Source organism: Corvus cornix, chromosome 1A (genome assembly GCF_000738735.6).
Source record: "Corvus cornix cornix isolate S_Up_H32 chromosome 1A, ASM73873v5, whole genome shotgun sequence".
Classification (NCBI taxonomy): domain Eukaryota; kingdom Metazoa; phylum Chordata; class Aves; order Passeriformes; family Corvidae; genus Corvus; species Corvus cornix.
In genome coordinates this window covers 19,197,705-19,259,774 of record NC_047057.1, presented here as the reverse complement: position 1 = coordinate 19,259,774, position 62,070 = coordinate 19,197,705, and the positions used below count along the sequence as shown (strand labels likewise).

The window sequence follows — 62,070 nt, the reverse complement described above, 5'->3', positions numbered from 1 at the left end:
GTGGCAGATCTGAAAACAGAAGCTGGACCTTCACACTTCTGTTAAAGTTCAATTAGATGGACACAACTTGCAATGAAGAGCACACGTAACAGAATAAACCTTCCAGGTACACATATCCCTTCTAATAATTAACTCTGTTGGTTTCATTGATGCAATAGTTCTTCAAAAATTTTTAAAAATTTGGACAATAGCTATTTTATTGTATATCAAGTCAATGGTTTCCTCTTAACTAAATGAAATACAATGTAAAATATTATTTTGATTCTTTCTGGATAAGCAATCTAGAAATGGGTTCCTAAATATGACAATGCACAACAGCTGCACTTAAAAAAAACCAAAACAAAAACAACTAAATAGACAAAGGATAACAAACTAGCTTGTTTAAAAGATATTAAGCAAATGGAACAAACACAGGTGGTTCTCAGCCCACACTCCCAGCACTTCCAAAGCCACAGGCAAGCAGGAGAGCTGCCCAGGGCAGATCTACAAAGCTACCACCATATCTGTGATTTCCCTAACCCTCACAGACCTGGAGAAGGCCTTCAGAGGGCTGCATACATGAAACTAAGGTGTTACCGAGCCTCTGTAGAGCTGGGACAGAAAATATGGGAAATGCAAGTGGGAAAAATTACCTGAAATATTTAAAGCATTTAAAGGCCAATATGGCTAATGAAAACACCCATCCCTTGCAGCGATTTGGTCAATATGCCGTTTTGGGGACTTTTCCACTATTCCCTCCCACAGCTGGGAAGAGTGGGTACAAGGACCAGCAGCGCAACCGAACACCCACATTTAAATACCACCTGTGTGGGCCGTAGGGCAGCAATTACACACTGCTCTCCCCACTGTCATCATGGTCTGCATCCTTCCAAAGGGGAAAACCCGCACTGGAGGATAACCAGGGACAGAAGTAACGTGCCACCTGAACGAGATCCAGTTACACTCTTCGTTTTCCAGCGGAAAATTTTGGCACCTCCTGATCTGGCACTTAAGCATTACACTCGCTGCTGCCAAAGTTAAACAAAAAACAACCAACCACGAGGATTTAAGAGATGACCTTTGCCTCAGGGAATGACCCTGAGCACGGCACCAGCCCCTCGCTAATGCGATCTGCGGGCCGGCCAGCCCGTCCCTGTCCTCCCCGCACAGCGCCCGAGCCGCGCATGGGGCACCGGCCGCTGCTCCTTGCAAACCGCGCCTCGCCGGCTGTTCCGGCACCGCCCGCCCGGGCCTTACCGGGAAAAGGGGGTGATGCCGGCGCCTTTGAGCTGGATCTCCCAGCGCTCGCCCCCCGGGCCCAGCACCTCTCCCAGGTACATGGCGGCGCCGTCGCCCAGCTGCCCCGCGAAGCTGCCGAACTGGTGGCCGCAGTAGCAGTGCGCCGCAGGCTCCGCGCCCGCCAGCACCCGGTTCCCGCTGAAGAACAGCGCGGCCTCGGCCTCCGCCGCCGCCGGGTCGGCCGCAGGCGCCTCCAGCCCCAGCAGCGCCAGCGCCGGCAGCGACATGGCCACGAGCCGCGGGTTCTGCAGCGGGCTCGGCCGCACCCGAGCGAAGCAGGCGCCGGGCACGGTCCGCGGGCCGCCCTCCTCCGAGGCGTCCACAGGCAGCGAGCGCAGCGCCAGGTTGTCGAAGCGCAGCGCGCCCAGCCAGCCGCCGCCGCCCTCGGGCCGCTGCATGGCCGAGCCCGCCGCCCTCAGCAGCCGCGAGGGGAAGCGGCGGCCGCTGCGCAGCACCGCGTCCATGCGCCCGGGCCGGGGGCGGTGCCGCCGCGAATCCCGCCCATGGGGCCACCCGCGGGGAGCGCGGCTGGGTCCGGCGGGGCGGGCGGCAGGCTGGGACCGGGCGGATCAAATTTTGCCCCGGGCAGGGCGGCTCAGCCCGCTCGAAGGCATGGGGAGGGGTGGCCGGCGGCAGCCGCCAGCAGGGCGCGGGGGCGCTGCACCCACAACAAGAAAAAAGATAAACGAATGTATGCCACAGGTCAGTATCCAGAATGTTCATGTTTTGTGTTATTTCAGTTAAAAGCAGGTACCACACTGGTGAGTCAAGACCAAACCTCTCCAAGTTGTGCACACTTACCTTCTCTGAAGGGTCCGGTGGATGCCTCCACTTGAACCCGGACAGAGTAGGTAAACCATCTGCAGACAGTAGATGGCACTAAATTATTACTATTACTTGCACTTTCCATCTAAACGCAACAGATTCTCCGCTCTAAAGAACTTGGATGAGAGACGACGTGGGGATGGCAGCAGGGAGGGGGAGAGGAGCTGCCCAGTGCCAGGTGGTGCACACCCAGAACCCTGTTGCACTTGTACAAACTTAAAGCCCTGAGCAACCTTGGCAGGCTTGCCCACACACAGCTCGAGCAGAAACAGAACACTCCTGCTGGCCATGGAGAAAGCAGATGTGCAGTTTAGTAGCTGCAGAGACACATCACATTAATAACCACCCTGCTCTATTCAAATATCACTCTTCATTACTTTCTCCAGATTATAAATCATCTCTGCAGCCAAAATCACGGACGTGTTACCACTGAAATAATGTCACTTAGCTGGGAGGAGGCACAAGCCTCCTCCTACTGAAACTGGAAGAAAGGGATACGGCTTTTTTTCAAGTCTGATTCTTCCCCCTTTTCCCTCAAGCGTTAGTCATGATACACAGGCACCAAGTATCTTGGATAAGGCAAGTGTGAAAGTGGCTGTGTGCATCTTTCCCCCGTCCCAAACGATGCTAGAGCTTCTCTGTGTTGTACTACACAAACCCACAGACAAAACCTCCAACAAGCAAAAGCGAGTGTTTGCTCACTTTGCAGCACAGCCGTCCCCAGCAGGGAGCCACCAAGGAGGAGCCAGGCCAGGTGCCAGGACTCAAAGGACAAGATCTTGTGACTGAAAAGAGCATACACAGCACCAGCTCCTACCCTCTTCCCTACTGGAGTGAGGGTAAGGGTAGCTCCATCTTTGCTGCTGTTGCCTCCCTGAAAGCTCCACTCTGCAGTGGGCACAAGGCAAGCGACAAGGGAGGGGATAATTAGGACAACCCCCAGCCAGCGTCTTCAGCTGGGAGCTGCTGAACAGGACAGCTGTGTCAGCTGTTCCTGGTCTCCCCACATACACATGGACACACAAGACTTGCTGGTGTGAGGATAGACACAGCTGGTGCATTTTTTCACCTGAAGAGTCAGTAGACTGATTTCAGCTGTGGATCTTTGGAGCTACTTTTGTCCTGTGCTTGATGTCTTCCATGTGCATTTCCACAGCACGGGCTCAGCACCCCACTGAAGTCTGTCCATCAGTCAGCCACAAGAGTGACCCTTCTTCTGCCAATACTTAAAAGCTCCCACATCTTACAAAAATGTCAGTCTTAAAACACTCAAGTCTAAAATTAAAGTTTATTTCAGTTTTAGAAACAGGGAAATACATACATGAGTATCTTAGGGTTACACAAGTGATAATGTGCTGTTTCTTTTCCACGTGTAGTTCCCACTGCCTACCACTTTGAGGTAATTTGATATATTTCTCAGTTAAGATGTTTTACAATACACATGGAAACACATCTTCCAGTGGAAACCCAGACATTTTAATCCACCTTAAAAAGTCAATTTTTAAATTTTGTTCAGTATTTGGTATAGAAAAACCACCGCAAATGTGACATGAGCCAGCAGTGTGCAGTGTAATGCTGGTGAACGATACACTCCCAAAGCAGGCAGCTGCTGGATGCCACCTGAGGCTGCCTGACCGAGCACTGCTCCAGAGCCGAGCTGCTGTGCAGCATCCTCTGCCACTCCCAGGGACACTACTGGACTACAATGTTCAAAGTTTTTTCTTCCACCTAAATGGTTTACCCAGCAATTCTTGTCAGCCACAGCGTCAAGTGCAACTGGAGGGAACTTTGCCTGATGAAGGAAAAATGGGCTGCACTTTGCTTTACATACAGTCAAAACAGATGGACCACTGATTGACAAAGGGTGCAAACAGATGGTACATTATCTGTATGGAATACAGCTTATCATATATAGTTACTTTAAGTATAAATACAGCATCTTTGTATTAATACTTTTTTATAAAGTAATAGTCATATTGATTTACCTGTGTCAATTTGAAAGATTAAGCTCTTTGTCACTCGTTCAACATCTTTTGCACTTAAAGGGTCTTTATTTCCCACATGGAGGATAGCACTTTAAGCACAAACGACTGTGCCTGATATTAAGTCAATGCTGGAGTGCTTTGCTGGACTGGGACTAAGGCTGTCAAGCTCCTTGCAAGACTCAGCACTGGAGAGATTAAAAGAAAAGCAACAACAACAAAATCAACTCACCATGCCTAACTCTGGACTCTGAATTTAAGTACTCACGTTGAGCAGACAGTCTCCCTGTGTGTTCAGCAGGACAGGGAAACTCAACCTTTTCCTCTTTACACATGGTAGGCAGAGAAACTAGTTTCCCTGCTTCAGCATTACACTCAGATGCCCCTAAGCAGGAGGTATTTAGTTCAACTAATGTCCTGCAGGAAAATGTGTTAGATGGTGGAATTATCCTGTACTAGATCTAGCTAACCAGTGTTTGCTCTCAATAAAAATACTGGTTAATTAGGAAAATAAATGCCTTCAACAGAAATGGTGGTTAAAATATTTTATTTTTTATATAATAGAACATACTGCTGTTTACTTTAAATCATTTTAGAGTAAAGGCACACATTGTTAAAAATACTTCACATCACATGTACAAATGCATAAAACAGATGTACATGTCACCAAAAAAATACAATATGGCTTCATAAGGTTGAGGTGGGGCTGGGACAATTCAACATATACTTAAATTTTACAGGATGCTGTTAACACTGAAAGGACTGGCTAGAACAGAAAAGAATGGACCTAAAACACTGATTATGTTATATAAACAGTACAACATTGAATATACAACATCAAGAATTTGCGTATGGATTCATAAAATTGTTAGTTCTGCAAATTCATCACTTTCCAGTGCCACTGAGTAAACAGTGCGTGCATATGATCTGCCAATTTGCAACAGTGGGAAGATAAATGGCAAATTCTCCATCCACAAACAGGTTCCCTGAAGAATCTGCTGATATGCTTTTTTAAAAAGAAAAAAAAAGATTGAAGCAATAGACTTAAGGTACTGAGTGGAGAGAAAAACTGAATAATGAATGGGCACCTTAGATGGTAATCACTTTTGGCTAAAAAGCATAAAACATTAAGTCTGCAAGAATGCTCCATGACAATCATTTAGCATTAGTCCCACCCAAGATTAAGGCTCCTATCTAAAATTAACCTTAGATTTGTTTTCCTTTGTGTAAAATTACCTGAGCACAGATATCAAAGATCTACAGAGCTTTTAAAATATCTGCAGATACTTTAAAAATCTGTAGATAACTTAAAGCAAAATATCCATATATTTAATTCTACCAGCTAAATATTCTGAAGAAAACAACCAACAGAACAACATTTTGGTATGTCAGTAAAGCCAGGAGAAGAGTGAGCTTAAGCTTTTACTTTCATCTTTTAAAAATGTACATAAAATGTAATAGAATTATTCAAATAGGACTGCTTAATTGTAAACAATACCTTAAACGTTTTTAAAAAACAGGAATCAAAATTCAGAGAGTCACTCTACTCTTCTATACATTGTTTACAAATGCTGCTTTTCCTCTTGCTAGAGATGGCTGGTGGTTTCTTAAGCACTGATAAATAGAAAATAAAAGGACCTGCCCCACTGTCTTCTATATTATCATGTACACTTTGTGTCCTAGAAGCATGAATTGCTGTCATTCTCATTTGCTAAGGTTTATTCCCTGGACACCTGTAAGGCCCAGAACCAGAAAAGCACCTAGCATTATCTTAAGAGCTATGCAGAACGGGGTTAGATTCAGTAAGTTTAAAGACAAACATGCACTTTAATAATTTGCTGCACTGGAACTGATAAAATTTTCAAAGTGCAAGGCAGAAAAGCATCAGGTTGCATGGACAGACCAGCTCCCAGCAAAGTCAATGCCATCACAGAAAGGAGCATCAGACCCTTAATTTTAAAAGCTTGAAAAAGACAACACTGTACAGAAGATACATGTACATATTTTCAGCAAACAAAAGGCTGTACGGGACCATTTCCAACACAAGGCTTTGGAAATGCACCCTATTAAAAGTGGTTTCTGGATTTTATTGAACCAACTGAAAAAACACAGACACAAAACACAACATCACCTTTGTCTCCTCCTGCCTCACACAGTGGTTGCTATCTTTCACTCCCAAAAGAATACAGATAAAAACCTCACTTTCAGCAATGACCAACTGTATGAGCCTGAGGAGCAAATGGGACTCTTCCATTCAAATACATCAGGTTAACTTTGATATGACAATGTTATCTGTCTTGTTGAACTCAGACTAGCTGATTGCCAAGGGCATTTTACAATCACTGACAATCCTTATAAAGGGAAGGTACCAAAAATTCCAATGAAATACGAACCTAGGACTAAAAAAAAAAAACAAAAAAAAGGAAGAAATAGATTGATGATGGATTACTGTTCTGGATAATTAAAAAAGAAAATAACAGCAGTCTGTAGTACCCATAATTCTACATATAAATAGCAGGTAATCCAAATAAAATGCTACAGTTGGTTGAAAAACTAAATTGAACACTGCTTTCCTATTAAATAGATTAAAATATTCATCCACTGAGACATTACATTGATAAATAAAATATTTTCATGTAGCAAAAACAAGGGGCAGATTAATTCCAGGCTTTTTATGCCAAATATGAAAGGTCCGAGAAACAAAAGTAAATTGTACAGTAGTTCTAGTCTCTTAAATTTACAATACTGAAACCAGCAGGATTTGGCTAAATAATACAGTTTAAATAAGCTAATCTAAATGAACAGAGTGTCCTGTAAACATCTGACACAAACCACATTGCATTCTGATGGGGTGGCTATACCTTCTCTATGCAGGAGAAAGACAATTCAACTGGTGGTGGTAACAAGGGACGCAATCTAAAGGCAACATTCCTGTTCTTCAGTAAGGCTTGTAAAAAATTTGAGCCGTGTACGTATGACAGCCTGTACAGTTCTGAAATTTCTGGAAAGCTCTTAAGTTTAAAAAAAAGCCTAAACGTTTTAGGTATAAAACACACATTGAGAAGATGTCCTTTTAAATTACGTGTAAAAGTGTCTGGCACCAGAAACAACCACTTGGTATTATTATACCTTAGGAAAAAAAGCAAAGAATCACTCAAGTGTCCCTGAACTTCAGAGGAGATGCAGCTGATTAGATTATTTTGTGTTGTTCTTTCCCCTGGAAAGGAGCCATGAACACACACTCTTTAACCTCCCTGTACTACATCATCAGTAATATATATATATTATATAATGCATATATATAGTGTATATATATATAGTATGCATATATGATATACACACGTATATATATACATATATATATATATATATTTGCATACACATTTCTTTTACCTCAATCTGGAATCACCTGGTTTCATGCAACACACCTACCAAGAATCAAAACTATTAATCAGATCATAGCTGGTGTAACTTTAGTATCAAATCTTTTATTATATAGTAATTGAGTGTTGCTCAGCATCAGTCAACTCTGACTAGAATCCTCATTCTTCAGTCCAGTTTACATGTTGCCTCCATCACCCTTTCTTCAGCCACCTTCTTCACACAGAGCCTCCACTCAATGTTCACTGCTGAGGCACCTCTGTCAGCCTCTGAAGATAGCTCTGTGTTGCTGGCATTGAGAGAACAAACTGAACTGTCCTGTGACCTATTCGGTAGCAGCCATATCCCAGCAGTCCAAAAACTGTTGCTTTTAAAACAAATTTGAAAATCTTACTTGAAGTTGATGGAGGAGGCACACTGAAACAAAAGATAGAATGCGATATTAATATTTGCATAGCTGGAAACAGCAGGCATTTTCCAATTAAAAAAAAAAGGATCTTTTCTCCCTCTCTATAGTGAGGGAAATTTTCAGGTAACAGATGCATCATGAATGAACAATGTATTCTTTCATGTTCAAGGGCTACATATGAATTAAATAACAATTAACAAATACTAACAAAGCCTTTTCTACTTACAGCTTTTCTTCTTAATGGCTAGGAACCTTGACTTGTCCATCACCCTACCAAAATAATTAAGTCAATATACAGAGTTCTTGAAGAATACTAAAAGTGAGTATTGAGATTTTCACAGAAGTGCTTGGAAGTCTCTGCACCAGCCACCTGGAACCAGGAGGGCAGAGGACAACAGGGACACTAGGTCTACCCCCAAACTGTCAAGCAGTCTTACTGTTAGCGTATGAAGCAAACAGTTAATACTACCTTCCCGATAAAGCTGACTTTGAGAGCACATCCACATGCACATGCAGCCCTGCACCCTCACTAACAGGCTCTGCAGCAGCTCAGCTGGCCCTGCACCCACAGCAACTCATAATACTCTCACAGGCAACTCAGAAGTTTCCATATGTTGTTTCAAAGAACCCTCAACGTATCATTTATTCATTTCCAGAAAAAGTTTCTAATGTATTCAGAACTAATCAGTTACAATAGTGCAAAAACACTGGGTGCTCTCAAACCAGGTTAGATGTTCTGAGATTAGGATACAACTAGACTGAGTTTAGATCCATGTGCTCAAACTAAGGAAAAGTTATCACTGGTAAGATTTTGCACATTACAGCATGATACAGGAGAGTTTTAAAAAAGCATATGTATTGAACCAAGAATGCTGTAAAGGCACCTCTTTACATGTGCTCATATGCCTCTCTACCTACTCTTTCTCAATTCTAATCCCTCACCACAAATTTTAAAAATCAATTAATAATAGCTGGTCAGAACATGGTGCTAATAAAGCCAAGCCCATGGGTTCTATCCCTGTATGGGCCATTTGCTTAGGAGCTGGACTCGATGATCCTTGCACATCCCTTCCAACTCAAAACATTCTGTGATAGACAAAAGGTCTGCTTGGAGCAGAGTTCAATGAACTTAAAAAGCATGAACTTAAAAATTAGAAAAAAATTAGAAATATACATATGTTTTTATCCAGACAATTTTCAAGTTCACGTTGCAAGTTCTAAAATTTAACTAAATACCTGTGAAAGTCTTTAAAACTTTCCAGTTTATAGAGGTGATAACACTAAACACACAAAAGAAAGCCCTAACTCTGCTTTGCAACTGCAGTGCAACAGCATGAGGGTCCAAAAAGTTTAAAGAAAAATAAGTCGCAAATATAGCACTCTTATAAAGGTCATTTGCTTCATATTGTTTCAGAAAATCAAGTTAATGCAGTATTAATGTCTTGTGAAAGATACTAGTAACACTTCTGCTCAGTTATGGCACTGGCATGGTAAAGATAATCAAGTCAGAGCCTAAACTTTGGTGAGAAAGACCTGTGAGGACTTGAAGACATGCAACTGGTCTTTGGGCTGTTCAGTTCTGTGCTGTTAATGATGCAGCCAACATCCACCACACAACTACATGGCTTTGGACAACTTCATTGTACAGGTTATTTGCAAGGGTGCAGAGGAATATGGACATCTAGTTTTTGACTCCAAGTGAAGCTTAGCCTTGAAAGGTAATTATAAATGGTTAGGCAGAGCTTCTGTACTTTGCATGCTTGAATCCAGACACCAAAAGTCTTTCTAAATCGTATTTCAGATGTCTAAATATACCACTTATAGGGATGTCAGTCTTTTCTGGTTTTCATAGCTTCTGAAGAGATGGGTAAGGTGGTTACATAAACACAATAAATGAATGTGGTAAGTGTCAATATTTGAAAGACTCTATAATCCTAAAGCACCACAGACCAATACTACCCAGCTGTATTATAATCTCTCCTGTATTTCTGAAGTCCTGACCTTTGTGACTTTATCGGATACACGTAGTCTGAAAACTTTAGTTCTTCAATTCTGTCTTTTACAAAGCACATACATGTATTTTAATAGGTACTTTGAAGCAAGAGTTCACCAGATACGTGCCTTAAACCAGCTCATAATTAGTTAGGGATACACATTAAAACAAGTCATTACTTATATATACAGTTAAAAATAGGATACAAGCAACTGCGTCACTAAGCTTGCCAGAGTCAGCAGTGTCCTGACAAAAGCTTTAAATCCAATGGTTTATATTTACCTAGGTTAGACTAAAAGCCTTGTTCTGTTTTCACCATCTTCTACAGCCCTCATTTAAATTTTCATTTTAGAAGACTTAACTGAGGACCAATTAATTTTTTTTCTAGACAAGGGCATATTCTCATCTCTACTTCCCTCCATATTCAACTCTTTACTTTTTTCCTTTGATTTTTTCTTTGCTGTAAGCATAATCTGCAAGCATTGCACAGCAAGTCAGTGAGCTGACATGGCAGGAATGACAGTAGAGATGCCTCTTTAAGCTGTGACAACCAACCAAAAAAGCTCCAAAGAAACTGCTGGTTTTTAGCAAGAGAAGCTGTTACATCAACATGCAGGAAAGGACAACTGTTACCTCATTATTTCTTGGATCTTTAAGTCAGAATTCCAGTTCTTTTCAATTCCAGGTACATGACCCATTCCAACAACACCAACTACAACAGCTGGGATGTATTTTCTAGGTTCATCTGAGAGAGATGTAGAGAAAGGAACATATCTGTAAAAGAACTAATTTCAAGCTATAAATAAATAGGCAATGTGTGAGATTACAAAATTGATTTTTCCAAGACGCGGGGGCTTTTGCTACCAGATATTGAAACCCTGTTGCTACATAACATACTCATTTCACCTACTGCCTCTTTCATTGAAAGTCTGAAAAAGTCAGCACAGTTTCTGGATTTTCAGCAGTCATTTATTTCATACACAGAGCTGGCCAGTGTTCATACTCCAGCCTCAGGGTGACAGGCTCAGCAGATGCAAACTAAATTAATTTCTTTCCTTCTCTGTGTTGGTCACGTTTCTGTGCTGCTTATGAGGAACACTCCTGGTCTTTGCTGTCTCCTGAACACAGAACTTTCTCCACCACTTTGGACAGTGGCACCTGGCGCACAAAGTGTGACGAGATTTGGGCTCACAATCGGAGAACAATGCTTGAGGCCACACCTGTCCCTGTAAAGTTCACTGTTAGACACCTTGCCTCAGCAAGAGCAAACCCAGGGCAGTGACATGCAGCAATTAGACAGCTACCATCAGACCAATGCAACACATGCCAGCTCTCACCCCCATCTCCCATCTACCATCCAAATTTCACAACACCCAAAATGTGGTTCCTGGAAGTTTTCCCCAATGAAAAATACAGCACCATGCCACAATAAAAATAATTCACAAAAAACTTTTTAAGTAATAATAATCAGGCTGCTTTCCTATGGGGAAAATTCTGCATAATACATAAATATAAAATACAAGTTCCACTTGCTTTAAATATCCACCCTTGATTTTTCCAGAAAAAAAGTAAAAATGTGAAAAGCAGCCCAACCCAAAAATGGAACAAAACTGTACTGAAAACAGTAGAACTACTATATATATACCAAATTGGTTTTTTTATAAATTTTCCTTTTCTCAGTCTGTTCTAGGGTTGCTCTAAATCAGAACTGCAACTAGAAAGAAGTTCTGCACTAAAGTGATGACAAACACTATCTTCTTAAGATATTAAGAGGTAACATACCTCAGTATGCTTATCTATAGGAAGGGCATGCAGATCACATATGCCAGCAGAATACTTCTAAAGATTAGAGAAATACAATTTTTCTGTATGCCCATACCTTGCTGAAACAGTGGAGTCACAAATGATTATTATTGCCATATCATCAAAGTTCCTAGCAGCCCAATTTATAATTTAAAAAAAAATCCTATGAAGAGTACTGAAACTAGAGAATCAAAGAACGAGTCCCATTTCTTATCAAGAAATGAGTCCCTTAGCAGCCACTGACAACAATTAATTTGGTGAAATAATGGGGCAAGTGAGATAGATGACTGTCCCATTCTGTGCTGTCATACCGGATCCCTGCCTTTTGAAATACTGTCTGGCTAACTAGTACTTTCCAGTTTTAAATAGCACAATGAGAAAGGGAACATAACTTAAGAGTCTACTGCTCTAGGTGGTTTCAGCAGGAGAGTAACACCCCTTTTAAATTTTTGAAGCATTGTATCTTATGTGATATGCAGCATTCGTGAACAGAACATCCCAGGTTTCCTGAGAACTGAACTTTGGACCAGTATACAACAAACACCTTGCTGGTCATAATCTCTGCTTTAAAACAATTACTTTCTGAAGCTCGAGGTAGTTCTATCTGCTTTGCTGCTTGCTTCAGCATGTAGGTCAAGTAAATATCTCGTTCGGAGACAATTGTTCGATGAAGATCAGGGAATTCTCCAATCATTTCTGCCATCATCTGCTCCAGTAAATCCTTCTGTTTGCATTTCTCCACATCATCTTTACTGAAAGAAAGGTAAGTTTTCTCAGTATCTGTTTGTCTGTGACAAACCAATGAATAAAAACAATTGGGTGTTACACACATTATCCACCTAAACACAGTCTACAGTTCTCCTCCCCCAGTTTTCCTCTCCAGAAGGAAAATAATCTCCACAAACCTGTAAAACTTGATACCTAACAATGCCTCTACAGTGAAGGAAAGGGAAAAAAAGAGGTCACTTGCCTTTAGCCAGTTCAACTGGATTTTCTCCCTTCCCACTCTAAAAGCTGACAACTCAACTCAGCAAAACCCCCAGGGCTTCAGGGGCAACAGTTACCATGGTACCCCACTTTCCGTGTGTATTAACAGGCTTAGAAGAGCCTATAGAGACCTCTTCCGAGGAAGGAGATCTGATCACTAAACACACAGAGACTACTTAAGGAACAAAAAAGGCACGCTGTAAGGCACCGTCTGAGGGCATGGAAAGAGATCTGCAGGTTCCTAGTGTCAATCACTGGTCTTCAGCTGGGAAGTCAAAGTTATAAACCAATTCGCAGAACAGAAGAATAGAAAATGGGCACGAAATAAAAAGTAAGAACTGCAGGAGTAAATGTAATGAGCTTTTATTCTTTTCATAGGTACTATAAACCCTTCTGTTAGCACCTCTAGCTGTCGGTCATAGCCTGCAGCAACGAAATTATCTGGTTGGCATCACTGTCTACTAAAGAATTATGTCAAACAGGCTTCCTTTAGTTTCCAAGATGAAAAGGACACTACAAACGTCAGCAGGGCAACTGAAAGGAGAAATGCTAGCTTTCAACAGACCCAGAAACATCAACAGACTGACAATTTTGATGTTTAAGTATTACTCCATTTTCCATGGAATCTCATGTTGATGGCTGGATGCACAATACTCTCTCTCTACCCAATAACTTTCTGAAATAAATGCCTTTTGTTTTCAACCTCTATCCACATGTTATGTTTAAAAAGCAATTGTACAACAGTAACTGAAATGTTATTGCCAAGCTTCATCAGGAAGGTAGCGTGCATTTACTATAATAACATTAATATTGCAGTTGAAAACCAGACTGTTCTTAGGATGGATAAAAAATGGGAAAAAATGCACAGAAAGATGCCCCCCAAAAGCCTGAAAATTGTCTCATGCTGGTATCAGACAAAGTAGTAAGAAAACTTACTTGGTGCGTGAACTATAGTTAATGGCTTAAAAGATGGTCAAGCTCATTTTACAGATTAATGTAATGTCAAGTATTTACAGTAAATTACAATTAAGTAAATGTTAAAACTGCAAAACATAAAGTTTGATCAACACAACTACAGTGTTTTAGCCCTGGCCTTATTTTAAAAGCCTGTAAAAATGCCAGATGTCACTGCATGAGCTGCAGAGTTCCAGCCACAGGCTATGAGAGAAGCACTGAAATTCAGGGGCCAGGCCAAGTGCACTTCTAACACCACTGCAAGTCTGGTAGGTGGAGACTGAATTTAGGAGAGCAATTGTGCACACGTTCTCAGCCAGTTCAAGTTATCACACATCTACTTGCGGAAAGAGCACGCAAATTTGGCACAGGGACGTCTCTGAAAGGCAGGGGAAACCAAGAATGGCTGTCCAAGAAATAGTAACATAAGACAAGACTTCATAACAATGCACCTTTATAAAGGCAATAATCATTTGAAGTCTGTGGACAACATGTGGACTCTTGAAGTTTCCTCTTGTTCCAAAAATCTGCTCAGACAGCAGATTTAGTTCTCAAGCTGCCCTGATCCTGATGTGAATTAGCACAGAAAGCCTAAGACCTGTGGAACTCTTAAGGACATACAAATTATTGTACTGATGCCCTTACTCTCTTTTATTTACAGTATCCACACACAGTGGTGGGAAAGATTTTATTCTCAGCATAAAAAAAAATAATAATTTAAAGAAATTTTTTCTAAGTATACTAGGAATTCTCCAGCACCTAATCTTACGCTTCATCTGGAAGTAACGCATTGCAAGACAATTTTAAAGGAAGAGTTGACACAAGATCAGAAAGACAGCTTTCACTTCAAAAATACATATTATTGCAGGGTACTTTGTATATTCATCCTTCTCACTAACTTCAGATTTCATTGCATCAGGCTGGGTACCCTCATACTAAAGTCAAACTCAAGAACTAAATAATACACCCCAAACATAAAACATATGGGGTGCTTATTCATACCTGATGGGGTCAGATAAGAAGCAAAGGCCCCAAGCAAGCTTGACTTTTTGCCAGAAGGAAAGTGCAGCAATTGCTCTCTTAAATGTAACAGGGATGGGTCGGTCACCGAGGTGGAATTTACAGAAAGGTACTTTACTGGCCTGAAACAGAAGATACAAATAATCAGTCAACATTTCATACTACAGCACAGCACATTCTTATTAATGAACGTTAAGGATTTACTGTGTTATACAGGGTATCTTAAAAAAGAGCAAGTAGTGTCATACTTCAACATAAAAAAAATATTTTGGCTTTGCAGTAAATAAAATTTACAAAATACTACTACATTACTTCATAAAGGAATAGATCAAATACACAATGTATTGTAACCCTTGAGGTTACTTCTACTGAAGCAGAAAGCTTCTGATTATTACTTCATAAGGTGACAATGGGGCTCAATATCTATCTGAGTCTGAATAAAGTCTGAGGTGAAACAACTGTCATCATTTTGCTTTCACCTAGGATTTGTCAGGATCATTAATCTTTCAGTTGGCAATGGTAAAATATATTAAAGAAAGAGCTCATGAGACAATAACTGATGCCAGATAGCACATGATAATGTGAGGTGAGACTTGGCTGTAGCTCATGCTGACAAATTTTAGCACAGAATAGAATTTCTAGAAAATTCTTTCCTATGCACAGTTCTTTAAAAATTTCCAGCAATCACTTTAGAATAGGACGGAGATAATTTTTTTTCTTTCCCACTTAAAATGGAAAATGCTTAAAACGTTTCGATCTGGTCTGGAATGCTCAAGAAAATACACTTTGAACAAGTTTTCTTTTTATTAAGGATGAAGACACCAAATTATTCCAGATTCTTTATCAGCAATGTTCTCTCAGATTTCCTTACTAGTACATAATTTACATAAAAATAGCAAGATACATTCTGCAAGATGGATACATACACAGAAAACAGTGTCCCAGTATTCCAAGACAAAATGAGTAGTGTGATACACAGCTACTATTTAGTTCCAGGTATCACTGCTGGCAGTAGTAGAAAAGGTGATGTTAAAAGACCATATAGGACTAACAGACCAGTCAGATATTTCACTTTCCCAGTTTTTCTAGATGAATGGAATGTGTAAGATCTCACTAATCCTTTAGAGCTGGTTTTCACAGCCTGAAATCCTGACACCACCAACAGTGGGACCAAGATCAATATTCAGAAGTCAAAAACAATTGTTTAAATGAAACTAAATTATTAATGAAAACAAATATCTTCAGAAATATCATCAAGAAAAACCCTTATCATTTGAAGCCTTTTTGGAATTGCTTTCATACCACTATGTCTACAGATCTTTTCACCTTAAGGTACATGTTGAAGTCAAAAATTATTTTTACTACTTCACTGGCTTCAGCAGAGGTATGGCCAGAGTGCTCTCTTCTAGGCAATAACAAAATGATTTTATTGAGTTCAATTCTGGAAGCAAAAGGCCAATAATCTCAGAAAAGCCATTTCAAGTTCGCACCTCTTTGAAAGCCTCCCTGAATTCTCCTCCTGGGGCCATTCCCAGCTGTTCTGTGATGTGAGCAGATACCTTCAGAAGCAGCATTTGCATCAATCCAGACATGACTCCATTCTGGCAGAAGAGGGAGAAAAACATGTAAAAAAAAAAAAAATCTACAGGCTGAAGAATACACTGTTCACAGAATTGAAAAAAACTTTAATTATTTTAATGAAGAAACAGCACTGAAGCTACATTTTTGAGCCAATTCACTGACCAATACAGCTCATATTTCAGTTTTTATCAGTTTACCTCACTGTGCGGCCAAAGTATTCTACCTTTCAACAAAAACGTATAGCAGGTTAAGAAAATAAAGAAGGATAGCCAGACTTATTTCAGCCTATATTTACTCTGTCTGCTTGAAGAAAGTGTCTGGATAACTTAATGGTAAAACAGTTCATACCATTTAATTTTTCTTTATCTGGATACAAAAAAAATAAAGGGACCACAGGAGTATATACCATTGAATGTACAGCGAACACCACATCATAGAAACACTGAAGTGAACAGCCAGTGGTCTAATCCCAGACATGTCTACAATCCTGAAAAACACTTAGGCTGAGGACTGGTTAGATGAAGAAACAGAGAATCTAGCATTGTACAAGAAATTGCAGTGTATGATTTCAGAACGCAAGATCTTAGAAGAGACCTCACAGCCCTCAGTATGACTCAGTCCCACAAGAAGATGGAAGGCTTTCTATTGCTTTCTTGAACTGAGACTTAAAATCAAAACTCTTCTCTTGAAAAGTAAAGAATTCTCCTATGTATACTTAAGCAAAATTTTCCTTTCCTGACCCTTTACAAAAAGAATGAAAAAACATCTCAAATCTGTCCCTTCTGTCCAGCTCTGGCTGTCCTCAACAAGTTACTTTTATGATTAAGACTCAATGAATCAACATTACCTTACCAAAGCATAACCTGCATCTTGGTTATACATCTCTTCCAATCTGGCATCAGTCCATAATTCTGCCAAAAGGGGCACCGTCTCTTTCCTCAGTAAAGGCTAATTTCCTGCTTTATCATCAGCTTCATGCAACTCGGAATGAGGCTACACAGGATAGCCTGACTTAATATAACTGCTGGAAGTTACCAGAGAAAGGTCCCGGTCTCCATTCTTTGCTCAAATGACCCACCTTGTGCCAGATCCAATGCTGGCGTAACCTTTCCAAAGGCTGTGGATGGTTTGTGCAGTTAAATGGACTCAAGATCACTGAGGACCAGAACTGGCAACAGAGGGGTTATTTCCAAAGCCAATTGATTACTTTGTTTATCATACTACAAACTAGCAAGCATGCAAGAAAGTCAAGTGCTGGACTTCTGGAGAGAAGGAAGAAACAGGAGAAAAAGTGTTTTCAGCATCCCTGAGATCCGATAAAGTGCCTGGGGAACAAAGGTTTCCAGAAGTTCAGAAAAGATACAAAACCCCCCTCCAAAAAACTAGGATAATGCAGCCTGAGGTTATTTTCTGGCTGATCTCTCCTTCAGGATTGATGCACCTGAAGTTGTATTTTATACAACAGGAATATTTGTCCTGTTGGCTAATAGAGGGATACATCTTCGAAGGGTTTCCAAGTTGTCTGTGCTCTTAACCTGCACAAACTTAGTGCCTGCCATATTTGTTTAGCATCAAGGAGATAAAAGGTGACACGCAGCTGTATATGTAGCAACAATGGGCCAGCCAGATACTGTCAGGGGATAAAGGGAAAAATGTACAAAAAATGATGGGAGCAAAACAGTAAAGGAGGTTATTATCTATACCAGATTAGTCAGTGTTGTATAAAGGAAAGCTGACCACAAAAGAACATTAAATCCAGAGTGGATGGCAATAATTTCATATGTTAGATGCAACAGCCATAAATAAACATAGCAAAACTGTCGTGGTTTGACACAAATATATAGAAATTTAACTGCACAGGCAGAGGGATGCAAAGCTATCAGCATACAGGAAAGAGAAAGCAAACCACCAATTTTATAAGCTCAATGTTCAATAGCAGTCAGAAAGCAAGACGAGTAAGAGATTACCAGGAAAGGAACAACAGGGAAACATGAGAGCACTGCTGTACAGTCTTTAGCAGACTCCTGCCTTGAAAACAAGATACTTCAACTAGAAAACGCTCAAAGAAATACCAAATACACAAGAAGAGATTAAACATATTAAATACTTGTGAGGCTTGGGAAAGGATGACTGAGGGAAGATACACTATTGGACACATGACTAGCATAGAGACGATGAAAAGGGCAGGAAGAGAGAGCAATACCCAGGCAAAGAACACTTATACTATGCATGGGAACACAGCCTATGGAGGGGGCCTTGGAGCTACTCTTTGACAGCGTAACAGGTCACCGATCCAGCACCAAGTGCAGAAACAAACCACATGCACTTTCATTTGCAATTCTTTTAAAAACCCTAATTCCCACGAAGGAAGGCAGCACAGCCTTGACACCTGGAGCCTGGTATTGGTTTTCCTGCTGCTGCAAGAACACTGGAAGTTAGACTTCAAAACACAAGTGAAGGTAGCAAGTGAACAGCAGCCTGCTCCTGTCCATATGGATGTAGCTATCATCTACCAATTCACATGATATCAATTTTATTTAAGAAGACTATCCCTGTGGGTTACCTAAACATGGAGGGCTGTACTACACAGTGCAAAATGTGAGCTTTTTTCACTAGCCAGAACCAACATTACAATATATTCCTCCACAGGCAACTTCAGACAAAAGGAGGCTAAGCTATGACTCTGCTGTCACTAGCTCACTTCTGCCCCCAGAGCAAGGTTTCTCAACTGCCCCTCTGTGCCAAGACTAGCAATCTTACTGCCAGTGGGGGATGATGCAGCAAAAAAACCAAGCCCTGCTCAAATTATCACAGGGCCATGGTATGGACACAGAAGGGATAGTAGAACCAAGATGCTGGGGAAAAGAGAGAACCTGTTGTACCAATTTGGTTTAAGCCAACTGTTACTGCTTGTGGGTAACTCCAGGTTATCCACATTTGAGCCAGATACCAGTCTGCACTGTGTTGCCTTGCTTAATGGAAAGCAAACAGGTACTTCTCTGCAAACAACTGTAAGGGTTTTGAAATTCAAGGAGGAGCTAAAGAAGTCTGGTTTTAACCTACAACAGTTGCGTGATAAGCTGTGGATGCCAGTGACCCATTGCAAATATGTATGTTTCGTGTTAACATGCTGCTCAGTTTCCAGCTTCAATTAAGAGCAATGAAATCCAATTTTACAGCTTAATATTTATGTAAGTGACTATAAAGAGACATCATTTGGGCTTTTCTTCCTCATTTCCAAACTCAAGGATGAAAGCTGAAAGCAGCTTTGACTTTCAGTGTAGCTTCTGGGGCTGGAGGCACATTTCAATGAGAGGAGGCAACTAAGGCATAACTGAGCAACTTACCAACTGGTCTGATTTTATTACAGAAAAACAAAGATACTATAACTTGGCATGAGACAGTTGGACTGTTCTTCCTGGTTTTCCCTATATAATCCATGCTGTTAGCGATTCAAAGGGGAAAGATTGGGGGTTTTTTTGGTTGAGACCATAGATAGAGAAATATGTTCCTTAAAAGGCCCAATGTTCAAATTTTATTATTTGCATTATTCCTGGTGGTAAAGCAGACTAATACTGAGCTGTAACAATAGCAATGATCCTTGTAGTACTCTCTGGCTTTAGAGTAAACAGAGTCTGTGTTTTCTACTGTCTGCACACAAGATCACTTCAAGCCTGGTAGGAAGCAGTAACCGCAAAGCTGCCAACACAAATTTACATCACAGAGAAAAAAAGTCTGCTGTTTTGTTTTCATTGTCCTTTTCCTCTTAACACAGCAAAAACTGTTGCATTTAGCTTTGATATAAAACAAGAAGTTTCTGTGCCTGTTCACAAGGTCAGAAGACCCCCAGCTATGCTGTTCCAGTTGTTGTGAACAAGCATTTTGGCTACATGCATCAGAATAATCCCCCTTACCTAAAATAAACAAATAGATGCAGCAATTCATGCAATATGCAAGTGTTTTGCAATGTCTTTTCCTTTGATAGGGCATAAATAAAGAAAACAGGAAAGGCATTACTGCCTAACTCTGCGAGTCAGAAAGGCTGCTCTGAGACATCGTGTGCGAGCACACACACTGGATAGCCCTGAGCCACTACAAGTGCTTCTGCATGGATGCAGATTATATTCCTATCAGGGCTGCAGTCCTGGAAATTCCCCCATTACATCAATAAAGCAATTCCAATGTACAATTACCACACGACCAAAATAACAATCTATGAATTTCTTCATCCAACTGGACACTGAAACTCTTTTTACTATTGACTATACACTGCCATTCTAATCAAGTGTCCTTTCACTTTTAAGTCAACTTTGTGTTATTTCACTGTGCCTAGCTTAAAATTAGTTAAATACAAGCTAACTATGTGGAACTGGAAAAAACACAGGACAACATTTTTTTTTGCACACACGTCCCGGACATGTCCGCATCAAACTGCCAGAGTAGTCATAATTTGAATAGAATCCCACACTTTTCAGCCCAGATTTTTCAGAATCCCCCTTCAGGGCCTACTATCAGTTAGAAACTACTCAAAAGACAAGTGGATAGGAATTAAAGAGCAACACACTAGGATGAAGAAGGAATGAAGCAAAACAGAAAATACCAAAATTAAGTGCTCCTTAAATAGCTGTGATACAGATGCAGATTGCCGAATAATAATTACATTTAAATATATTAGCAGAGCATTACAATTGCAAAGTTAGACTTGTGTCCTGCAAATGGAGCAGCTGTTAAATGTAGGAGGATTCCTGTCAAGGTCAACAAATTGCCCAAACGATCCCATTGTGAAAAGAAAATCCTCAATGGTCCATCTGAAAACAAAAAAAAATACCCAAACCTATCTTTGCCACTGTAGTAGTACTCTCATCTAGGTCCACAGTATAAGGTTCCCAGCTGGCGGGAACACTGGTTTTGATTCAATGTGACAAACTGCTCTTAACAAAAACCTTAAATTCTCGCTGTAGGAATCATACCTGCTTTATAGCTTGTTGAAGTTTTTCCAGATTTATTTCTTTGGCTTCTTTTAGTAATGTCTTTTCATCCATCTTTAACATAGAAACTCTGTACTGGCATAGTTCCACCACAACTACATCAGGCTGCACTTCTTGTATTGTCTGAAAAAGATGAATTTATTTATACTGCTTTAGAAAGGAATAAATGCAGCCAATATCAGTATTTTAAAGAGAAAAGGGACCTTAAAAGCACTTTCCAACAATCATTTTCAATTAAAAATCAGTAGAATAGTAAATAAGACTTCTCCAAATAACTATGCATTAAGAAAAATATTAAGGAAGGTGACAGCAATTGAAATTAAGTTAAGACTTAGCCTTAGTTACTGGATGCTTTAGGACAGGATAATTGTGAACACAATGTGCTGGGGAGGGGAGCAGGAAAGAAACACTTCATGTTAAACTTTCCACATTCACAAAACTAATTTGACCGTACTCTGTGGTAATTTGCAATCTGAATTAGAATACACTTTGTGCCAGAATTGTCAACCCTGGTTCTTACAAGATTCCTCCCCCTCTAGCTCCTGGATAGTAAGGCCACTCTAAATTGCAGAGTTTGCAGGAGGTACAGTATGAAATAGTTTCTACTTGCACTAGGGCTTCAGACCTATTTGCAGCTTGAGAATGGAATCAGAGTTTTGGGCAGCATGGTTTACAGCTAAATATTATACAGGCAACGTAAGCTTCACGAGTGAGATTTCTACTTTCAACACTAGCACTGTATCTGCCTTTTTTATTGAAGGGCAAATAAAAATATTTGAGCTGGGAGAGCAATGTATTGCATCAAAAATTATTACTGTAAAATGTCTGCCTCTCATCCCATAGTGCTGTTAGCCCTCCAACAGCCAACTAGAAAAAACAGAGCCTGAAGGTTACAGCACAGAACCAAGTCAGAGAGCTGGACTTCATTCTGCTAAGCAGTTAGTTGACAACACTATAAAGATGCTGCTGAAGGGCTCACATTGAGTATTTACCTTTACTACATCCTTTTTGCTGCTGTCACTGAAGTGGGCTGTTCCAACCACATATACTTTAGACCCATCCTCAGTGTCAAGCTCAGTGACAGTGCTTGGTAAAGCAGGCCTTTTCTGCCTCTTCTTCAACTTCATCTCCAGAAGAATTTTAAATGCATCTGCATCAGCTATAAATGTAAAGAAAAACAGAAAAGAAAAGCACACATGATATAAAGTGCAGGTACATAAAACAGAAAATAAAAATGTCGCCACTAAACATCAGAGCAGAGCTAAAAGGCCATTGATTTACCACTGTAATCTTACATTCAATTCTGAAGCTACATCATTGAGAGTGCCATCACTGGAGAGGCTGCCTCCAAGCATGGGTCTCAGTCCAGGTTTCCTACCCTGTGGACACTGGGACAGGTTGTCCACGCAGTTCAGTAAGGGAAAGAGAGAAGCTGTGTGGCAGGTGAGGTGGACAGAGAAGCAAAGAATACTTAGAAAAGGTATACACTAAATTAGAGAAAAAATAAAAAGAAAAAAAAAGAGCATTTTAAAATTCTAAACCCAAAGTGTTCCATTTTGGGATTCTTATCTATATAAATGATAGCAACACATGGACACTGGTGTGAATATGATGGCAAAGTCACCTGCACATATTGGCACATATAGGATACCTACAGTACCAACCTTAGCCTTTTCCGTGATTAACACACCAGGGATCAGTACCCAGAGGAAAATTAAACCTCAAGAGGTATTTAGGTCAGGAATCCAATCATTCTTCCCTAGATTCAACAACTATTTAAGATCAAAATGGTACAGTGTGAGTTTAGCCCCTCTATGTCAAGCTTGCCATATGGAAAACAGGAGGATCTATCAGTTCCATCACAGTTACTTGTTAAATGCCAGATAGCCTCGCTGACTGAGATAGGGAAGCTTTAACTCTATAGCAATGGGAAATAAAAGTCGCTTTGAATGAGTCATCTTTAAGCTGTAATGCATCTTAGAAAAAAAAGTATCAAGCAGGAAAGCAGAGTTTTGTTTCCAACCAACTCTCTTTCTCTGGCAAGCTGCTGCACAAGTTAGCAGAGGTCTCAAGTGGTCTCCAGAAGCCTGGAATAGGATCATAAGCCCAGGGAAAAAAAAAAAAGATTAGTGAACAGTTTGTAGGCAGGATGTCAAAGACGCAGATAAATTACAGCCTCCTACCACACATTCATTTTATGAATCGGATTTAATTGTGTGGCTCTGGCCCCAGTTCTGTCCCACAAATACTAATCTCGTAAGACTTTATGTAAAAAAAAAACAACCCCAAACCAAAACCAACCAACCAAAAACCCCACCAAATTAAAAGAAAACCAACCAAACAAAAGAAAAACCCAAACCAGAAAAATAAAAGCAACCCTTCAACATCCTTCTTAGCATTTTAGCAACCTACTACTTCATGGTCAATACCCAAGAACATGGTGTGCTGCAATCAGTACTGTCTGAGCTAAGACAATGTTGCTGCCAAAACAGATGGTGATGCTAAGGAGGAGGTAAGGAAAACATGACTGAAAAAGGAAGAAGAGGAAAGGCTGTTGCATTTGTAGCACTCGCAGTCACATAATTATAAAAGCAGTCATAGCAGATCAACAAAAACCCACCTAAGCAAATATCCTGCCTCCCACTATGGTCAAAAGTGGATATGTAAGGGAGAATATAATACATGGGGAAGCGTGTGTAATATCTGTCTCAAGTACTTTCCTAGCCTAAAGCCATTTATTGTTCAGATTCCCCCAGTTGAAAGTGATTTCTATGTATTTGGTAATCCTTAAAGGGTGTAATTGCTATTTATTTTATAACCCTTCACCTCGCACATATACTCGGTACTGGACTGAATAATGTTTCATGTGAAGAAAAAGTGCTATAGTGGTAGAGTGCCAGATGTTATAATTTAAGGACACAATTAAGGAAAACATTCTCAGGAGTAGCTATGTTTTTCATTGAACCAGCTTCTCTATCGGGAGAAAAAAGCAACATAAAAAATTAATCTGCTTCTTCAGGTCTGCATATGCCTCCCATAACTTTAGTCAAGGCTCTCTTTGATCCCATGAAAGTTGAGATCCCTAGGAATTATTCAGCAATGTTGCTGTTACACACTAATTTGCCCTAAGGTGGTTTAGAGCCTATTACTCACCAGAAAGAACAATTTGAATGTTCCTATTGTTACAAATTAGCGCTGTATACATTAATATCACAACAGTGTATCAATATACATAAAGCAAATCTTAAGAAGCCTTTGTTTTCTCCTCTTGAGAAAGAAATGCCTGTCATTATCTGATCCTTACCAGTAACAGCTAAGAAAAGATACTCTCTTCCTGGGATTCACAAGACAGTTTTGGTTGGAATACTTCTATTGCCACATCCTGCAGGCTTGCCAAAATATTAACATGCTAGTGTGGGCAAAGCATTCCACTTGGGACAACTGATCAACATCATATCACTAGATGCCAGACTGTCAAAACATACTTACACATCACTGGCTTAGAAAGCAATAACTGAGCTCAAAACAATAGCTGAGTATATCTATTAAATCTAAAAATATTTACTTTTGAAAGTATGGGATCAGCAAACTGAGAATCAATATGTCATTGCTCTTTCTGAATTTGATTTACACAACTGGGCCTTGAAACAAATCAAGAACAGATTAAGTCAGCTATGACTTCATTAGCATCTCCCTTTTGTGCTAACCACCCTGTCCTTTTTAGCTAAGGAAAAGGCAAGGACATTTAGCTTAATACCCTTCCAGTGTGATACACCCTCCCCAGTCAAACCAGAAACATACAGATATTCTGCGATACACTTGACGTTTCCTTTGGGCCATCTTCTGGTGCATCAGAGGAGGACATTGGATCTGCAGCAGCCTGTATGAAAAAAATTCAAAAGGAGGCTGGGAATTATAATGAAATGTTTTAATACATCTTTCCCTTTGTGAGTTTACTCAATTTGAACCTACATATAATATTCAAACAAGTAAATAATTTAAGCAGTGTCACAGTTCAAAACATCTGTGGTTTTACAACTATTTTTCCTAGCTGCCTGAGTATGAGGAAGAACATACCAAAGACTAAATACTTCATGCCTATTTTAAAAGATAATATTTATACCTGACAGGGAGTTTTTAAATAAATGGGATTCCACATAAAAAGAACAAGTTTATCTCTAACACTACTATAGCACCTTCTGTATTGAAAACTAAAATGTGCACTGATTATTTTAATACCATTTAACTCAACTACCAGTCAGCATTAGTCTGTCAGGAGTCTGACAAAGTTAATCAGTACTCACAAGACTAAACATCCATTCTAGAAAAGTCAGGCCAAGTATTTGTTGGGATAAGGCAATTACACAATATGCACATCAAATCTTAGAAAGTTCATGTGCATGATGACTTTATACATATCAGAAGTCAAAGCCAAAAAGACACAAGACATCTGCAGAGTTTTGCTCTCTAAAGGAACAAAAGGTAATTGAAAAGATTCCCAAAGACTGACTTTTAAATATTATCACTAGAAGTATATGATGCAGGTCTTTGGCTAGCAAAAACCTTTCTTATTTTTGATGAACAGGCAAGTTTTAAAATGCGTGCATAGAATTCAAACAATTCCAGTCATTCAGCCAATGTCATCCAAGCCAGAGAGGCAGAGTCAGTGCAGAAAAGACTCAGGAATAAGAGAAAGCTAAATTATAAACTACCTTTAGGCAACAACATTAATCCAAAATTTAATCAGGATGATTATTGGAGGAATTTGGAATTTCTGAACAAAATGAAGTCAAAATGTTAGAGACAGGATGAGAATCCATCACCATTTAAGTACTTTCCAAAGGAAAGGCAATATTAATGAGTCAGCAAGCAGGCAGCCAACCTCTCCTGACAGATGCCAGCTTTTTAGCTAAAATGACTGGTTTATTTACTTTGTACTTAACCTGCTAAGGTTTAAAGCAAGACTGTACAAAGCACATCCAATTGTTAAGAGCTTTCAACAAAAGTAATTATTTTCCTCTTGCATTCCTTTATGCCAAACAGGAATTTGGAGAAAATAAATCCTGAGCGTCTTACCGTGGGCCCCACTGAAGGCAAGGAAAAATTTATGATACATTTCATGGAGTAAACTCAAAAAGTACAACAGCTTTACAGTGCAAAGTTTAAAATACTCACAGCAACACATCATCCTTTCACTACAAAGTAAAAGTCTGTTCACTGACAACTGCAAACTGCAATTACACTGCAAATTGCAATTACATTCACAAATCTAATTTAACACCAGCTCAGCTTTTGATCAGAACATATGGCTTGACTCTACTGCTTGCATACGTTAAGTCTAGTCACAAAAATATTTTGGAAAAATTTATCCATCTGTAACATATGGAATTAATCCTGTCACTTATGCTGGCTTTGTCATCACAACATCACAGCACTGCAATGAGCACAGCACTAAGCCACCACATTAGCAGTTTGTTATTCTTTTTTTTTATTCACAGGACAAAAGAACAGACATTCTTATACTTCATAAGATAAAAATTTCCTGAGCTTCACTTGTTATACCAGAAAAAGCTTTTGAGATACACAGATATGAAAGGAGAAGAAAAGGAACAGAAAGGATAGAACAAGCATCTCAGTTGAATTTGGCAAGGAACTTAAGCCATGTACAATGTGATTATTTGTACATAACCAATTTCTGTAATTCTCACAAAATCTTTTTCCCCTAAAAGTTTGATGTCATAGGTTAGGCTATTTTATGCAATTCCTCACTTGCATGTAGAATAATACAAAAGACCCATTTTAACTTTTGCAGCTGGAGGGACAGGGAACCTGAAAAGAACCTAAATGTGTGGAAAAAAATAGCACTCAGCTCTCTGTCCCCGTTTTAAAAAGGGTCTCATGCTGGCATTCTCAACCCTAAGACTTTGCAGAATTTCCCCACGAATGAGTTGGAAGAACCTGGCTGATTCAGCCTTGACCTTCCCTGCAATTGTACTGAGATACAAAGTTCATCTCCAAGCCCTACCTCAGGCTGTTGCTCCTCTTGCATTCCTGTAGCGTAGGCTTATTTTCACCAACCACACAAGAACTGAAAGAAGTAGAAAGAAATGGGAGAGAATTAAAAATTAATGGCATAACCCAGAATACTGGCTCAAGAACTGTCAGGGGAAAAAGAAAAGCAGATGCGTCTCTACAGTCTCTAATAAAGGTTGAAGTAATAAAAGCAGCAAGCTGAAGAGGCACAAATGTCACCTCTTCAACTCTACTGCTGTTAACCACAACAAACCAACAGCAACACCCCCAGCAGCAGGGTAAAACTAGCCTGTTTCAGTATGGTTCTTGAGGTGGCTCTAAAGCCAGAGTATAGTTTCTGCAACAGCAAAAATTTTGCTCAACTTGATCAGTAGTTCTGTCTTGTCCATATAAACTACATCCAGACAGTTTTTAGGCAAATTTTAGGAATCATGTCTATTTCTATTTCACTGCTGCAAAGAATAGGAGAGCAGCCACAATCTTAATATTCAACTATAGTCATACATGTTGTTTTATCTGCATCATGTGATCACATATATTTACAAATATGCCAGGGTTAGATCAGTCAGCCAGTATCTGTATGAAAACCCCATGAAATTCGGTTTTAAAACCCTTAGTGAATGGTTTCCATATCTTAGTTTAACAATATGGATGAAAGAGGAATCTTAAAAGTCCAAAGTTCTCCCTGAAGCTGGCAGAGTGCTATGACTGGACTTGAGTGGTACTCTGAGGCAGTTACCCAAGACACTGAATGCAGGACTACTGCTCGTTCTGCTTATTCTCAGTGCCATCCAACCAAAATTGAAGCACTCAAAGAAAGTGCTGCTTCTTTACTACAACAATTTGGGCTACCTCCATTTGAGCTACTTCACAGTACATGTGAACAGTGTTTTATGTTATTAAATAAAGAGAGAGCAATCCTGAACAACTTAGTCATAGAATACATTTGCACTCCTGCTCGGGGGAGTGGACAGACAAGTTTGGCTCCTGCCCTACAGTTAGGTGAGGCTGAGGAGAAAAGCTGGCTGGCATCTGGGTGACAGCATACGTCAGCACACAAATGTGATGGCAAGCCTCCCCCTTGCCCAAATACAACAGTCTCCTGCAGTAGGATTAGTGCTCTGCATCCTGGTTTCTAAAAAGCCATTCTACTTTCTAGCTTTGCTTAAAGTAAGTTTCTTTTAAAGAGCATTTGCCTGGGCAGTATGAAGCATGTGAGTGTAATTCTGTCCACCGGCACATCTCCCTCCACACAGCAGAGGGATTTCAGGAATTTGTGCCTTTTCACTGTCCACTGCTCATGGTCAGCCAGCAAACTGGAGATCACAGCTGCAGGCTGGGCAAGAAAAAAGCACAGTGGCCAAGATCCTGGCTTCTGCATGGTGTCTGGAGCAAAATCCCCATGAAACCCAACAGAGCCCCACAGCTTGAGCAGGCAACAGCTACAGACACAGCTCCTGAGCTGTGAGGCAAATACCTCATTAAAACAAATACGCACTAAACACAGTCCAAGACGTTCAGCAAAACAAACTATTCAAAAACACCAAAGAAGTCTGCACAGGCAACATAAGCACTTCAGTGGTTTTGCTACAAGGTACAGTATCATTTTAAAACCACGGCCACGCCTTCCTGCCTTCCAAGGAGTCAAGTCAAGGAACCTTGGATGTCAGAGTAAGCTGAAACAGCAGGTGAAGCTGAACTGCTCTTCTGCTTCAGTATGCCCACAATGTGTGAGTGGTGTGGACAGATCTAAAGGAGCACAGCAGAAGGAAACCCCTGCCTTGAGACCTGCAACCTGAACAGGACACACCAGCGCACAGGCACCTCAATGCAGACAGTCTGTCAGTTTTGTGGGCTTAAGTAAACCCAGCGCCTCTTTTTATCCTGTCCCGTCTCTGATAGACTGGCTTAACTACTTGTTGAATTAGGCAGTAAACCAGACTGGAAAGCAGGCTCAGTTTAAAAAAAAACACCACTTTTTTCCCTTCACACTCTACCAAGGCATTTTTAGTTCAGATGACCAAACAGCTGCAGGAAGAACTGCACCAGCAAGACTTGAGGAACAGCATGAAACGGAGATGTTGAAACCAACTGCCCTTTGAGAAAATACTTGTCCAACTACAATATCACTCAGACTGTACTGATGCTCAGCTCTGGGCTTGGTTCTCAATTGGTCTGTGTGCAAAATACCACAGTGTTTTTCTGCCAGTGAATCAGCTGGCCCTAAACACAACCTAAAGCTCTAAGCTTGATTAAGGCCTGCTGGCATTTGAAAACATGTCTCTTATCTACAGAGTGCTTTTCAAAATAATGAACTACAAGTGCTGTTTAAAGAATAGACTCCTACACAGAAGCACTATGTGGTGTTTTTTCCCCACCAAGTGACATTTTAGAAAACCTCATCCCATTCTCACCACTAACTAAATTATATGCCTGATACTGGTGGGGGGAAGAGATCTTCTTTGAAGTTTACTCATGCTAACTAGCACCGTTTTTTAACTGACCTGTACCTTTGCAGAAAACAAGCTGTTTGTTTCCAGCTCACTGTTTCACTGTGGTTTCCAGCTGCAGCCTCTGCAGGGAATCCATGAACAATACTTCCATGGCCAGATGAGAGAATGGGCAGCCACAACAGGCAAGTCTGCCACTTTTCTTCTAGGACAAGTGGGCCTATGGGAATCTCATGAGGTTTAGTAAGTGCAAGATGCTACACTTGGGTCAGGGCAACCCCCCATTATCAATACAGGCTGGAGGATGAAGGGATTGAGAACAGCCCTGCCAAGAAGGACTTGGGGGTGCTGGTGGATGAGAGGCCGGACGTGACCCGGCAATGTGCACTTGCAGCACAGAAAGCCAAATGTATCCTGGGCTGTATCCAAAGCAGCGTGGCCAGCAGGGCGAGGGAGGGGATTCTGTCCCTCTGCTCTGCTCTGGTGAAACCCCATCTGCAGTGCTGCATCCAGCTCTGGGGTCCCCAATACAGGACGGACATCAACCTGTTGGAGCAAATCCAGAGGAGGCCACCACAATGGTTAGATGGCTAGAGCACCTCTCCTGCAAGGAAAGGCTGAGAGAATTGGGGTTGTTCAGCCTGGAAAAGAGAAAGCTTTGGGGTGACCTAATTGCAGCCTTCCAGTACCTGAAGGAAGCCAACAAAAAACACAGAAAGGGATATTTTACAAGAGCTGTAGTAACAGAACAAGGGGGAATGGCTTCAAATTGAAAGAGAGTAGATTTAGATTTGATATCAGGAAAAAATTCTTTACTTCTGAGCGTAGTGAGGCACTGGAATAGGTTGCCCAAAGCAGCTGTGGATGCCCTATCCCTGCAAGAGTTCAAGGCCAGGCTGGATGGAACTTGGAGCAACCTGGTCTAATGACAGGTGCTCCTGTCCACTGCAGGAAGGTTGGAACCAGCTGATCTTTAAGATCCCTTCCAACCCAGGAATTCTATGATCTTGTTTTCAGGTGCTTAGATCTGCTCAAGTTACACTGGAGGTGAAATTTTCCATGCAGAAGACCTGTTTCTGGATTCACCAGATTACAGGCAAGGCTGGCTACTCAGCTAGCAGCATTCTCCTCAGCAGGACTGGCAAAAGTCCATATATTTTGGGAATTAGTCAAATACCTTGGACCCCAGGCTGACCTAGCTCATCCATGTGAAAGGCACTACCCTTATACGTTTCTTTATTCACAGAAGGTATTTGTGTGCTATGATATTTGAAATACAATCTTGAAGCTTCTGAGAGAAGACTGAATGTACCTTGCTGTTACACAGATCATCAGCTGAAGCACACAAATCTGTATGCACTTCCTTCCCCCCATGTCCAATAGAAAGAAAGGGGGCCGATTCAGATCAAATCCTGGCAACCATCTGAAGAATTTACATCCATGCATTTCTAAATTACTTGTAGTTTTATTTTTCAACCTGTGTTTTGGACTTTTTTTCTTTTTTTTTTCCTTTTCTTTTTTTTTTTTAAGTTTACTTTCCTAAAGAAATGACACCAGGTAACAAGGCATCTTATTTGTCTGTGCTTGTTCACCCACAGGTAAATTTTAAACACTTATGGTAAGCAGAGAAGAGTCTCACAGTCATTTACAGGTGCAACGCACAGCACTGCTCCTCCAGGAAAAAAAGATCACTGAAGATTACAGGAGGTGCATGTGAAAAAGAGGCGGTCAGGGAACAGAAGGAAATTCAATCCCAAGTTGAAAAGCCACAGGTAAAAAAACCTGTTCAGAGAATTATTTACAGTGTTCCATAATATGTATACCACAATATCTCATAACCCCAAGTTCTACTTACCATGAGATTTGGCATGAACATGTGAAGCCAATCAAATTCCCCTCCTCCAGCTACTTCAAAGGCCTGTAAGAGCCCCTTGCGAGATATATCGCATACTGAAAACCTCAGACATGACAGTGCACTTCTTTCAGATGAACTGGGAGATGCAGCTTGTAGGCACTCATAAAGATCAGATATTAGGAAGTATTTCTGTTCTCTTATCTGCGAGGAGACTGTCTTAATCGTTCATTAAGGGATTCATTGTCCTGCTGTGAGTACTACCAAGAAAATTCCTGGAGCTAAAAGAAATAAAGAGAAGCCTGGTCTTGCTCCTTATAATCCAGCAAGATGAGGCTTTGCCTCTGAAATTTTCTTGAAAGGGCTGCTTGATGATTGAATCTCCACTTCAAACACCTTTTTCCCAGGCAAGTGGGATTCTTGTGCCTATTGCATCTTTGTTAGTCCGAGGGGTCCTGCCATTCACTGGCCCATTAAAAATTGTTGCTTATATATCCATGTGTGAACAAATGAAGCCCTTTTTTCAACTCTTAAGACACCTAGGCAACCAAATTTTTGAGACCACTGAATAAACTGTAAATGTAGAATTTAGCCATTACTCATCCCTACTGATAGGCACCTATTTCCTCTCAAGGTCGTCTTATTCTGACAGTACACAGAGGACAGCCATTGCTACTGAGAAAAGCACTGCCAAAGAGGGGCTGTATTTTTTCCATGCACATTGGCATTATTCTCTTTCCCCCAAAACTGCACGTTCAGAAAGGAACACACAGGAAAGTTCAACATCTTCTAGCAATGCTTATCCTGCACAGAGGCTGGCAAAGCAGAGTTAGAAAGACCTCCCTGCCATGCTATTTCACATCAGCCCTCGCGCTTTCCTAAATTAAACCAGCTTCAGCAGTGCTTCCTCTTTGTGTGAAATCTTCTCATGAACTCATTTTTCGTACTTGATAGTCTCAGTTGACCAAAGTGTTTCAGTTCTAGCTTCATTTTTAGGCATCTGAAACTCTCCTACCCTGCAGTCTCAAGAACACAAGAGGTACACTCTCTCACAAATCAGGGCTCCTAGCAAGGCAAGTTAAATAACAAAATGCCCTTTCCTGTTTAATTTCAATGAGGTATTTCAGTGAGAAAATTCAAACGAACGCCACACAGGGGTGGACAGACAATTCACTATGGTATCCTCCTACAGTAGGGCTGAACTTGTTCCTTTGCTGTCTTGTCTAAATTTGCTTTCTTCAGAGAGTGATTCAACTGAATCAATAAAAAAAGCTCTCTAAAAACCTCTCATGGTCCTACCTATAAAACAACCTAGTCAGCTACTTTCCAACAAGATTTTTATTGAATGTTTTCCTCCTTCTGAGCTATACAGAAATTCAGAAGCAGCACTTTCTTTCCTCAACATGTTGACACTGCAAGAGGGAAATAAAAGTTGCCTGTAGTCTTATAATTGCTCTTTATTTTCTATGCACTGCACACACATCAGAATAGATGTGTGTAAAGAAACTAGGAAAGGAGTCACCAAACTACAACTGGTTCCACCTTTTATTGAAAGGAACAGGCAAAAAATTTCTGTGTTTGATCCCCTCAACAAACAAATGTAAATACATCTATTAATGCTTTTGATAGTTACAATATTCACTAACACTGCACAAGGTACAGACACTTTGGTACTCAAAGTATTAATCCCATAGCCTCCGAGATATGATTGTATGTACTTCCCTGTTCTACAAATAAGAAACTGAGGTATATGAATGCTTAAATAATCTATAAATCTGACCTCTGGTAGCTAAACAAGTAGTTAGAAGGCTCCTGGAACTTTCAAAGCATTTCAATTTTGCAATCTGAATTTTCCTTTGTTTTTAATCATTGGTCCTTCTAGGATCCCCACACACCCCACAGGACAGAACTTCCTCATAGTAACACAGCAACACCACTCATCCTTGTTCCTCTAAAGTGGCTGTGGGAAAGACAAGAGGTAGGCTAAGGACTGAACTTGAGAGCAGGCTGTTGAACAATAAAGTGGGAGTCCTCCAGTGAAAATACAGCACACCTCACACAGGTCATGTTACAACTGAGCCAAAACTGACCTGAACCGGACATAAGCCACAGGCACACACAAAAGTCAGAGACTCATGTGTGAGCTCTCTAACACCAGTATCCTTGGCCAGAACACAGCTTCCATCAGCTTGGTATGAGATGCAGCAATAAAAATTTACGTGCATCTACGTGCAATATGTGTGCTGTGTTTCTTTCACCCTCTAAACCTGCAGTTTCACTAGCAATGGATATTTGATTTAGCTGGTATAGCCTGTACACTTTACAGTCATATTATGCACTGCAGAAGCACATCTCATTTGAATGCTGCCACCCTTTTAACAGGATCACTTATTTTATGTGAACAGAAGAGGCATATCAGTACTTCAGAAGACACAGACCCAACTTTTCTCCCACTGACAGACTGTTGCACTTTTTACTCGCTGACCTAACAAAGCACCTTCCACGCTTAACATTTAACCTATTAAGAAGGCAAATCCAAAATAAGATACCCACTTAGGTCTCAGCACCATACTCTGGAATGTGAACAGAGTATTTAAGACTGATGAGACTTTTTCCATACTTTCACACAGAAATCTTACAAATGTTTACAAACAATCATCAGCTCCAAATGGTGTCTTCTCTGTTGATAGACTGCTCATACTCAGAAGGATGCATCAGCTGAAACCTGTCTGCCAATTAACGTAACAGCCACAAATTCAGAAATCGGTATGTATTTCAGAATTATCACCAATGTGACCTACTCCACATATTGCATGTTATCTCTTTGACACAAACCCACGCCTTTGAAACTTAACTGAGCAACTGGTTCTGTAATCACAGATGGTTGTAGAGCATGGCTCTGGTTTCTCACAACTCAGAAGTTCACAAATTTCAAAATACATATTTTTACCCTCTGAGTATCAATGAGGTGTTCCTGCAAAATTAACTGTGCAGACATATGCAGCCTAAACTCAGGTACCTGCACACTGGAGTCAACATCCATGTGCATGCCTCGGAAGCTAAAATATAAAAATCAAAGACAACTGCATTCATTTTGCTTGAAAGGAGGTGTTGAAACACAAGAATATGTGGCCTGGGACACTGAAAACATGCTTATTGGTGAAAGACAAGAAAGCATTCTCATATTCTTTGTGGTTTTACAAGTTATTGCTATTACACTGACTAGGTCTACTTGATGAAATGAGTAAGTATGAGGTGAATCAGGATGGTAATGCATTGCAGATTTGAGAATAAACACTAGCCCACATCCTTATTCTTTTAAGAGGTTGCAGAGACATAGCTAAACTTAGAAACATGGGGCAGAAAGACCACAGTGATGTGGCTCATGTCTGGACAGGCACTCAGAAACTGACAGTTTTTTAGAACCTACACGTCTATCCAAGCCACTTTCCTATTGTATTCCAATGTGACTTATGTGAATTCAGTGAAGATCTAGAACCAAAATAATTTCATTAGACTTTCTTGTAACCAGCAGATTGCGGTAAGATATCAGTACACCTCCTCCCTCCAGGCCATGTAAAGCTATGAACCAAGTGATACTTCTGATTTTGGAAAACTCTCTAGCACACTCCCAAGCAGAACAAAAGGAAAACAGCACAGCTGCTGCACGTGTAGTTTCTATGGAGTTCTACAAGAAGCAGGTTTTTTGCTCTGTTCATTACCTACAAGCAGCAAGCAAAGGAGATGGGTGAAGAAGTTCTGCGGTGTCAACGGCCGTCAATGGCTGTTTGAGATATGCAGAAACTGCATTGCAAAAGTACCGGCAGACACATCAACTTTTGCTATGAACACTTTTAAACACAACCCTTATGATGGTTTGGAGGGATTTTGGAGGACAAAATAATTTTGCCCAACTGTCAAGCACATTACTTATCAGTAGAGTTCTTCTGCCTGTCCCTTTCATCCTAGTCTCCAAACAACACCTGGGAACAAGCTGATTTACTCTTTCAAAATCATCAGGTGAAACACAAAGCTGAAAAAATTATATGACATCGGCTCATCTTCTGGCAACAAGTAAAGACACAGAGCTCTACTGTGGCAGGGAACTGAGGGAAAAGGGTCAGGTTTCACGACAGACCTCAGAGACAAAGCTCCAGGACAGCAAATTCCAGCCTGCAGTCACAGAAGCCCCACGATAACACTAACAGCTCAATACTATCGACACACTCACCAGGAAAGCTGTCCCGTTTCCAAGTCGATCCAGCTGTTGTACTACTCATTTAACCTGGAAAGGACTCTGTACCTGACAAATTCAGTATATATAAATAAAAAAAAAAAAAAAAAAAAAAAAAAATCTCTATTTCCATGACTATCTGCTGCCCTTCCAAGAAATGAGAAAACTCCTCAGCAACTCCTGATCCTGGTTCCTCACACACAGGCCTTCTTTACAGGCTATGCTGTAACTGGCTGTCTTGCTGTCTTTCTGAAGGACGGCTCCCAGTTGTGCAACACACAAGCTATGCATCCTAGCAAGGCAAGATCAGGATCTCCAGGTGCAGTACACAGGTGATTGGAGACTTTCTTCAATTTTAGCAGCAGTCATGGTGGTGTTCGGCTGTGGTGCAGGCTCTTGCTCTCTCTCAAAAGCGGGCACACCCTTCCTGAGATAGACAGACCTCTCAACATAGAAGCATGACATTGCACTGACCCTAGAGACAGGGTTATTTTGCAGACAGCCTGAAGGGCTTACCCACCGGAAGACACTCTCAGAGCTCCAGTGTAGTCTTTCCTGTAGCTTGATATGCAGTGTCATCAGGACACTTAAATTCTTGCATGTGGACATGCTAAGTCCCTGCATCCCTCAGTGACTTCAATCAAAACTGCAAACCAAGTCAACTACAGGCAGGGGAAGGAAGGAGGCAGTAGAAAACAACTCCTCTACTTTTTTTTTTCTTATTAGAAAAAGAAGTGTAAAGGAAGAGAACTTGTCACTGAGTGCATGCACATTTTCCGACAAATCTATAAACTGCAGTTAATATTAAAGTTATGTTCCCCTGAGTCCTGTTTTAGGAAGGGAGAAAAATACTCACTGCTAAAGTTCCAAGTTCACATACAAAACTGCAGCCTTAACTAACATGTTCATAGCACCTGAAATTTGAATGGCCCTTTAAAAAAACATTCAATAATTGAAGGTCTGACCTCACATTCAATTCACATAGGTATTTGCAAATATGTTTCTAATCTAATAACATCACCAAGAGAATACATTGGTGAGATTTTGTACTAAATAATCTATGAGAGACAACCAGGGCTGCTAAACAGAGTGAACTTCCCCTGACAGAACAAGGAGAGCTGCAGAATCCTTCTTTCCCACTGGCACTGGCTGGCAAAGCACATGCTGTGATATCACTTCAGACAGACACAGTTACAGACCACTCCCATTAAATCTGGAGCACATTTATCTCTGGCCTGCTCTCATTTCTACATTTTCAAAGACTGCCCCAAATATCTTTCTTCACTTTTCCTGAATAGCAAATAAGGAAAAAGAAGATGCTTTCTAAAAAGTGTTATTTTAAAAAAGCACTCATATGACTCGCCCACAAATAGGTGCCAATACCACGTGGTTCGTTCGCAGTTGTGGTGGCAGCAGCAGCATTTCATTATATTTACCATATGGAAGAAAGAATACACTGAAAAATCAATCTAACTCTTCTAGCACCAAACTACACAATATCCAAGTCTACAGTTAAGATGCCAGAGTGCCAGACACTGGGAGGACTGAAATTTACAATAAGCAACTTACAACTAAAATTTACAATACAATAGTCAATTCAAGTTACTGAATCTTGCAAGTCTACTGACTGCCACCAACAGCAGGGCACAAACCAGTGCCACAGCCACAACCCAGATTTTTCAATTAATAAACTCATTTAGCTTAGGATAATTAAATGGACATGTGTTTTCCCCCGATGTTGGGGAAGATGAAATAGGAAAGCCTTATAAATATGATTGCCTGACAAAAGATTTTGGGAATATGAAAACTACAGGCAACATCGAAATGAAAGCCACTTTTGAAATACCAAGTCTTAGTTACTGAACAACTGGAAAACAATGGTATGGCCGACTGAAGGTAATCCCCTCTTGATGGAACAATACCCTCTGCTTGCAAGCAGGTCCAAGGGTCAGAGCAGACCCTACTAGCTCAGCAGAAGGGGTCCAAAGAGTAGTTTTTAGAAGTTAAGATGTAGCACTCTATGGTAATATAAGAACTCTTACAGGCTGTATGTAAATGCTATAGGATTTGTATCTTGTATTAGATTGGTTAGTGACAATTAGAATATTCAGTACAGAAGATGATTTATTGTATTGTAACCAGGACTTCACCATTCCTTACTACTTCTTCCTCTTCCACTCCTGCTCTTACTTCCACTCTTGCTCTTACACTCTCTCTCTCTCTCTCTCTCTCTCACCCGTTTACTCTCTTGCTCTCTTGGGCCTGCTCAGAGCTGAGTCTGGCAGCTCTGAGCAGTGCCCTTATACGCACGCCTTTTACAATAAACCCCATGTGTCCCAAGACCTGCCTATAGAGATCTCTCGTCACCGTCTACGCCCGGTCCAGACTGAACCAAGAACCTACACCCCTGCTGTGCAAGGTCTACTAAAATACAGTAGAGAAACCCCTGGAATCTGTTTGGTTTGGGTTTTTAAATTTTTTTTTGCTTTACTCTGTTAGCTTTCCAAGAAGGAGTACTTCCATTAATGAGGTGAACAGTAGTTGCACAAATACATGCCTCTACAAAATGGAGAAGTGAAGTCGTTCCAGACACACTATTGTCACCACCACATTTGCAAAATAGCATCTAACTTGTAAAAGACCATCCCGTTCCCTCACTTTTACAACCCATCAGCTGCAACTTTCTGCAAAGTTTTACCAAAGAAAAATACTCTCTTCCTGAAAGCTAACAAAAATAAACACCTCTGTTGTATGGACACCTGCATCGGTACATGTATTTTCCTCAAGAGAAAAGCCCAGGCTATACCTGTGACACGAGTTGTGCTCAAGACCCGGGTTAATCTGAACTATTTTCAGAGGTGAATTCAGAAAAAGCAGAAAAAGCCACTGCTTTTTCTAAGACTGCTTTTCTAAAACTGCTAAGAGACCAAAAAAAACCCAAAAAAACAACAACAACAACAAAAAACACCCTAAAAAAGAAAAAAAGAAGAAGAGCTGTGAGTTTCGGCTTTTCCGCAGCTCCCCGCCAGAACCAAACAAATCCCACGCTCTTACCACTAAACACCTGGACCAGGAGCGCTGTGCCACGTCCGTGAACCCGCAAACCAGGAACAGCCGTAACGAAGGAGCTGAGGACACGCGGGCCCAGGACCTTACAAACGGCCCCAGGAGTCGCGTTCCCCACAAGGTTCCTGCCCAGCGGCAGTTCCCCGGGCCGGCAGGGCAGGGCAGCGCGGGCCTCCTCGCGGGACGCGGGCGGGAAGCGGCCTCCCGGCCTCCTCTTGCCCCGCGAGCGGGGCCGAACGCCTCAGCCCGCCCGCTGCGAGGCGGAGCTCGCTCGCTCGCCCGCCCGCCGGGAGGCCCCCCTCCCGGAGAAAGCCCCTCGGCCCGCCGCCTGTGGGGTCACCGGCGGGGCAGCGCCAGACCAGCCCCAGCTGCAACTCGCTCGCCAGGCCCGGGGAGCACTTCCAGCAGCGGGAGCGAGCGGGGCCGCCGCGCCCTGGCCACATCCCTGCCCAAGCGGGCGCTGCCAGCGGCACCTCCGAGCCGACAGCTGGAGGGGCAGGGCCGGGCGCGTGCCAAGGGCGAGCAGTGAGGGGACACGGCAGCGCCGCTCGTAGCCCCCTCCCCTCCCGAGGGGGCACGGGGAGAACCGCGACATCCTCCATCCGCTCCCCCTTGCACGCGCCCACCGCGACCGGGGCCGGCCCCAGCACGGCCCCGCCGCCCCCCGGCCCGGCGGGACGCGGCAGCCCGGCCGTCCCCCCGTCCCCACTGACCTGCCGTGCTGGGCGATGAGAGCGGCGGAGCCGCCGCTGGCCGGGCCACTGCGGGCGGAGCGGGCGGGCGCGTTAGCCGGACAACGTGCTGCACGACTCAGCGCGGGCGCGGGCCGCCGCGGGGCACACTGGGCGCTGTAGTCCTCCCGTGCTCCTGGTTGCGGGCAGCGGGCCGGCAGCGGACTACAGCTCCCAGCCCACGGACTCCGCCGGGCCCTCCTCCTCCTCCTCCTCCTCCTTCGCTCTCTCCGCGCGGCTCCCCCCCCGCCGGCGGCCGCTTCGCTCCGGCCCGGGGCCGCGCGGCCCTGTGTCCGCGCCGCCCTGTGTCCGCGCCGGGTCACAGCGGGCCGCCCGGACCTGTGTCGGTGGAAGGGTCGCCGGGGGCCATCGGGATTTCTGCGGGAGCCCCGGAACGGAGCGTGCGGAGGTGCCTTCAGCTTCCCTGGGGGGCAGGGGCCCTTCTGGCAGGGAATTGAGCCACGTCTTTGAGGCTGCTTCTCCCTGTACCGGTGAAGCGGCTCTGCGGCCGCGGCGAGCGCTCGCACCCGAGCCCGGCTCGGTTCAGGAGGTCCGGCTTGTCACCGACCTTCAAGCCCTGGGCGCGGAGCCAGCAGCGCTCCCCAGGTGTCCGTGCCTGCTGTGGCTGCTGGCGGTGTGCTGGCACACGCGTGGCCGTCCTTGGAAGCCGTTTGGGAATGTGTACAGGTGTAAAGAGAGAACCCTTAGGGGTGGGACTGCTTGGGGTGTCCATGTGCAAACACGCCGTGGGTCTAATGAAGACTGAAATCGCAGGGATATCACACTCCAAACGACGTCATCTCTGAAGTTACCCATTATTTCCTCGATGTACAGCCCTGCTTGCCACTGCTGTTCTGGCCCTTTGCTTTCTTTCTTCCAGTGGGCCTCTTCTGCTGGAACAGAGTTAACTGTCGCCCACAAGACGTGAAAAATCTGTGTTACACCACCTATTAAAGTACAAGGGGTATTTGGTGACACTCCAAATTAATAGGCTGACACATATTACTGGTCAAGAAAACATTTGTTTTCAAAAAGATGTGTCAAGAGTTGATTGTAGCAACCGGTTGTGTCTTGGAATTGTCTCTATCCTTTTCCTGCTTCTGATAAGTCACAGTTCAGTGACCGTATGGCTTAAACACCCATTTAGTCTGTGCACACATTTGTTGTCTAAATACAGTTTCATTTGAACAGACGTGAAGGTGTGTTTTCTGATCTTTTTTTACTTTACTTTCACATCCTGGGTTAGTTTAGGATTAGTTGCAAGTATGTGGAAATCAAGTCCAGACATGTTGAGACAGTTGGGAGTTTTACTTCCTGTTTCATCTTGCTGTAAAAGCACAGAGCAGGCATTTAATGTGTGAATGATCAAAACACACCTAATCAAGTAAGGTATAAGCTATGCAGACCTTCAGTTCTAAGGAAAAAACATCCAATGTCTAACAGAAAAGGAAGAAAAATTCACTTTGGGTATTTTAATCTAGTGCTGTACACTGATTTAAATACTTTCATTTTGTTCTCCCACAACTGGTGAGTAAAGGCCACCAAGAAAGATGGGACACTGTACTAGATCAGAACAAGTTGGTTGCTGTTTTTGGGGAGTGTGCCTGATGGCTTTATTGGCATCTGCCCTTTGAGTAGTGTCATTCCTAGATGCAGCTGCTCCCCCTGGCCACAGCTGCTTGCTTCTGAGTCTGCTTCTAATCCCACCTCTTCCAGGCCTTGCCCAGCCATAAGCTTTCCATGGCACCAGATCCACCACAGGGCTGTCCTGGAGCAGGTATAAGCCTGTGAAGGTTGGCTAAGCAGCATGTGAGAGTCCTTATGCTCAGCAGCCTGAATTTCAAGTTGCAGTAGTGTCCCTTACAGAGCTGATCACAGTTTTTATCCTCAGATTTGCTCAACTATCAGTGTGTGCCAGGCTTATACTCAAGCCCCAGTTACTTGTACTGTCACGTGTTTGGTTCAAGCTGATACTGAAGCTGAGTGACAGTTCAGTATGTTTTTGACTGCAGCTCCTCCTACTTCACCACCAGGGGTGTTTTGTGCGAACTCTGTGAGCCCCTTGACAGACTGTAGGTCTGTTCCCAAGTTTCCCACTGCTTCAGCTGCAAAGGTTCAATGATTTTTTGGTCAGAGCATGGGAGCACTGCCTTAGCCTGCAGGAAAGACCTCACCTGATCTGATCTGATTGACAAGCACTGTGCTTTTGGGAATACTGCGACCTTGCTGGCCTGATTTTATTTTAGCTCGTGAAGCTGCACCCTGATTATGTCAACAGTCTTGGTAGTTGCATGTATACTTACTTCAGGCAGTGTTTCCTTTGGTGGCTCAGCAAGTGCTGTGGTGGTTGAACATGCCTTTACAAGGACTAAAGTAAGATGCAGGTCTCTACTGACACGAAACAGTGTGGCTGGAGATTCTGCCTCTGCTGTTTCAGCTTAGTATGTGGTGCACAACACTTCTGAGAGTGTACAGGGAGGGCTGAAATGGGAGGAAATTTATCAGAAGCAAGACCTCTGCCAGCAGGAGGTCTGAGAGGTGCCCTTGTGCCAAGACTGTGCCAAGGATCCCTCTGCCAACTGTAGTGTCTCTGCAGGGGCCTGCATGACTGTAAATTGTGTTCTGCTCCGTTGTGAGTAATGAATGAGAGAGTTGTGGTAATTGAACACTCTGTTAATTAGCAGTTGCAAGATGGGTCACTGGTGTCTTCTGAGGCCTAGTGTAACATGTAAATCCAGTTCTTAACATTTAATACTTTGAATATCTTCTTTAAATATCGCTATTGATGTGAGATTGTTTTGAGATCAATGGCAAATACCAGTAGTGAAGACAGGACATGATAGATGATTCCTGAATTTCTTCAGTGTTTCAACTCTACTAAAAATGCACTTTTTTTTAACTGAAATATCTGTATATACAGTATATCTGAAGTAAGTTTGTTGTGTAATGAGTCAGAAAGGCTTCTCATGCACATGCCACTGTTCTTAGGCATAGAAATTTCCAGGAATTTTTGGGATTTCCAGGGCTAAGAACAAGGAGGGGAAGCTAAGTGCACTTCTGCCTGCCTTCCCTTCCTCTCTTTCCTTTTTTTCCTCCCTCCCTCCTGCCTTCATCTTCCATCCATTCTGCTCTCTTTCTCTTTTTGAACAAGTTATTTTTACATTAGGTTTCTTAAGAACTGATAGAAGTAATGGTGACATGAGCCAGAAGAGCTGGTTGTCTCCAGTGATCTCTGGTTTGTAGCAAATAGAGACCCAGTGAAACATTTGAATCAGTGCCTGAACAGATTTCCAGGGAAGGCACCAGGCTGTTTCCTGGATGGCCGTATGTCTGTCCGTGTCACAACAAGTTCTTAAGAACCTGTAATAAAGAACAAAATCACCACTACCGCCCAAACCAAAAAACCTTGAGCATTAGAAATGTTATTCAAGCATCTGACCTAAACTGGTGTTTGCTTGTATCCAAGCCCAGTAGCTCCTGCTCTGTGGGACTGGAGGATAGCTTTCTCTTTGTAGCAGCCTTTACCTGTTTAAACATTGTCACGTCTCCTCTTGCCTTCTCTAGATTAGTGAGCCTTAACATTTCCTCCATGAGTCCCGGCCTCATGGACACTTGGCTGGGGTCGGTACTGCACACTGCCTGGAAAACGCACCTGGACACATCACTGCTGAGCGCTCCCCAGTTCCGCAGAATCCTTCCCCACCACCTCTGGCGTTTCCAGCCCTGGAGCAAGGCGGGGGTGGTGTGACCATGGCTCGCCGGGATACAGACGGGAGCGTCTCAGAGGCGAGGCGGGGCAGCCGCGGGGAGCAGAGCGCCGGGACCGCGCCGGGACCGCGCCGGGATCGCGTCGGGACCGCGCCGGGACCGCGCCGGGATCGCGCCGGGACCGCGCCGGGATCGCGCCGGACCGCGCCGGGATCGCGCCGGGACCGCGCCGGGATCGCGGGAACGGGAACGGGGCCGGGAGCGGCGCTGCCGCGGGGGCTGGGGCGCCCCCTGCCGGCCGCGCTCCGCCAGCGCCCCCTCGGGGCTGCTGCGGTCCCCGCGCGGCGCCGGGGCCACCCCGCAACCCCCACAGCCCGCCCTCAGTCTTCTTTTCTGGCGCGATTTTGGGAGACATCATCCGTGTCAGACTGCGAGGCAGATGGAGAAAGGCAGAATGACTAGCAGCTTCGCTGAATTTCTTTGACCGTCCTCCCTGGAGGAGACGCAGGTTTCTGCCGTTTCGGTCTCACTCGCTGTTTGTTATCGCTGAGAGAAGCACCCGAGGGCCACCTCCAGCGTGCTTCACTCCCTCGGGTCGGGAGTGTGGAGTGTATTCACGTTGCTTTGAAACAACATCATCTAAACGCGCTAAGAGGGAAGTTAGAGAGCGAGTCTGCTGCGCCCAGGATGGATACGACTGTACTGTCACTCGGGCACCACAGAGATGGCAGCCTGCCATGTCAAGAGTGCCATGCAGATCCAGAGTCCTCCGTGCACTGGTGTATCTGCTCCTGAGGCTGGGAAGGTCTCGGAGCTGTTCCTTCTACACTGCTTCTACAACGGATTTGCTGTCTGTGGCTGGAACTGGCTCCAACAAAGCTGATTTGGTAAATCAGAACCGAACCACACACTGGACTAGTTCGACTGCCTCTGGACTTTACAGTTTACCCTTAAAATTTGCATGATGTGTGGGGACAGTTCATCATGAGTGATTGCTGTAAAGGGAAACTCGGTGGGAAGCTGATGACTGTGAGCAAGGATTTAGTAGCCCAGGTCCAGCCTAGCTGCTGTGCTGGAGAGTATGGCATGGGCACAGGCAGCTGTGCAGCCCACAGTGTGCCTGTGGAAGAGGATGGTGCTGATGGCAGAGAGGGTGGAAAGGCTACAGCTCCTTTGTTCTTCCTCTGCATCATCCCCCTTTACATTCAATTTGTAGCAGACCTGCATAGCAGAGTGCATTGTAGGCACATTCCTAGTACTTACGGGTAACACATCTTGGCTAGCAGAAGCTGTATTGGCACAGGGCTGTTTGTGAGATCGTTCGTGTGGGAGGCATGCAGAGTGAGCAACATGGCATTGCTGTGACAGCAAGGTGGATGTGAGACATCTGCTCTGGGCTTTCCTCGACCAGGAGGCAAATCAGAGCTTGTGCTTCTCTACAGGAAAGGCTGGAAAAGAAGGCAAAACAGAGATGTACCTCTGCGAGGAAGTCTAGGATTGCACAAATTAATCTTTCTGTTCACCAGGGGAAACCACAAGTGCCACAACAAAGCCTAACCCCCCTAAGCTTTGGAAGACAAGGAGAGACAACAGAGTTATTATATGTGGTCTTGTTCCTACACATGAACAATTAAATCACACGGTGCTGTCTTCAACTAATAACAGACTGGATTAGAGCTACAGAACAGAAAATCTGGGCTAATGCCAGTTTCCAATCCATAATGCACACTTGTCTGCCTCAGATTTGAAAGCTGTATGGCATTATGGGAGGCTTTGGTTGTAATCCCTGCAAATAAGTAAACAAATGAGTTGAAGATAAAGACCAGTTAATGAAGCACTGAAAATCACTGCTGATGTCAATGTGAGATGTGGACATAAGAAAGAGAATGAGGGGTCCAGATACTTCATTTAAAGTTGTACTGAAAACCCTGGTTTGGCAATGGGATTTTTTTCTGTTAAATTCCTCCCTTCTCACAAGCCTTGGGGCATACATAAGCACTAACAGCTTTTCCTACAGCAGATTGAACTGGGGATTGAAAGAGCTGGGTGCTTCCTCCTCTCCAGTGATTCCCCAGGAGATCATTCAAAGCAAAGAACAGTGAGTTAATTTGAGCAGGTGGTGCAAACATTTTTCCACATACTACATCCATATGTGGAATCAGTGAAAGTGCTGTAATCAACTTGCCCGCTCACCAGCTCCCCTATTTGCATGAGCTGTATGACTCCTTATGTGTACATGCATTCATTTAAGGACACAGCTTGCACAGCTGAAGTCCCTGGCAAAGTTCTGTCTCACTTCAGTGCCTACAGGACCTGGCTCTAGGAGCTTGCTGTGAGTGGGCTAAAGCTGGAAAGCCTCAATACTGTTATATCGTATTCCTTCAATTATGTAATTAAATTTTTTAAAAATCAAGCCTGTCACATGATTACAATCCCTTTCTTACTAATATCTAGAAATGCTCTGATTCACAAATCCCAGCTGCTTTTGCCTTCATAGATTAGATGGAAAAGTGCTTAACACATGAAAAGTCCCTTCATAATGCCTTTCCCCTGAAAAAATAATTAAATTGCTAATAAAATCATTAGGGCACCTTAATGTTACATTGTGTTTGTGTATATTTCAGTAGTAGGGAGTAGTTGTACAATGCAGAATCAGAACCTAAAATCCAAAGTTATACCTACCGCATATCAGAATATTCAATTAACTCCCGTGGATTTGAGTTGAAATGTCAGGTTCCCATGCCTGTGTCCTCTAAGGGACCTTGAAATGAGGAGGTGCAATTTCCAAGCAGTTAAATGTGTTCAAATTTTCTGCAGAAAATCCTGGGGCATACACCTAAGGATAAGAGTGAAGAGAAGGAAGGAGACATCCTCAAGATGTCTGAAAAGGTGGAGAACTTACTGGTTAAACGCAGACAAGTTTGAAAAGGACTCTATTAGGAAAAAAATAAAAGATTAAAATTACCACATGGTCACAATGAACAGCTTTCAGTCACCTGCTCTGGGGCTTGTGGTCCTGGTAGAGCGGTTTAAAGAGTTACCACCTTTTAATCAGAGTTTAGTGCCCCTAATGAACTTGTAAGGGTTCATGCAAATCATTCTACCTGGCATGACAGTGGCCTAGAAGCACTCTTGTAATCTGCCCTTCCATCTCTAGTGAGAATATAGGAACTCACAGCAATAACTTCCCAAACCATTTGCTTAAGGGCTGCCTGTGCCCTGCAACAAAATTTCTCCATCTGAAAACCTGAATAGTCCCCAGACAGGTTACTGCCTAAATTGGCTGCTTTTCTTGGGAAAAGAAAACAAAACTATAACAGTATAAAATTGTATTATATCTGTGAACTGGACACCATGCCAAAAAAAAAAAAAAAGAAAAGTAGTGCTCACAGATGGCACACCAGAGTTAACAGCTATGTCTTCCAAATGTTCTAATAAATATATTGACTTCGGGCTCCTTTTCTTATGTAGTTAGTCTTGCTATCAGCAGAAGACTGTGAAATACTACTACTTAACTGTGACAGAAATAGATGAGACACACCAAAATAGAGGACTTTGCAAGTCCACAAATGCTCAATATCAGTGCTATATTTTTTGACACTAATAATGTCCTAGTGACATATCTCAGAGCTGCCTATACAAAGCAAAACCATTTATGATACAAACCATTCACAACAATTGTAAATGTGACAATCCAAATTCAGTTGGGAACTTACTTTCACACGTGGAGATTCCATATTGAAAGTGAAATTTTTCACAAGCAAACATCTTGGGGGTGGTAATAATGATCAGAATTGTGTTAGAGAGCTGTGATCTGCTAGGTAAATTTGTATTTTTTCCTAAATATTTTGATTAATTGAGCAAAAAGATAAAGGGCATGTGTTCCTTGATTGTCTTTCTTTTTTAATGAGTTAGTTGTCTACAAAGCTGATGGAAAACAGGGGAAAGGGGTGAATTAGAGATTTTGCAGATAGCAATAGCATCTAGATATTTTGAAGGATGATGGGAGGAAAGATAAAGCTCCCATCAAAGTTTACAGGTCTTGTTTCCTGTGTTTACTCTGTCTTTGCATCAGCCCAATACTGCTGTACTTAAATTTGGGCTTGCTTTTAATGAGTGACCTTTCCATGCAGTGAAGAATCAAGTCTTACATGCCTAGGGGTACATTCTGCTGTTTGTACTTGCTTAGGAAAAATTAAGTTATTATTGTGTAGCAGAAATCCTCCTTTAACTCAAAGATAAAGAGGCATTTTTTGAATCTGTATAATTCTGTAAGGATGGTTTACTGTATTTTTTATTTTAGGGAGGAATTAGGCACCCTTGAGTTGACTACAACAGTCCTTGTTCCTCCTCAAGAATAAAGGAAGAATTGTGTATAATTAAGAATCACTGCAAATTTTTAATTAATTACTTATGCAAAATAAGAACTCTCTTTTTCTCCAGTGTAGGATATTATAATTTTCTTATTCCTGAAAAATTACAGAACCAGAACACCCCTCCCTCCCCAGCTTTCTAGTACCTTGCCAGCTTTCAACTTTGTAGCTCAGAATCTGGAAGTGCTATAAAGAAGTAGTTAAAATGCTATTTTTAAAAGAGAAAAATAGTAGTTTTTACCTTAATCGTTTTCAAGACACTTTTTGAGGAATTGTTGTTGCTGGACTTTAAAAAAAAGTTCTATTTCTGACTCATAAATAGCTGCCCTGGAAAGTGTCAGCTTAGGTAGTTATGAGTCGTGGAATCACTGAGTATCTTGAGTTGGAACAGACCCCTAAGGATCATCAAGTCCAACTTCCTGCTCTCCTCAGGACTGCCTAAAAGTAAACTATATGACTGAGAGCATCACTCAGATGCTTCTCAAACTCTGACAGGCTTGGTGCCATGACCATTTCCCTGGGAAGCCTATTCCAGTGACTGACCACCCTCCCAGTGAAGAGCCTTTTCCCACTGCCCAATCTGAACTTCCCCTGATGCAGCTTCCTTCCACTTCCCTGTGTCCTGTCACTGGTCCTTAGGGAGAGGAGATCAGCACCATCCCCCACGCCTGAAGGTGCCAACTGTGATGAGGTCACACCTCAGCCTTCTTTTCTCCAAGCTGAACAAGCCGAGTGACCTCAGCTGCTTCTCCTAAGTCACAGCCTCAAGACCTTTCACCATCTTGCTCAGCCTCCACTGTTTGATGTAGTTCTTATATTGAGGCATCCAAAATGCTCACAGCACTCAACATAAGGCCACCCCAGTGCAGAGCAGAGGGGGACAATCCCCTCCCTTGATCAGCTGGTGATGCTGTGCCTGACGCACCCCAGGGCACTGCTGATTCATATTCAACTTGCCATTGACCCAAACCCGCAGATGTCTTTGTGCTCTCCAGCCTCTTGCCCCTCAGTGTTACATACAACCATGATTACCCCATTCCACGTGGAGAATCCCACATTGCTCTTGTTAAATTTCACATGGATCATTATTGCCAAGCTCTAGTCTATCTCCACTTCTCTCTAAGACCTCTCTATCCTCTAGGGAGTCCAAAGCTTTTCCTAGTTTAGCATTGTCATACTTACTTAATTTGGATTCTATTCCTGCATCCAAATAATTTATAAAACCTTTAAAGAGAACTGCGCTAAAATTGATCCTTGGGGCACCCCACTAGCAATGGGCTGCCAGCCTGATGTCACCACATTCCCTCTAACCCTTTGAGCCTGACCCATCAGTCAATTGCTCACCCAATGTATTATGGACTCATCCAGCTGTGTGTGCTGGGCATTTTGTCCAGAAGGATACTAAGAGAGACTGTATCAAAAGCTTTGTCAAAATAAAAAGAATCCTTCATCTACTGGCTTCCCTTGGTCAACCAGATGGGTGGTCTTGTCATAAAGGGAAATTAAGTTAGTTAAGCAGGACTTTTCCCTCATGATCCCATGAAGACCAGTAAAAGTACATGAAAAATGTCTCACCAAAAAAAAAAAAAAAAAAAAAAAAAAAAAAAAAAAAAAGTTTTCAGCAATCCTTCCTATCCTTCCTCTAAGAAACTCCAAGAAAACTTCTTGTAATTCTCATGTTCTCTACATGCTGATTAATGCTTTATTGCCTACAGCCAAGCTATAGAATGAATAGTGCAACAGGCATTTTTCATAGAAAATTGTAGTAAGAATGCTTAAGATTTTATCATCATAAGAGACCTAAACAAGATTCTTCATATCTGAGTATCAGAAAGGACAGGCTGGCTGACAGATTATTATCCTGATTAAAGCAATGATGCCAGTGTGGTGTGTTGTTTGCATGCAGACTGTTTCCTTTGAATAAGCTTTTCCTGACCTTTACAGCAGGCAAGAGCAATGCTTGCTTGAGGACAGCACACTTCATGTGAACAATTCAAGGAAGCTGTAAAAGTCCATGGATCCAGACCCCAAGGCTTGGAAAAACCTCTGGTGTTCTACTGTTGTTGCATTACAGAAAAGCCCTAACCATTCACCTCCGCAAGGACACGGGTCTGAGCGACCCAAGGACAACAGTGCCCTATGGTGCTCTTTAACCAGCCTACACACAGTGTGTGTAGTCACCTTGTCCTCTCCTGTGATGGCAAGATCTGCCAAAACACAGAAGCAGAGCAGAGATAAAGAAGATACAGGTGCATGTAGAATACCTACCTTTGCATTGGACCTCCATTTTCTGCTAAATGCTTCAGCCGTGGAATTATCCATGAGATTTCCCAATTCCTCACCCAGGGGCACAGAAAGCATGAACCTTGCTTGTAACCAAATATTCCTTTTCCCCACTTACCTTGTGCCAAGCACCAGTAGGAAGCAAGGGACTACTGGTAGGTATTTTCTGATAAAAACACATTACAGGCAACATATTGATCACCTCTATATATCAGGTTGTGTGCATTATCTTTTTTATGTAATCAGCAATGACAGATGTTCATTCTATAAAGCTACACTTACAATATTACTAAAAAGTCTACTGTCCATTGATTACATAACAAAATAAAAGTACATGGTATATTGGGGTCTGTTGTATGCACCCAGAGAGGAACAGTCTTTTCCCTTACTGAAATTTGTGAACTGGAAGCCTCCACTGTTGTGATAAAACTAAGCAGAGAAGGAGTTGTTCTATGCAACACAACTCCCTAATTTACCTTGATTCACTCTGTTTTGGATTGGATACTCCAAAATTAGTATCATGGCATTTGTTTAAGATAAGAAAGGAAAAGAAAAGGGGCTTTGTTGAACTGAGGATGGTGAGAAGAACGACACAGAATTCAAGTCCAGGATAAAATGGGATTATTTAATTAATTACAAACTCGTTTATATAACTTGGTTCACAATAGAGGAATGATATGATTGGTCCATTGATCAACCATCTACCAGAGTGATTGGCTGAATGGTATATCACCCATTTCCAAAATATATGTACCAAAAACGATCTCCACAACATCCTGCACCTGTGAAATAGTTTACAAAATCTCAAACTGTTTCCCAGCTAGTCTGTGTGAGAAAGGAGACTTTCACAGGCAGCTGTAGAAAGCTAGAAAATTTCTCTGCTATCTTTTTAGTATCCACAGGGCTTCAAAGAAGTAAGGTCTTTAGCTTTCAAACCCAGAAAGGTGATACAAAATTATACCAAGTAAGTTAAAAGTGGAAGACATTTTTGTTAGTGCAGATCTTGGAAATCTCATATACGGAAATCTGTATTGATAGGTGTAGGTAAATGTTGTATGAATGACGACTTGCCAAGTACACTGAACTGCTGTCAATATGCACATTACATGGATCCCATATGTGAAATATTTAATACCCCCAGCTCCTAATACAACAAGCGGAAGCAGAGAATTAGTAGAAATATGTTGAAATCTTTTAAGATCAAGTGTAAAATTTGGCAATGTCTAATCTTATCTTGTTCTCCCATTGCTCCCTGAAATGAAAAGTTTAAAAATCTACTTTTTAAAAATTAATTTGACATGGTATTTTGACGCATTGCCACCAATCTAGCCTGTGTGCTATTTGGATATACTAGTGTTCAAACATATCTGAAGTCCAGCATATAATAATTTTCTGTGGGGTAACTGGAAAGTACATTGAATTTTCCTTGAGAGACTTGCTCAAGGCATGGATCATATTTTTCTCTAGTTATGGGAAGGTACAGCTAAAATTAAATTTTGTGTTTTATTTTAAGGTTAAAAAACACTTCAGAAGTAAATCATTAATTCAAAGTAGCTCTGATCATTGCTATTAATAGCAAAGTAAGTGATATATAGCAGAGATTATGTACCTGAGTTCCTAAAATAAACTTGGTGTGAAAAAAAAATAGCACTCGTGCTAGTACTGTTGGTGAAGTACATTCCAAGGATGAGCAGGTTGAGTTCTTCCTTAGGATCATAGTTGCTGCAGGTAGAGACATCTGTTCAGCTATGCAAGCCGGCAGGAATCCCACCTGGATGCCTCCCTGTTCTGCCCAGGCTGCATCCCTCAGTCTTGCTGATAGAGCAGAAGCAGTTTATGCAATATTTCCTCTTGGACTAAGGGTTTGTGACAGGGCCAGTAATATGTGGTGTTTCATAATCTATAAATTTTCCCTGAAGGGAACTGCAACTGGAAGTGAGTTCTGTTATGAAATGTTGACATATTCCCTTCCCAGAATGGATGGAAAGATTAAGGGGAAATTCTCTTTCTCCAAGTATATCTTTTCCCATTCAACCTGGACTTGCACCACATCCATGCTGCACAGCCCTGGGAGTCTGTAAAACTATGATTTCTGTTTCATCTGATTAAATTTAAAATAAAGATAACTTTCAGTTTTACATAAAAATAATTTCAATTGGAATTTGATAACTTTTCTTACACTGGAAAACTTATTTTCCTGATAACAGTTCTATTGAACTCAATGGACTTGAATTTTGGTGTAAGAAATCACTCAACATGACAAAGCATTGCAATATCAGACTTTACCACAGGAAACTTTTTTTTTTGTACTTACAAGGATCCCACCCAGTAGGCATCTTTTCCATGGGAGGAGCTCTTAAGCATATCACCAGACAATAAACTATCAATAATAAATAGTTACAGCATCAAAGGTACACGAGTATAACACCAGCAGAGCACTATGGTGGCATCATAAGACTTCTAGTTTTTCCCAAGGTAAACAAACGCAGGTGCTTTAGCAGCTATAGTACCTCTCTGTAAATCATGGTGTCAAAATCTCATTCAGGTGTCTAAGGAAAATACAAAACCAGTACTTTTTTAAGCAACTCTCACTACCCATATTTTTGTGGTAGGGCTCCTAACTACCTGATCTGGCTCTCTGTGCCAGTGCTGCCACTTGTTCTAGCCAGGGATACCTTAGATAGCCATGAACTAAGGATCACAAAAAGGCTCAGTTTCCTTGAAAAGCCATGAAGAAGCCCTGCATCATTCTCCCCTCTGTTACAGAGTGATGGGAAATAGTCACTTCAGAATTTCAAGTGTAAACTCTGTCAAAAAAAAATCCCAGAAAGTCACGATGATCACTTTAAAGTAAAATCATCATGCATCTGTGAGGGAGGAGATGTAACACTTAAGGTATTACCAAGCCAAAACAGCGGGGAAAGAGGAAAATTCATGCTTCAAGCAGACTGCTTTTCCTTGCCAGCTAGTGTTGCAAAGTGCTGCCTAATTAGGTATCTCCCATCACCCACATGTCCTTCAGATGCATGGTGTGGCAGGCAGGTTCTTGCTGTCACTAAGCACCAGTTTTCTCTAAGATATACTAGTTTGCATTTTCCAGGGTCAGTCTCACTGTATTTTCTGCCCATGTTTGTAACCACTCTTTGATAATTGGTATTGCTGCTCTCACTTAGTGGGGTAAGCACATCTGAATCCTCCCTTCTTACGGTATTTCCACAGCACTTTGCTTTCCAAAACAACATGGAATAGAATATCACTTCTCTTTCATCAAATTGTCAGTCCACATATCACGTGTAATATCATGAATATTTATTCACTTGTATAATTTCATGAGATTCCTTAGTAGTTTTCTTAGTAAGATGTAAACATAATTTAGGATTTGGCCAATGTCTGAAAAATCAAGCTATTCCAGTAAGTTTGTTTTTCAGACACTGAAGCTGTTTCATCATTTATGGCTTCACATATGCTCAAGGAGTCCAATCCTACCTCATCTACTTACCCAAACTATTCCAGGAGCATGGGTTATGAGAATGGGCAGAATTTGGCCCTGTATACTCATTTCACCCTGGTTAAAAAAAGCACAGATGTTATTATCATCTGGCACTTTTCAACACTGAATGCCTAACATGATTTTTGGAGGAAGTTCAACACATAACTGCCAATGAAACCAATAGTTGTTTTGTGAAACCCATAGTTATTTTGTGTCAAATGCTTCACAACTGCACTGACAGATCATAAAATGCATTTTTGGAGATCTGGATTTCTGTACCTTTAGCACCATTTTTTATTTCTGGCACATTTTAGAGCAACCTGGATGATGACAACAGATCTGCCCATATGCCCTATATTTTGACTGCTCCTACCTGGCATAATGCTTCCCAAGGTGCCTGTACAAGCCTGTTCTAAAGCTATTTTGCCTGTCTGCTTTCACCGCAAGGAAGGGCAAGGGTAACAGAAAATCCTGTGACTGACCACACTGACTGGTGTTCTTTATTGGTGTTGAAGCCTGTTGAACCTGAGACAGTGTCCAGAAAGAGCATTCACACGTTTGACCTGTGAAAAGGGTCTGTAGCCCCTCCTTAGCATTGCCTAACGTAGGTAGTCTAGCCCTTCTGTGGGTTTCAGCTGTTTGTGATCCAAGACCTAGTTCTGATAGCTCTGAGAAACTTCAGAAAAAATGGCTCCATTGTGAGCAAGTACACAGAGACGTGCGAGACAAGGAAGGCAAAACAGCAGCTGGTAGTTTTGAGATGTGGCTAGTTAGCAGTTCATGGATTCAAAAGGGAAACACACTGCTATGAAATGGCGCAAAATCCTAAGAGAAAGCAGATGGTTGGAAGATTGGAACACAGCAGTGATAAACCCATTCTAAGGGCAGCAAGGACTTTTCCCTGCATGGCTCACAGACGCCTGGCCAGGTCTGGCCAGCAGAGACTCACCGCTTTGGAACATAGCTTCAGGAATGTGACTGTCAGAGGTCACATTTAGGTATAAAATTGTGAAAATCATTATCTTTTAGCCTTTGATTATGAAATTCCACACCTGCAGACCTCTAGCTTTTCTTTGCTGGAAGCTTTTGTTCTTCACTGTGGATATTGGTCATATGATTTAGTGCTAAAATGAGTAGTATAATGCTAAAATAAGTAATATAATGCAATGTACTGAGGAGTTCTTCTAGAGCATGAACATCATCATTGCTAAAACATCTTGGCATAAAGATCTGGAAATCTTCAGAGAAGACCTGAGAATCAGATCAAACTAGCTCACACTTGATCTCTCAATAAAATGATAAAGAGCTTAAACTTATAAACTGGTAAAAGAAGAGAATCTGCAAAATCTGAAAAAAAAATCCTCCTGCTAATGAAATTGTCAAGGCCTCTAATGAAGAACAAGTGATGTTTCAGTTATGATTATGCTATTTTAATGATTTGACAGCTATGAGTTTCTGGTTGTACATTAAACCTGTGTATTAAAATATGAGACATATAGCACCTCTTTTCCCTCCCTAAATCTGTAACAGAAAGAAATCAAGAAAATGTTACCACTGAAACACAATTAAACCTCAGAATTCAGTACCAAAACAGTTTGATAAAGATGTGAACCACAGGGTACTTGGACCTCTTTGGTGTGACTGTTGTGCATAAAAACGAAACCCCTGGAGATGCTAATTCTACCTCTGACTGAGAAACTGTCTCATTTACAGTTTCCTACTATTTTTTTTTTTTTTTTTAATCTGACTTGCAGGAGTACCTTATCTTTTGCTCTTTTGCAATGAAATTACATTGATGATGGAATCTCTTCCCGGACCTTCCTGGGCCACTTGTTATATAACAGTACCTCGCCGTGGTTTAATGTCTCTTCAGTGGTTCAGTGTTATCATGGGCTAAATCAAATGAATATTTAACAGGGTCAGGCCACACTGAAAATAGTTTCCAGCTGGGAAAATCTAAACTGAGCGACTGACTAAATGTGTAGTTAGTTAATATTCAGGTACAGATTTATGCTCATTTCTACAAAGGTTCCTAATAGCACAGCTTAATTCAGTAAAAGAAATAAAATCAAAAGCTCTCGTTATGCATCCTGTAGGTTATCTGTGTGTTAAGTATTACTCCTAGTAGTTATAGAAGTTTAGTCCCTTGCCCAGGGTAAAGCTGGGCTGCAGCACATGCCATTAAAAGTTAATATCGAGTTTTCCTCTTACAGAATGTTTTCCTCTGTCCGCAGTGCCGCGGGCAGAGGGGAGCTGCCAGTCGCACCCCGTTTACTTCGCCCGGGGAGACGAGAGCGGAAGCCAGGGGACCGCGCCCGGCGGCCGCTCGCTGGGGCCGGCTCGTCCCGCCCGCGCCGAGCCCCGCAGCGCAGCCCAGCGCCGCCGGCCCGCCCCGGGCCGCGCCCTCAAAAAGGGCACGGGGCGGAGGAGCGGCGCGACTCACACCGGCTGCCGTGGGGAGGCTGCGCCGGGCCCCGCACCGACCCCCGCACCTCGAACACCGCCGAGGGGCCCGTGCTCCGCACCGCCCGGCAGCACCGACGGCCGCGGGAGTCCCTCACCGTGACCGCCACCGCCCTCCCGAGGGCACCATGACCCTGCTCAAGCTGTCCCTCATGGCCTTCAGCTTCGTCTTCTGGGCAGCGGGGCTGACCATGCTCATCATCGGCCTCTGGGCCAAGGTGTCTCTGGGTGGTTACTTGGCGCTGTCGGCCAGCGACTACCCCAGCGCCCCCGCCATCCTCTTGGCCACCGGCGTCGCTGTCATCATCTGGGGCTTCCTGGGATGCTTCGGCGCCGCCACGGAGCACCGGGGACTCCTGCGCGCCTACAGCGCCTTCCTGGCGGCCGTGCTGGCGGCCGGGCTGGCGGCCGGGCTCTCGGCGCTCCTGTACCGCCAGACCCTGGCGCAGGGCTTCCAGGAGGGGCTGCGCCAGGCGCTGCTGGCGTACGGGGAGGACGACGGGGTGGCGGACGCCCTGGACGCGCTGCAGCGCGCCTTGTCCTGCTGCGGTGTGGAGAGCTACCGCGACTGGCTCGCCTCGCCCTGGGGGCTGGAGCAGAATGGCTCGGTGCCTCTCAGCTGCTGCCGGGCTCGCCGCGGCTGCCAGCGCAGCCCGCCCGACGCGCGCAGGCTGCACCGCGACGGATGCTTCGGCAGGGTGTCCGCCTTCGTCGGCAGCAACATGTTTTATGTTGCCACCGCTGCCCTGGGGCTGGCACTGCTGCAGCTCATCGGCATTGTGCTGGCCTGCCTGCTGGCTGCCCGCGTCCCTGCCCACCTGCTGGGCATCACCACTCCTCGCTGAGATCCCCCCACTCCTGCCCCTTGTCCCCTCCAACTCCCTTCTTTCCCATAGAACTGAGTACACCCCACTGGGAAAACGCTTCCTTCACATTCACCATTTCCACTGGAGCATCCTCCTCCAGGCTCCATTCCTCTGGAGTCTGTGTCAGGTGTTTCAATGCTATGAGCATCTCCAGAGCCTCTCAGAAGGGAAGGTGCCTCCTGGCCTGGCCATGTGTCCTGCAGGGCAGCAGGTCCCCACTGGAACCTCTGGTCCACGTCTGCAGGGAGGGGTGGCAGCATGGACAGACATCACTCTCTGAGGCAGCAGGGACAGCTGAGGCAAGGCTGACCGGTTTTCTGGGTGATGTTAACACCAAAGCACTGAAATATGGACCAGGAAAGAGGAGAGGGTCTAGGAGAGCAAGAGAGGTGTCTCTCGACATTACACCATGCGAGTATTCTTCTGATACTGGAAAATTAATTTACTGGAGAACTGCTGGAGTGCATGAGGGGCAGGCCTGGTCCAGGGACACCCAGGTAGCCATGCCAGCAGCTGACGCTGGGAACTGCTTGAGGGGACTGTCCAGCGCCGTGCATCCCATTGCCGCCAAGATACCCTACCTTCGGTGTGAGTGTATTCAAGCTGTCCGGCTGCTACGGGTGCTTTTTCAGCTGTGGTTTTTCCAATGCCGATTTCTATCTAGAGGTGGAGCTGCAGCTCTAAGTGTTACTCCCTCCTTCGGGATATGCATGTCTTCTTAGCCAGTGTGTTGCTGGTTATATCCTTGCAGGGCTGAAAAGACCTAAAACCGGGGTCCCTGTCGTGCAAGAAGATGGCAAAAGCTGTAGGATCAGAACTGATGAGGGGTGACAAGAGGAGGGAAGGGTTCATTGCCCTTCAGAAGTTTGCTTTGGACTTTTACTGTTAACATCAGGATGAATGGAACAGACTGACTGTTTTATGGAGGGGTTTCTGAAAAACAGCCCTCAGACTCTGACATTTTTCCTTTCTCAAAGGATCTGTCTCTGAAGTGTGCCCCCACCTACCATTTTGGAGCCAGATCTGTGTACAGCCTGAGAGTAAATGGAGAACCCCCAAGATTTGCTGTGTAGCCCTGGGTATATTCAGGTCAGACAGCAATATAAATTTACAGGATTTTGGGGTTTTTTTGCAACAGATGTGGGTTTGCATTTGGAGTTTGAGTAAAAGCAAGCCGTGCACTTCAGAGGCTCCTGAACTTTCAGAGCTTCACTCCTGCTTCTTTCCACTTCCTTAAAACCTGTGAACTCTACTTTTATGTATTTCTCTGCCTTGCAGCACACAGGCATGCCCACCTTACGCATCAAACTGGGGAGGAACAATTTCAGAAAAGAATCAAAGAACCACAAAGGAACTCCAGGACATGGCATCTCTTAGGAACGTGACTAGCAAAGCTGTGGAGAATGGTCAAATGAGTGAAGAAGATGACTGGTAGCTTCATGGGAGGAGTGGGGTAACCTTGGGAGAAAGGGGATTAGCAGTGTCTCTTTTTTTCAGGTATTAGGTGGCTATTTAGCTATGATAATCATGTTTCAGGTGAAGAGAGCAGTGTGAACAGTCTTCTCTGTCATTTCAGTACTCATCTGCATAGGTGAACCCTGGAAACATATTAGGAATCTCTCTTTATAGAGAAAACAGAGCTTTATTTTTTAGGGCTGATGTTTATTATTTTACAAAATATATTTTTTATTTTTGCTTTTAAATGTCCCTGTATTTTTTTTAGTTATGCAATAGTGGAATATTTCTGGAAGTCAACATTATGTTGTACAATTTTAACAATGGGCAGAAAGTACAGTTTGTATGGTAAATGGTACTTGAGAAATAAAGTTTAGCAAGTGCTAAGAGCAAAACAGGTCACTGTTTCAACTCAAACAGAGTATTTGCATTGCTGTATGTCTTCACAAGGTGCAACTAAGTGCAAATGAAATGAAGTGTACATTGGAATGTAGATACAGAAGCATGTTGTGGGGTTTTTTAATTATTATTCAGAAGATCCATTATAGACGCAATAAAACAGGCATTGTGTAGAAAGTGTGGGAAAGGAACATGGAATTGCACTGGGTTTATAAAAAGATCTTTATTGGAGTTAGTAGGCTCTGAAAATTTACAGGAATATGACATTGCTCTATTTTTACTCCACTGATGACTAAAATTATTTCTGATTTTGACCCTTTTTGCTTTATATGACACATAGTAGTTGGTCAGAATGAAGTACTCTGTTAAAACACATTCAAGCATAGTGTAGATACACACTTCAGTGAATTTGTTCTGGTTTTAAGTTGCTAAGAACATCAAAATAGGAATAAGAGCAAGTTTGAAACATACCAGTGTATGTTTGTATGGTGGTTGAGTCTGAATCTGAGGACATCAACTGAAGGTAACGAATAATTAAAAATGTAAACCATCACTCTTCACTCTTGGACTCACTTATAATAGGATAAACCTTGGCAATGACCACGTAAATGCTAAGTTTACTTATATCACCAAAGATTTAATGAACTGGCTATGAGTGTTAGTTGAATGTTTATTGCCAGTTCCTAGAATTAACAATGTTAACTTTTCTAATTGTTTGAAAGAAACGTCATTCTTCTCTAATCAATTTCCAGATTAAGAGATTCCCAGTAGCTGTTTCAGTTGTCTTGAATTCTTTGTGCTCAGTGACCAAATCTTACTGTAAGTTTTAAAATTTATCTGGATTCAAGGTTCATTGTGTTGTGAATGGTGGGAATGGCTATAACTGGAAAATGTTACTCTGGATGGCACCATCTACCCCTTTTGTGTTTGTTTTCTGTCATCCACTTCAACTTTAAAGTCACTCATCAAAATGGTATATTTTAATAAAGGATCATACCATTTTTTACAACAGGCTAATATCAATTTTAACATTACTACTTATTCAAATCAAGGAGCAAGCTGTGTTGTGGTTGTAGAAACAACAGCTCTGTTGTTTGGACAAAGTGAGATTTAGGATTAACAGGGTGGTAAGATTAGACCCTTGTTATGAAACAAGGACTATTTTATAATGTTCATCTAGAATGCCAAGAATATAAATCTTTCAAACTTCAAAAGCATTTTGATATTTTGTCCAATGTGAATTATTTGCTGTAGCTAAACCTCGTGTTGCAGAAAACCAGAACTAAAAATGGCCTTTATAACTGATGCTGAATTTTTAAATAAGGGATCGTTTTCCTGGGGTTAGAAAATTTAAACAATTGGCCTTCCAGAGTGTGCAGAGTTTACTTTAAAATGCCACTGTTAACTTTGTGCAACTTGAAAAGTTAATGGCAGTCATATTGTCTCCTTGAATTTTAAGCTTTTCGGGATGATACTATGGAAGGACATTCAAAGCAAACTAGAGTGCAAAACAGCCTGGTGGTAGGATCTCCTGTAGCTCAGCTCTTCTCTTCTCTTCTCTTCTCTTCTCTTCTCTTCTCTTCTCTTCTCTTCTCTTCTTTCAGAGGCTGACCATCTTTGTAGTGTAAGACTTTTGACAGCAGTAGTGAATTGGTTGTGCACCCATTGTGCTTCAAAATGGCAAAATACATATTTCTACTCTGTGTGGTTCAAACCCACACATTCCACTCTGTTCAATATGCCATTTTAGTTTGCTGAGAAATCAATGAAACTATCACAATTTAATCCTGTTTTGTTGTGTCCTCTACTGTCCCCATCTACTTTCTGGGCCAGTAAAATGCAAATATCAGAGGATGTAGTGTCCCATGTTATCAAGAGAACACCATCACACATATGCATTTTTCAGAAGCATATTGGTCATATATGTGGATTTGCTTGTGGATGAGACAGAAGAAAAGAAGCAAACTAAGGAACACATCATTCTGTCATTGACATTCGCTTTAATTTGTAATTAACCCACAGTACTCCGTTGTAGGGAGGAAATCTCTTGTTAATGATTTTGAATATACAAATAGAATTTATTAGAGCATCTTATCTGGGCTACAGAATTAAAATTATCAAATTAAACATTATTTCAAGTGCTCTCATTCTATAAAGATCTCTCTAATCTGCTCGAAGCGATTTCTTTGGAGCTTTGCTTCTCCTGTACACTTATGCTTCTTATGTCTAGAGTCACTCTAAGGTTGGCTGCACAGCAGCAAAGTTTTGAGTTAAGTAGTGTTTGAAGCTTTAATCTTAGCCTATTCCCATTTTGTAGATGTTATCTCTGGTTTGTCATATTAGGGTACTCAGACTGATACGTTATGAATATAATACTTGTATTTGTTGGTTTTGAACATTATCTTGAGTCTTAGGCAAGGCCACAACAAAGTAAAGGGAGGTGCAATGCTCATATTGGCCAAGGCAGACAACTCCTTGGAACTGACGATCCTTGGAAGACTATCATATTCCATCCTCACACTGCAACAAACAGATCAAATACTACTTTGTAACTCATGTTTCTAGTTTTTCCAAAATAATGGTTCTACAGCTTTTCTCTGTCCACATGAGATGCATCATCTTAAGGTATCAGCACTTGAGAGCAGCGATGTGGTCTCAAAACCTAAGAAAAGGGATCTTTCATACTTACTGTTTATAATTTCTGATAGCTTCACTTCTTGCAGGTCACCAAGATGGGGTGCTGAGTGTATCTCTGGTCACCTCTAGGAGTGACTGGAGAGTTGGGATTGATAATATCTTGGTTAAAATGTTAGCATCAGTTACAGTAGTTCTACTGCTTTTTTGCTGTTCTGAGGGCAACTTCCAGGACTGTTTCTCTGCTGTTTGGTTTCTTGGCTTGGCAGACAGCACTGTGTAGTATGCCAAAAGCCACCTCTTGGACAAGATGCTCTTCTCAGTAGTTGTGCTGGAGTACTGTGTCTTGTTCCTTGCTGTAGTGTACTTGTGTCCCAGGAATCCCAGGTACTGCCATTCTTGCCTAGAAACTCTCAGAGGAGATAGAGGTAGAGGCTTGTCAGATGCAGTAGCAGCTTGAGTTTCAGTGCAGAGTTCAGGCAGAACAATCATGTAAGTAAAGGACAAATCCAACAGCTAAATATATACCTATCTCATAATCTGGAATAGGTTGTTCACTGAAACTGGTAAAGAAAACACCACCAGGATGACTAAGGTATAAGCAGAATTGGAAACTCATTAATATGGCAAAATTTCCCACCAGCATGGTATGTTCACACTTTCTTGGCCATTTTGCCATTCCACCTAGCTCTGTAATTCCACTTCTTATTCCCAGAGTGTAATTATCTTTAATGCTCATCTCAGTTATTAGTTTTCTGCTGCCTTATGGGCTCCCTTGAACAAATTCCTTTATTTTCTAGCTTCCCACCCCAAGGTCAGGCAGTCCTTCCAA

General features: G+C 42.4%; 3 protein-coding genes across 8 annotated transcripts in view; 1 reads left to right on the top strand and 2 right to left on the bottom strand.

The window, feature by feature from the left end:
• Window positions 1–1,762, bottom strand: part of SELENOO (selenoprotein O) — a 12,619-nt gene extending 10,857 nt beyond the window's left edge. The window contains exon 1 of the mRNA XM_039571169.1: window positions 1,237–1,762. Within this exon, the coding sequence (XP_039427103.1) occupies window positions 1,237–1,742 (506 nt within the window). The 5' untranslated portion in view covers window positions 1,743–1,762. The remainder of the gene's footprint in view (window positions 1–1,236) is intronic.
• A 2,853-nt stretch (window positions 1,763–4,615) lies between these two features.
• On the bottom strand, window positions 4,616–39,655 carry TRABD (TraB domain containing). 6 transcript variants are annotated; one of them, XM_039570864.1, is made up of 10 exons: window positions 39,550–39,655; window positions 27,227–27,289; window positions 25,003–25,081; window positions 22,194–22,360; window positions 21,184–21,324; window positions 16,123–16,233; window positions 14,615–14,754; window positions 12,251–12,423; window positions 10,502–10,613; window positions 4,616–7,883 (listed from the first exon to the last, which is right to left on the bottom strand). In XM_039570864.1, exons 2-10 carry the CDS (start codon window positions 27,248–27,250, stop codon window positions 7,709–7,711), a joined length of 1,122 nt encoding a protein of 373 aa, XP_039426798.1. In that variant the 5' UTR covers window positions 27,251–27,289; window positions 39,550–39,655; the 3' UTR covers window positions 4,616–7,708. The 6 variants fall into 6 exon arrangements, with proteins under 6 accessions (XP_039426798.1, XP_039426799.1, XP_039426801.1 ...); XM_039570865.1 differs by lacking the exon at window positions 39,550–39,655 and adding an exon at window positions 38,835–38,983; XM_039570867.1 differs by lacking the exon at window positions 39,550–39,655 and adding an exon at window positions 38,825–38,849.
• A 16,229-nt stretch (window positions 39,656–55,884) lies between these two features.
• LOC120411842 (tetraspanin-7-like) lies at window positions 55,885–58,604 on the top strand. The gene has a single exon (XM_039570189.1). The coding sequence runs from the start codon at window positions 56,013–56,015 to the stop codon at window positions 56,727–56,729; it is 717 nt and encodes a 238-aa protein (XP_039426123.1). The 5' UTR covers window positions 55,885–56,012; the 3' UTR covers window positions 56,730–58,604.
• The last annotated feature ends 3,466 nt before the right edge of the window (window positions 58,605–62,070 follow it).

Excerpts from the sequence above, each read along its gene's own strand:
- TRABD (XM_039570864.1), bottom strand. The coding sequence starts at position 27,250 with ATGCAAGAGGAGCAACAGCCTGAG. Across the intron at positions 12,424-14,614 it reads TTCTTATCTGACCCCATCAG|TAAAGATGATGTGGAGAAAT; the intron begins GTATGAATAAGC and ends CCTTTCTTTCAG. Across the intron at positions 10,614-12,250 it reads ACTACCTCGAGCTTCAGAAA|ATGAACCTAGAAAATACATC; the intron begins GTAATTGTTTTA and ends CATCTCTCTCAG.
- LOC120411842 (XM_039570189.1), top strand. The coding sequence starts at position 56,013 with ATGACCCTGCTCAAGCTGTCCCTCATGGCCTTCAGCTTCGTCTTCTGG.